The sequence below is a fragment of the Cupressus sempervirens genome, chromosome 4 (genome assembly GCF_028749045.1).
Source record: "Cupressus sempervirens isolate cs-2001-9-10 chromosome 4, ASM2874904v1, whole genome shotgun sequence".
In the NCBI taxonomy this organism is placed as follows: Eukaryota; Viridiplantae; Streptophyta; class Pinopsida; order Cupressales; family Cupressaceae; genus Cupressus; species Cupressus sempervirens.
In genome coordinates, this window is record NC_143121.1 from 732,287,234 (window position 1) to 732,359,322 (window position 72,089).

A 72,089-nucleotide genomic window follows, 5' to 3' on the forward strand; every position below is an offset into this window, starting at 1 on the left:
TTACATTGGTGGTTTTTCCCATATTGGGTTTCCATGTTAAATCTGGTGTCTCTTGTGTTCTTAATTGTTAAATTACTTTGTGCATGATATCATATCAGTTCTTAATATTTATCATTTGCTGCATTATCAAGTTTCAACATTTTATTAATCAGATCAAAGGTATATTCAGACATCTTAGGGACTGTGGAAAGTTTTTGTAGTAACTGATTCACCCCTTCCCCCTCTCAGTTACTCTATTCTCATTTCCAACAAACCCCTCCTTAAATAACCATCTGATGAAGCTTCTAGATCATGATCAATTATCTAGATTCATCCATTTTACCGCATAGTCCTTCTAATTTTTTGATTTGTTGATCACCTTTCATAGGGGTTGATGATCCTTAATTACATGCATAATTTACTCCTTGATTAACTCATTGATCTTAAGAACATGCTTCCATCTCAATAAAAATGATTTACAAAAATATATATGCCATTCAAGATAATTACAAAAAACTATGTTGTTCCACACATATACCTTTTTGATGCCTAGCACAAAAAAAATATTTCTTCTTGTCCCTTGACTCATGCTATTCTCATCTTCTACTATTTTTCCTTGCTTTTGTATCACTTCACTCATGTGTTCCCTCTTGAACAACTTGAAAACTACTAGAATACTCAGCGACACTTGATCTATTTGGTAGTAACTACTACTCAACAATAACTAATTATATACTTCTCCTTTACATAGCTTGGCATGTATAGAGTGGCTCGATCATAGTGTTGATAGACCAACTCTAACTTGTAAATGACTAAGTATTTTTCACTAACTAACAATAATAGATTACCTTTAGGGTCAATGCTAAAGTCATAGGAATGTCTTTCACTAATGTCCTTGATGGTTTTGTAGTAGATAGAGGTGCTATAATTTCTTTTCCAACATCTTCTATATAGGTTTTGATAATAGCTTCACCAATAATCCAATCCATAAGTATTTTAGTATCTCTTATGAATTTTTCTTTTAATCCTCCCACATTTCTTATTACTCTCATCTTATCTCATGCATGTGGATTAAGAAAATGCATTATTATTTCCATTTGTGCATAATTCTTTACATTAAAAAATCTCTTTACAACTTCTGCTCTCAAGGTCTCTTCTTCTCTCTTTATCATCAACCTCTCATCATTCAATTTTCCATATAGTTCTTTAGGTAATTCACCATAATTAGTGAGAAGTGGTTTCTCAAATTTTATCATATGCTGAATTATTGTCACATCTAAGTTTCTTTGCTCATACATAGGATATCTATCATAGAATTGCTTGAGCTTCTTAAGATTTCCCTCATTCAATATAGAATCGTTTAGATTCTCAATTCTTGAGTTCCATGAATCTTTCATGTTACTATTTCCTTCTTCTTCTTATTTTTGAGGTCAAAGTTTAGGAGTAGCAATTTGTCCTCTCATTTTTTTGCCTTCATATGTACCAATAGTGTTCTATCTCTTTCTTGGTCCAGTAGCCATTTCTTTCATTCTCTTAGGTTTGGGGGCTTCGACTCATTCTTGTTTCACTTTTACCAACCATGGTGACCTTCTTGAGTTAGTGGGTGTGGATGACTAAATATTTGTAATACTAACATCTTCCTCTTCTATGGGATAATCCAAAGAAATAGCAAGTGTTGAAACACATTGATGTGCATGTGTAGGTGTAGAGTTGGGGCCCTCAACAAACAAATATGGGACAAATAAAATATCTTCTTGTCCAATATGTTTCATTCTTGATACTATCTTCTTTACTGCTACAAACTCTAGTAGGTTTATTTTTGCTTATGCCATAAATATTTTCATTGTACTATCTACCTTCTTTCTTCCAGATTTCTTGATCTTATCTTGATATGCTAACTATGTATTTTCATTACAAGTTCCAAATGTTTTATTGTTAGGGTCTGATTCTAATTTAAGAATTATTTATGCATATCCTTCAGTTTCCTCTTTTGTAACTTTGTAACAAAGAGGGTCAACTTATAATACTCTAGGTGTGACTATCTCTATATATGTCAAATCAGTATCTAACATAAAAAAATACCTCATCTGTGTACTTCTCAACCATTGATTTTGGAATTTGTGTTCTATGTTTCATCTCTGACTGAAATGTTGTTAGAGTAAGTGCAATGCTACTCTCAATCTTGTCGATTTGGTATCTTAATGCAAGTTCTTTATTTTATCAATTGTACAATTATCATTATTCTAATTAGGTACAGGCATGAATGAAATTCTTCTCAAAAGATGGAAAAACATGTAAGTGATCAAAGACTTAAATCTAAACTATCCATTCCTTGTTTTCTTTATCCTCTCCAAATTGCCTATCAGCTAAATTCTTAGGATTCACACAAGTTTACATTCTTAGGATCTCTTGAACTAGAACATCATTTTTTATCAATAATCCTACTCACAGACCTTACATTATCTTATTTTATTTTACTTATAACTACTCCTCTTTCATTGTAAGTTGATTGGTTATTTTCAATTACAATATTCTTGACATTTTTCTCATTTAGTGGAATTGATCCTTCATTGTTTAAACCAATTACTTCAAGAATCAAATTTTTTAAAATATCAACTAGATTGTCTCCTAACCACAATTTCTCATCATGAATTTTGCCTAGGATAATCTTGGTCCAATCTTCATTATCAAATTCATGGTACAACATATACTTCACTACATCACTCTAACCTAAATGTTCAAATCAATCTTTTAATGAAATTTATTTCTTGTATACCTTGTGAAATTCATTTCATATGTTGTTTTCTTCTACTGTCTCAAACTTATAGCATGTATAATTCCTAATGTCTTCTGGATAAAGTACATCGTTAGGAAATTGCAAAAATATAGTTGTAGGGTCATCCTCCAATGGTGGAATAAGGTTTGATTTTAACTTAGATATTGGGACTTCCTCAACATTATAAACAATTGATACTTCCATTTTAATAGTTTACAATCTTAACCTTACTTCACAAATTAATCGCACAATAGTGTAACTACCTTTAATTCATGTTTTAGGGCTTTCTGTGTGAAAAAAGGTGAAATGCTTTGACAAATTCTTCAAATTGATGGTAATTCTATCTCAAATTTTCTTCTAAGGGCTCATTATCTCTTTTCTTGACCAAATGGTACTCAAACAATTGATTTCAACATGTCATCCTTTCCAATTTACTTTTTTATTAAATGTGCAAGTACATAGGCTTCAAAAAGTTATTTTCATTAAGCAAAGAACTTCTTTTTGTTTGCACACTCACATATGAGCTTAGAATCATATGTGCACTTAGTTTCAGCTTTCTTATATCCATATCTATCTCCTCTTAATTGTGCAAGCCTTAATTCAATCATACATGGGTTAAATAATTTTCTAATGTTAATTCCCCTTTATCTTCTATGAAATAAATTTCTCAAGTAGATAGAGGTTTGTTAGCAACTACCATTGACTTCAAATTCTTTTTGGGTGTGCCACTTGTCTTCTTCTCTACCCAAATTTGTGTTCTTGTTGATTTCTTAGCTTTAACAAATGTTTCATTGAAGTTTTCTACATGTTCTTTCATGTTCTCTTTTTGTCTGTAATTTCCATTCTCATTCCTTTTGACATTGTTTACATTCTTTCTAAAGTTAGGTATCCTCATGTGATTCCTCATGTTTTTCATCCTAAAAAATCTTGATGTATGACCCATATTGTTACAAATTTGAAATGTTATCACATTGTTTCCATATCTAGGTCCTAACTGATTTATCTATAATCTGCAATTTCTAGCAATATGTCCAAAGTTGTTGCACTTATAACACATAAATTCATTTCTTATGACATTAATTTCACCAATATCTCTACTAGCTACAAGGTTAGTACCTTGATACATATTATTATTAAATCTAGGTCTTCTACATTCACTAGCTCTATGTCTATAAGCATAACAATTATAACAATAACTAGAAATAGGGTTAGTATACTTATATGTATAGTCCTTCTTCATATGATTAATTTCATTGCATGTGAAACATTTTTGAGTGAATTGCCTTCTTAATATTTTAGATTTCTCAAGGTTTTTTGGTACATCTTCAAATTGATTAAGTTCCTCCTTGTTTAGATCTTCTTGTGGTTGTTCAAGTTGTTGGATTACAAGATCTAATTCCTCAGTAACTTCTTATCTCTTTAATGATTCTCCTTCATAGTAACTGATACTATTCTTATCATAACTAGGTCTTTATGCCATGATCTCCTCATCAATTTTCTTGATATTGGAATACAACTTTTCAAGATTTTTTTTGTTTAAGTTCTCCTCTCACAACAGCATTATGACTCTCAATTTTTGCATATTGTAACTTTGGAGTCTCAAGTTTAGATGTCATCTTGGTAAGTTTGGAATTCATATTTTCACTCTCAAGTCTCAAATATGATTCGATCTTCTTGTCATCATCCTTCAAACTCAATTTATGATTGACAATCTCAAGCTCATGTTTTAGGGTCTTATTATCCTTTATAAGCCTTGAAGTTGCATCACTATCATTGATCTGATCATTTGACTCATTTATCTATAAATATGCATATTCAATCTCCTTTTTCAACTATTAAATGTTAGATTTTGTCTCTTTGTATTTCTTCTCCAAACTATCTCTATCTTCAATGATCACATCAAGTTCCTCAAGAGCTTCATCTAGATTCTTTTATAACTAATCCATATCCATAGAGATCTTACAAAATATGTTAGGCCTCTTCTAAGTAACTGTGCTATGAAACTAATTACTAGAAATAGGAGATACTGAGAAGGGGGGGTGAATTAGTATTTCACAAACTTTTACCCAACTATGGGTATCTTTTAGAACCTTAAAACATGCACATGTAATTATACTAAAAATGAAACATCACAATAACACAATGCAACTAATAACACCATCATTTGATAACTAGAGAAAACCTGACCAAGGAAAAACCTTGGTGGGGATGGTACCCACAAAATGATCCATTAATCAAAAGTATCTTGTGAAAGATATTGACCTTGTTAGAAGTACATTACATTTGTATAGTGTCACAGTCCTTGTTGGAGGACTAGGCCTTGCTAAAAGCCTCAACCCTAGTAGAAGTTGCAGTAATACAATACAAAATTATGCAAGATGATCCCTCTACTCAAATATGCAATTATAATGATATTTCTGTACACAAATGGTATAGATACAAAAACCTTATGACAATGTTGATATCTTCTATTTATATTTTTTCCTTTGAAGTTCACTGTACATATCTTCACATATGCTAATTCTTCTCTACTCTAACATCAAGTTCGCATCACAAAACAATAGTATAAAAATGTCCAAAAACATCACAAAAACATTACACAACTTCACATCCAAAACTTTTTCCTTTATACAAAGTTATTATGTCTTGTTGGTCTGCATGTCTTTGTGCATGTCCCAAAATAAAATTTTGACTTTTTTATAAATTGGGTTTAACATATAAGATGTCATCCCTTCATCCCTAATTATTTAAGCAATTTTTTGGTAAACAAAATCTTTCCCTTACTTAAAATACCACTTTCCTTAACTCTATCATGTTGTGTCTATACAGTACTGTTGTTGATAAAACAAAAATAACTCTATTTGTATTTATCATAATGACTTGTCTCTTGCATGTAGGATACTTGTACTCTTTTCTTGCTTCCCTCAAGTGCACACATGCCAATTTATGGCTTTGATCTTTGCAAACCAAAAAGGTGTTTATGCTAACAGATAAACTATGTGATACTTCAACAATTTTTTAACTCTTCAAGCCAAAACTTTGTCTTCATGATATGGTGTCTTAATATAGAAGATATGTTGTCATAAATGACAAATTCATTGCATTTCTATACTCTTCTCTTAGTAAAATTGGCAACAATTAATTATCATAGTAAGAACTAACAAAGATTTGATATTATAAGGAAATAATGGGTGTGGATACTTTAGTTGGGCCAATGATGCACAATCAACAACTATAGTGTGTGATGAAGGAATAGAGTGCAAGTGTTGTAAGGCTCAGGAGGCTAAAATTTTATTTTTACGATGCCTTATTTGCATTATGATTGCACTTTCTTTTTTTTGGCAATATACAAACACGTGCATAGCTAGAAATTGTATAATGATTGATTTCTTTGTTTGGACCATAACTGGACCACAATTGGATCATATATGTATGTGCATATATATGTATATGTATGTGTATGTGTATGTGTATGTGTATGTGTATGTGTATGTGTATGTGTATGTGTATGTGTATGTGTATGTGTATGTGTATGTGTATGTGTATGTGTATGTGTATGTGTATGTGTATGTGTATGTGTATGTGTATGTGTATGTGTATGTGTATGTGTATGTGTATGTGTATGTGTATGTGTATGTGTATGTGTATGTGTATGTGTATGTGTATGTGTATGTGTATGTGTATGTGTATGTGTATGTGTATGTGTATGTGTATGTGTATGTGTATGTGTATGTGTATGTGTATGTGTATGTGTATCAAGTTTCAAGCAATTTCATTTTTAGATCACATAAACTTGAAGCACCACATGTCCTTACCTAGGTAGTGTCAATGTTATGTTAGTTTGTAGTGTTGAGTAAATATTATAGCTTATTGTTAAAACTTGTAAACAAATGGAATTGGTGATGGTAGCTATCATGAAACATGTCATAAAAATCTTAGCATGCTTCTTACTTGTGCTAAAATGGGAGCTTGCAAATAGGGTATGGACATTAAGCAAAACATAGTGGTTAATGGTGGAAGTATTTCTCTCCAACCAACATAATCATATCATTCCTAATAGCTACCATTACTAATTCCATTTGTTTACAAGTTAAAACATAAGGGTGGACATCAAGAAGTTATATTGCATTTGTTTCCTATTGAATGGTGGAAGATTGAAATCATACTTTAGTTCATACATTGAACAAGAGAATAGTTCATAATGATCTAAATTATACATTTGGCTAAACGTTTACAATTAGAATATTTCATAACAATATTGGGTTGGACTTGTATAATTAGAATAGTTCATAATAATTGAACTATTTCAAGTATATTGTCATCCTTTGACTATTCCAATTATGAATTAATAGTTCATAACAAAATTGCAATGTATGAACAAAAGTATGATTGTCAGCCTTTAACTATTTGAATTATGAACTAATGTTTCATAACAAAATTTTGTTATGAACTTTTATGGACCTACTATAATTGGGCTAAACTATTGCAATATTATTATGAATTATTCTAATTGTTAGCCTAATTTTAATGAGATTATATTGTCTTAGAATTGAACTGTAGAACCTTGATGATCTTTGAAGATCTTATATTGCACATGTATCTTGTTCACTTTTTTGCTTTTGCTATTAATTAAAATCCTTAATTTATATTACATAAGGATATAAGGAGGCTTCAACATGGATTATGATGCTATTATCCTAGACTCCACTAACCTAGTAAGTAGTAATGAAATCTTTAATTATAAAAAAGTTCAATAATGGTTCATTTTTTATACTTGTTTATGTCATTAACTAAAAGATGGACATGTCATTTTTACAGGTTTTTTTGTGTAATCATGAGCCTTGTCACCTTGATCAAGATATTTCAGGTAGACCAAGTGATGCCCATGTTCTATCCCCCACTTGTGTTTTTCATTAAATATATAAGAATGAATGTTAGATATTAGCAGGGAATGTAGAGTTATTTTGGGGGGAGGGGGCAATTGAGCTTCTACCTTCATGTGGTTGGCCCTATTAAGTAGAGAATAGTAAACTATTCTTGAAAGAAAGAAAATCTCGATACCTAATCACCTTCTCAAACTAGATGATTGTGCCAAATATCCTTCACATTCAAGAGCCCTATGAATGGTCAAACTCCACCTTAGGATCCAGTACTCTCCACATATCACTTACCTTCAACAGACATCCTTGGAGGCATGGTTGGAGCCCCTCAAAAGTCTACCCCTTTTGAGATGTATACCATCTCCTTCTCCCTTTTTTGTATTGGATAGAACTCCTCAACTAGGCTATTGTACCAATTCTTCAGCCCAAAATAGATAAATAATGATTTGAAATGTGAACTTCTCTTTAATACTTCATTTCCATTGTTTGTTCACCCATTGTTTGAAATGTGAGAATAAAATTCAAAACTAATTAGGTATTTGATCCAAAATCGATTATAATTGGTTGAGGTGTGTTTAAATACCTTATTTCACATGTTATTGAATGTTATTTGTTTATGTTTCATTGTTAATGAATGTTATATGTTATCTTTGGATATTATGAGATTACTTTATGGATGTTCATAATTGTTTTTACTTCATGTGATAATTAATCAATGTTATATTTTATTAATGGATGAATGAATGAATGTTAGATGTTAACTAGGAATTTAGAGTCATGTTGTGGGGGGGGGAGGTTGTTAATCTCATATTGGTTTTGACTAGTGAGTGTCTATACACTTAAGTCATTTACTTAGTTCATTTCGAACAAGTAACATATGCCAAGCACAACATATAAGTTAGAGCATGTCGAGTAAACAGTGAGTATTGAGTCACTCAAGTGTCGAGTAGATAGTATATGTAAAGTGATTCAGGAGCCGAGCAAGCAATGCATGTTGAGTCATTAGATGTCAAGTGATAGCATTGAAGTCACATCATGTATCGAGCACTAGATACTTCAGATGCTGAGTAAAATAGTTTTTTCATAGTTGTTTGTATTGACACAAAATACTATGTAAACTATTTTTGGGTGACTTAAAGATTGAATTACGATATTTTTGTGATAAGGACGCATCTTATTTGGGGATCCCTATGTAGTACATGCACCCAATCAAGTAAAGGGAAGGTTTAAGTGGCAATATGGATGAATCAAAGTTGTGATTCATACCTAACCCTAAGTCAAGTAGGTCTTCTTAAGGAGGAATAACCCTAAACTTCATATGGGCAAGTAAGGGAATGAATGAATGATCAAGGAGAGTTTTACATGTGTAAAGTAGGAAATTCATGGTGATCAAGGAATTATGATCTAAATTGTATTGCAAAATCAGTTAAAGGAGAATAGAGAAAGGAAATAGTGAATAGCAGAGAGTCATCTGATCAAGAAGGATCAAGTACACAACAAAAGAAGGGTGATTTTTCATCAAGCATTAGAGTGTTAATCACAAGATCAATGTTGAGACATTCTAATAGGTGAATTAGTTAAATCTCTTAATAGAGTAGTCTTAACAAGCTCTATTGAAATTTCTAACAAGGTGCTTACTTAATTATGAGTTGAAGTCCTTTAACCAGCCACACTCCGAATAGGGTGTTGAAATCCTCTAATAGGGTGAGACCTAATAGCCTTTGTAAGGCTTTAATATGGCAGACCTTTCATAGGGTAGATCACATTTCATGATCAAACATTGTAACCTTCATTGGATACACTTTATTACTGCAGTAGTGAAGATTTGTGGGTGTCATCCCCACCCTAGTTTCACCTTCTCATTGGAGGGTTTCTGGGTAATCATATATGTGTGAATTATTACTTGTTTACATACTTTAGATGTATATGTTTTACATGGTATTTCAATTAAGTTATTGAATATGTGAGATGGATGTGTGGTGAATATTTTATGGGTTAAAGTTTAAAGCACTGATTCACCACCCCCTCCCCAACAGAAGTTTACTTTTCCTATTGTAATTCCAATGGAGGTGGGGCATGGAACCTTTTTAGTTTAAGGTATGTTTATCTCCTCACTAATGGTATTTTATATATCTTTATTATGCATTTCAAACTTTTATGGTTTATCATTTAATGAAATTGATCTTTTGTATGGATGACTATCATAGAGTAGTGATTTGTTTGGCTTCAACATTTTTACTATCCTAGTCAATCAACTATTTGCATCTATTGTTTGTGCACCCAGAATCAAAGGTATGTAACTTTATCACTTGTAACTATGATTCACAAACACTACAAATGAGCAGTCTAGTTACTCAAATATTCAACCAATGATATTGTAATTTTTAGAATTAGCTTACACATTTGTCTGTAAGTCTTATAAAATGTTGTTGTTCATATAAAAATAGTTTACACATGTTTCTTTAGTTGACATAGTGTTGTAAATGAAATAGACGTATAGCATGAGATAACTTAGAAAGTTAAATGGAAAGAGACTATTTCAAGAACATAATCTTAACTTTATGTTTATGTTAGAAACCCATTGTGGGAGAAAACTTTAACAAGTAAATTTAGTAATTATAGTTCAAATTCTATAGAACAAAAACCTCCCCTCCCCCTCCTGTAATGATATATATATATATATATATATATATATATATATATTCTTTCGACACCAAGCAAGCCTATCTATGGTGATGTTTTTCTTGCACATGTACACTCTAGGCTGAGCGAATCCATTTCAAATTGGCTATAGAATTCATTTGTATTCATCTTTGATTTCTACCTCTCCACACATCTCATCTCGTCCTATTTTTCCACCCTCCTAACACCCATATAAGAAGTCAACACAAAATCTCCCAAAACTGGCCACATATCATATTTTGCAAAAGGCTAAGTGGGCATTTGGAGATTTTTGCAAGGTATTTGAAACAATCCATTTATTTTCATGTGTTTCTATGAGCAGATTAGGAAGAGAATTCAACAATGGAGACTCTTAACTATGGTTACATCCTAGATTTAGGTTCCAGCCCACTTATGAAGAGCTCATAACACATTATCTCGTCAGAAAGGTTTTAGATAGAAATTTAATGATGTTATTATATTTTGTGAGTACAAAGAAACTATAAATGATCAAAAGAAATGAAATAATCATATCTTGTGAGAAAGGTTTTAGACAATAGTTTAATTTTCAGATGATCATATGAAATGAAATGGGCATGTGAGTAAACAATACTAGAAATACATTGTGCATAGATGAAAGTATGAAATGGATGATTTTGGAGTACGCAGCACAAATACTCAACATTCAATATGCACATATCATCATTCAAGATCAAATGAGTGTGTGGAATTATACCAACAATGAACAATTAAGTGTGGGATTGTTGTCAAATAATTTTTATAGTTGGAAATGCATTGGTAGATAAGTATGATGTTATTATATTTTGTGAGTACAAAGAAACTATAAATGATCAAAAGAAATGAAATAATCATATCTTGTGAGAAAGGTTTTAGACAATAGTTTAATTTTTAGATGATCACATGAAATGAAATGGGCATGCGAGTAAAAAATACTATAAATACATTGTGCCTAGATGAAGGTATGAAATGGATGATTTTTGAGTACTCAGCACAAATACTCAACATTCAATATGCACATATCATCATTCAAGATCAAATGAGTGTGTGGAATTATACCAACAATGAACAATTAAGTGTGGGATTGTTGTCATATAATTTTTATAGTTGGAAATGCATTGGTAGATACGTATGCAAAATATAGAAGAATAGACAAGGAATGTTATTCTTTCATAGAATATATTGAACAAGAGAATAGTTCATAATAATCTAAATTATAAATTACGTTGAACTTTTATAATTAGAACAATACATTACAAAATTGGGTTGAACTTTTATAATTAGAATAGTTCATAATAATTGAGCTATTCAAAGTATGATTTCTAGTTGCCTTTAACTATTTCAATTATGAACTAATAGTTCATAACAAAATTGCAATAGAAAACCTTGATGATATTTAAAAATCTTCTATTGCACAAGGATCTCCTTCACTTTTTTGCTTCTTCTATAATTTGAAATCCTTAATTTAGATTACATAAGGATATAGAGAAGCTTCAACATGGATTACAGCTATCATATAATCCATTGACTCGGCAATACCCCATTGTAGTTGGTAATATAATGTACATGTTATTATGTCTCATGGAAGCATCCACCTACCCTTGTCATAATCATAATAGCAATACCTATTTGGTATAATTGGAACATCATTAACATGGACCTCCTTTTCTATTATTAAAATTTAATAAATCCATAATGTGCTTGCATATTTCTTATTACTCTATATTATTTGAGCTTGTGATCATTTTATTGTTCTTTTATCGAAGTCCAACAACCTATGTATAGTATAATTGTGTCAAGAAAATTATTTGGTAATTGAGCTCTTTGTGTTGGTAGTGGTAGAATATTCTCTCACCATAACTTATTTTTTCAAGTTTCAACTTAAAAATTGTGGAAATTTTTCTAATGTAACATGCATATGATTAGATGATGAGTCTTTATTGTACAAGTGTCATATATCCAACTTAAAGGCACATTATTGGAATGATAATCAACTTAAAGACATTTGTGCAAGAGATCGTGTCAATCTCTTGTGTAAATGTCTTAAGTTGATTCTCATTCCAATAATGTCCCTTTAGCTGGATATATGAACCTTGTATAATGGACACTTCTCATCTAATCATTTGTATATTATTTTAGAATATTTCTACAGTTTTTAAGTTAAACCTTTAAAATTTTATTTATGGCAGGAGTCCACTATACTACTACCAACATGGAAATCATTAATTTCTAAATCATTTTCCTGATATAATTATACTATGCAGAGCTCATAAGACTTTCAATTCCAGTGCAGTAATTTTCAACATGAGTTCAGACAAGAATGTCATACCTCTAACGACAACATTGTTGGTCAAGTTAATCTTATAGGTTTCACTTCCCCTTCGTCTTCTAGTAGCATATGTCATTAGGTGGCTAATGACTACTCCCCTTGTCAAAACTTTTGATGATAGTTTACTGGTGACCATATTCGTTTGTTGTTTGATGATAATACTTCAAAATTTGCGATGAAGAGTTGTTGAAAATTGGGTTCAAATGTAGTAGTGTTCGAGAAGTTTTGAAGATAAGTATGAAGTTAGTTATGAGATCAATGGTTGGAGAAATTCAAATAAGATCTAGTGAAGGAGATTTAATAATAAAAAATGGAGCACAAAGTTCAAGGTGGGAGTATATTTCTTAAGCATCCAGATTTAATGACTATGAACTTGATGAAGATCTAATGATTGTGATTAAGTGACAAAACCTAGAAATTCTAGAGGAATGGAAAAAAAATTATATATAAAGGATGAACACTGAAATGTCCCTTTACTGATTTTTACATGGTATTTCCAGCCTCAAATAAGATCTTTAAAATCAAACAACCAATATTACAAAGATCAACCAATTTCCCAAATCGAGTATGTCCAAATTAGTGCCAAAAAACTTCACAACTTCACAAATTACTAATAAATCTGAGAATGGACATTTTTATAGAAATTTCAGCAGCATAACAGCCTACAAAATTACATTTCCAGATTTGTATAGCCTTTACACAACAGTTCACAAATGTAGGACAAAACTATGCTCAATCGGGCTCCCGAAATTAACAAACAATGCCCGGAAACACCACAAAACACTCATAAACTATCTCAAAATTTAAATCACGACCCAATACATATATTCAGCTCTATTTTAACATCTTAAAGTCTGAAATACAGTAGCAACCCAAACTGATATGAAACACTCAACTGAAAACACCAAACTCAAACCAAAAAACAACCCCGAAAACCCACAAATCGGCACTATTCAGCACAAAGGCAAACTCTTATATGAGCATGCACATGGAATGGCTTCAAAATCCCATCCTTAGCCTTCTTGGAAACCTGCAAACTCCCGTTCTTGGGTATCCTTCTCCACAGGTTTGGCAGCCTCTGAAGAACAACAAGAAAATTAGCAAAAATCAAGTTCTGGAATGAGTCCAAAATGCCTCCAAACCCCTTTTAAAGAGGGAATAACCCTAACTCACGTCTAAGAGGGGTTAATAAAATATAATTTAATAATAATTTTTATTTATTAGTCCATTGGTTTCCAAAGATTAGCCCCTTTTTTCCGACTTCACCTTTTTGGAGCCTGCCTGCCTTAGCAAAGTTTTTTTTTTTTTAATTATTTGAATAGGGGACATGACAAGTCCTCCCCTCCCAAATATTGCTTGTCCTCAAGCAATGAAGGTTGGAATTCTCAAGAATATGTGCTCCTTCCCAAGTTGCATCCTCTAGTGGTAATCCTTTCCATTTGACCAAATGCTCTATGACGCTCCTATTTCTCAACCTTTTCTCTCTTGTATCCAAAATCTCTTCTGGTATCAAAACTAATTTCCCTTCATCATCAAGAGGTGGTAATTCTGTAGATACTATGGTTTGCTGGCCTAGAACCTTCTTTAAGCAAGATACATAAAAAATATTATGTATTTTGCTGTTTGGTGGGAGCTCTAATTCATAAGCTACCTCTCCTACCTTCTTGATGATTTTATAAGGCCCATAGAACCTTGGCTTGAGTTTCTCTGCCCCACTCCTCTTCAAGGTGCTTTGCTTATATGGCTGCAACCTAACAAATACCAAATCTCCCACCTCAAAAGATCTTTCAATCCTTTTCCTGTCAGCATATATCTTTTGTTGGTTCTGTGCATGTTGTAGATTATCCTTGAGGGACCTTATTATGTCTTGGCTTTGCTTGATGAAATCACTTGCTGTGGGTACTCTGCTATCGGAAAGTATTAGATCAACAAAGGAAAGGGAATCATAAATATAAAGAGCATGAAAAGGATGCATACCAATAGACATGTGATGAGATGTATTGTAACAATACTCCCCTAGGTGTAACCATTTCACCCAAGCATGTTGTTGATTGGAAACATAGTTCCTCAAATATCCCTCTATCCATTTATTAACTATCTCTGTTTGTCCATCTGTTTGAGGGTGATAGCTAGTACTGGGAGTGAGTTCAGTTCCTGCCAAATGAAAGAGCTCCTTCCAAAAATAGCTGAGGAATCTACTGTCCCGGTCACTAACAATGTTTCTAGGCAAACCATGTAATCTAAAAATTTCCTTGAAGAACAATTCGGCCACTTGTGATGCCTTGAAATCAGATGTGATAGGAAAGAAATGTGCATAGTTATTTAGTCTATCTACCACCACATATATGCAATCCTTACCTTGAACCTTGGGCAACCCAGTGATGAAATCCATGGAAATACTTTCCCATTTTTGTTCGGGAATAGGAAGTGGCTGCAACAACCCTGCAGGAAAATTTTGCTCACTCTTTCTTTGTTGGCATACCATACATTCCTTAATGTGTTTAAGGACATCCTCCTTCATACCCTTCCATGAAAACTGCTCTCGAATTTGCCTGTATGTCTTGAAGTATCCCTGATGACCAGCCAAAGGTGTGTCATGAAAGGCCCTCAATATCCTCTCCTTAGTTTTTGACCCTGGCACTAAGAAGATCCTGTTCTTGTAATAAATCAATTCATCAACAACCTTGTACCTGTTATCATCCACTAACTTATCCAAAATCTTGGTGGCAAATGAATCTTTAGCATACTCTAAAATTATGGAGACTTTCCAATCAGCAGAGATAGATGATAAGGAACACAAAGTGGGCTTTCTTGAGAGAGCATCAGCAACCACATTATTCTTTCCTTTCATGTATTCAATATCAAAATCATAAGCTTGCAATTTTCTTACCCATTTTTGTTGACGATCATTCAAATCCCTTTGGTTCAAGAAGAACCTGAGGCTATTATGGTCTGTCTTTACAATGAATCTCCCACATACCAAATATTGTCTAAACTTATGAAGTGCATGCATGATTGCCAACATTTCCTTATCATAGATGGAGTAACCTTTCTCTGATTGATTTAATTTTCTACTCTCAAATGCTATTGGATGTCCCCTTTGAGTTAGGATAGCCCCTATACCTTCTCCAGAAGCATCACATTCAACAACAAAAGGTAAAGAGAAATCTGGAATTGCAAGCACAGGGCATGAACTCATTACCTCCTTAAGCTTATCAAATGTTTTTTATGCCTCTTCTGTCCAAACAAAAGCTCCTTTCTTTGTCAAATCAGTCAAGGGGGAAGCAAGCTGAGAAAATCCCTTGGCAAATCTCCTATAGTAGCTACACAACTCGAAGAAACCTCTCAACTGTGTAAGATTAGTGGGTGGAGGCCAATCCAAAATTGCCTGGATTTTTTGTTGATCAACCTGTACTCCTTTAGAGCTTATAATATGTCCCAAATATAGGATCTCTGTCAAACCAAACTCACATTTAGATAGCTTAGCATAGAAGGATTGCTGCTCCAAGATTCCCAAAACAGTGTCTATGTGCTTTAGATGCTCTTCCCATGTTTTACTGTATATCAAGATATCATCAAAAAATACCAAAACAAATTTTCGAAGATGCTGACTGAATACCTTATTCATACAAGATTGGAATGTTGCAGGTGCATTAGTGAGTCCGAATGGCATAACAAGAAATTCAAAGTGCCCATAGTGACATCTGAAAGCAGTCTTTTCCACATCTTCACTCCTCATTCGAATTTGATGGTAGCCTGATCTTAAGTCAATTTTTGAGAAGTATACAGCACCATGTAACTCATCAATGATTTCATCTATGCATGGTATGGGATACCTATTTTTTATGGTCTTCTTGTTTAGAGCCCTGTAGTCTATACACATTCTCATTGTACCATCCTTTTTCTTAACAAGTACCACAGATGATGCAAATGGACTAGAGCTAGGCCTTATGAATCCCATGTCCAGGAGTTCTTTAATAGTTTTTTCAATTTCTTCCTTATAACCTCTTGGATGGCGATATGGGGTTGTTATAACTGGTTTGGCACCCTGTTCTAACTCTATAACATGCTCAAAACCTCTATCTGGTGGTAATCCTGGAGGCAAATCATTGAAAACTATACTATGCTTATCAAGAATATTTTGAATTTCAAAATGGAAATTACCTTGATTCTTTGGAGAGCTTATTGGTTGGATTATGACTCCTGCTACCCATGTTACTTGTCCTCTTCGAAAAGTCCTCTCCATCCTCTTTGCAGAGACCGCCTTAGGTGCTCCATTCGATAACCCTCTCAATATGACTTCTTTCCCATTGGAATGAAATTTAAACTCCATAGTTTGATGGTTCATGTAATAGCCTCCGATAGAGTGCAACCATTGAACATCCAATACAAGATCTGTCTCCCCAATACCAACCACATAGAAGTCATCACATAACTCATAATCTCCTAAGGTCATCTTGAGTTGTTTACCACCCGTGTGCAAGGCATAGTGAATCCATCAGCTACAGTAACATTGAATCCCTCAAAATCTTTTTCTTTAAGCCCTCTTTTCATGACAAATCCCTCATCAATAAAATTGTGAGTTGCCCCACTATCAAGAAGAACGGTCAACCTTTGCCTTGCTAGTACCCCTCGAATTCGAAAGGGATGGTATCTTGGGACTCCTGATAATGCTGCTAAAGTGCCATCCTTTCTGATTTCTTTTCCTTTCTCTTCTTCTACCTCCTCCTTAGTATCATGAAATTTCTCGTGCTCATCTGAATCAGATTCTAAAGCAACTTCAATATAGGGCACTTGACCTTTCCCCAAACATCTATGTCCTGGAACCCATGGTTCTCTACAAGTAAAAAAAAGCTGTTTCCTTCGTAATTCACTCCTAGTCTCTTCATCTACCTTCTTTTTTGCCACATTTGTCACATCTTTTGGTGGTAGTGTTGGGAAAGTCTTTTTCTGAAAATTTCCCTTATGTTGCCAAAGATTTGGGGGTTTTTTATTAGTGATTGATTTCATAGGCACGCAAGTTTCAAGTTGCAAGCTTCTTTTGATAGCTTCCTGTAAGGTTGAGGGTGAGAAAGCCTTAACCAAACCCTTAACAGAATCTTCTAAACCATCAAGAAAAAGATAAACGATCCTCTTTTCACTCATATCAGGTACCATAACAGCCACTTTTTGAAATTCTTCTATATACTCATTAACTGATTTGGTTTGCTTCAACTTTGACAATTCTTTAAAGTACTCTTCATCATCCTTGAGGTCAAATCTATCTATCACTCTTTGACTAAAATCTTCAAATGTAGTTACCTGATTGTGACCTTGAGTAGTCATTCCATGATACCACCAATCATAGGCCGCATCTTCCAAGTGTAGACTTGCAAATTGAACAGCATCACTCTCTTTCATGGGGTTAAGTGTGAAGAAAGTTTGTAATATTTGTAGCCATGCTCTAGCTGAAATTTTATTTGTTCCATCAAAAGTAGGTGTTGTAAACTTGCTTATTTTATTTTTGAGCTCTCTTCCACTTGTGTCATGCTCCCTCCTGTTCTCTTTCTTGGGCATCAAAGTGTTCATTATATCCACATATTCTCTAAAAGGAACTGAACTACGAAAGTCATCATCTAAGCCATTATAAGTAGCTCTTAATGTAATCAAGTTACCTGTAACATCTTCCACTGAATTAATGGTTGGATTGGTACTGGTGGCTCATCTGCAGGCAAGAAAATAGTTTTGGTTGATTTAGATGGTGTGGATCTCCCATTTCTTGGCTCCTCTGAAGTGCTCCCTTTCTCATTAATAGATGCAACTCCTTGTAATTTTTCTGTCAATATTCGCAAAGCCTCTCTAGTTTTCGCCAAACCATCCACTATTTGCTTCTGAGTATTTTGGATGTCTTGGAAGAATTTCTTTGCCATCTCATCTGGATCAGCCATACTTTTTTCTTCCTTGGATTTTGTACTTTTTCTTTCAACTGGGGGTTTGATCAAAATTTATTTATTCTTTTCTCGCTGCAAATATCTTTTTTCTCTTTCACTTAGTTGCATGCAATCATAAATTTTGACATGCAACTAATTAGAAGCAACATGCAACCATAAAATATGACATGCAAGATCTGGGTAGTTGTCAAAACTGACATGCAAGATCTGGGTAGTTATTAAAACTGACATGCAACTTCTACAAACCCTCAGGCTGGCAAGATCACGGCTCTGATACCACTGAAATGTCCCTTTACTGATTTTTACATGGTATTTCTAGCCTCAAATCAGATCTTTAAAATCAAACAACCAATATTACAAAGATCAACCAATTTCCCAAAAAAAACCCAAATCGGGTATGTCCAAATTAGTGCCAAAAAACTTCACAACTTCACAAATTACTAATAAATCTGAGAATGGACATTTTTACAGAAATTTCAGCAGCATAACAACCTACAAAATAACATTTCTAGATTTGTATAGCCTTTACACAACAGTTCACAAATGTAGGACAAAACTATGCTCAATCGGGCTCCCGAAATTAACAAACAATGCCCGGAAACACCACAAAACACTCATAAACTATCTCAGAAGTTTAATCATGACCCAATACATATATTCAGCTCTATTTTAACATCTTAAAGTCTGAAATACAGCAGCAACCCAAATTGATATGAAACACTCAACTGAAAACACCAAACTCAAACCAAAAAACAACCCCGAAAACCCACAAATCGGCACTATTCAGCACAAAGAAAAACTCTTATATGAGCATGCACATGGAATGGCTTCAAACTCCCATCCTTAGCCTTCCTCGAAACCTGCAAACTCCCGTTCTTGGGTCTCCTTCTCCACAGGTTTGGCAGCCTCTGAAGAACAACAAGAAAATTAGCAAAAATCAAGTTCTGGAATGAGTCCAAAATGCCTCCAAACCCCTTTTAAAGAGGGCATAACCCTAACTCACATCCAAGAGGGGTTAATATAATATAATTTAATAATAATTTTTATTTATTAGTCCATTGGTTTCCAAAGATTAGCCCCTTTTTTCCGACTTCACCTTTTTGGAGCCTGCCTGCCTTAGCAAAGTTTTTTTTTTTTAATTATTTGAATAGGGGACATGAAAAACACGATGTTTATTGTTTTTTATTATGTTGATATTGCTAATTGTATTGATGCTGATGTTGTTGAAGAAGTTGAAGAAGTAAATAAGAACATAGCAGAGTTGCATTGTGAAGATCAAGCCAAGGAAGTGTTAAGTTGATGTGTGAAATGTGTGAATCATCCAGGAGAAATCAGAAAGTTAAAATAGGGAAAAGATTGAGTGACACGGAGATCTAAATAAGGAAGGTAGTACTAAACCTAGTAGCTCATTTTATTTTTACTCTCTAATCATTTTAGCAGAAAAGTTTGTTAACTAAGTGGACCTAATAGTCTTTTGAAGTCCTCTATGGTAACATTTTTTGGAATATTTTGTAAGTGCTTTAGAGTACGACATTCTTTAGAAGTTTCAAGGAATAAACAAGGTCTAGATGATCTTTGGTAAATATCCTCTAAGAAGGTCACATTAATAATGTATATATAATCTTTAGCAAGGTTAGCTCCTAAGAAATCCCACTTCAAAGAGTGAAAACTTTGGGTTGTCGGTTCCCAGGTGGTTTTTCCCTTTACAGGGTTTCCACATTAAATACTTGTGTCAAATTTGTGTGGATGCTTATTATGTGGTAAATTTATTTCATGTTTATTTTTTATTGTTGCAACTCAGTATAAGATGGAAGATAACTCTAATCCTTGCTATATTAAGTTGACACTTTATTGCAAAGTTTATATCTTGATGTTAGATCTGATTACTGAGTTAATGATCTAACAAATTAAAGTATTTAAGTTGGTGAAAAGTATTTTGAAGGCATGTAGGATAAATGGTTGTAACTTATTCACTCCACCCCCCGAGTTGTCTAACAATAATAATATCTTCAACTTATTGTTGTAGCACCTCTATACTTTTCCCTTGGTAGAGTATCTAAGGAATATACATTCATCACTCCTTTCATCAACCTTCCTTATATCCTCATCTATCTTAATGTAACATTTACTACCAAAAGTTCTAAAATACTAAGAATTTTACTCATCCTACATGTAAGGGAAAAGAGGTTAATGTGGACATGGAGTTTGAGGGGGAGTGAGATAGTGAACATGAAGAGAAAAAAAGGAAAACGTAAAGAGGTAGAGACTTAAAATGCTAAGAATATGGAGATGTGGAGTAACTCGAGGCTCAAATAGCTCATCTCATATGTATAAAAGAATAAAATATGGGTCCCATAGACCTCACAAGTGAAGTGATGCTAGAGAAAATCACTACTACCATACCTATTTCTATCAAAATCTATAATGGCATCTTGTCTAGGAACGATGATAAATATGTTTCTAGGTTAGTGAACTTGAAAATATTAGTACTAGAGTTTTAGAGCCTGAATGGAAAACTAGAAACATTTATAGATTTCCACTAAGATTTATGTGTAGTTCAGTCACATCCCTTTTTCTATTGCAGAAGAATTTCTATGTGAAGATGATAGCGATGAGGGAAATCATAAGGAACTTTTCAAGTTCCTAATAGAGGATTGGTTGGTTGCTCCCCACCAAGTCAGATGCAACTACAAGGGAGATCAACAGTGATTATGTCACTTGTTCTATTTTTTTTATTATTGTTAACTACCACTATTGGCATACTAAGAAGATTGTTTATGATTTTCATTTGTTAGCTATGATGGTATATTACTATGTTTTTGTGTGTTTAGTGGATAATTCTAGCTGGCCTTATTATCGTACTCTTAGTAGTATAGATGATATACTAGGTAGTAGACTCGAAGATGTTAATTCCTTTTTTATAGTGTGGATGACCAATATATATTGATGTTTTTTATATTAGAAATTAGTAAATTTGTTGATTTTTTTAATCTATTGATTGTATGCCATCTAGGTCATTGTTTATAAGGGATAGCAGCCTAGTTATTATTGCTTTTGATATAAAAAATGTAGTTCATATATTGTATCTAGTACATCCATACAAATTCAATGATCATGTGACATTCAATGCCATCAAAACTCTCAGTCCAAAAACTTATTGTAAGGAGAAAATATAATATTGTATATCAAATGTCCTCCCTTAACTACTCAAGACACAAGTGTAACCTTTGTTTTCCCCCTAAAAATTTCTATCATAATTTGGTCACTAAGACCACTCAAAGGAAAATAAAAACCCACAAAATCAAGCTAACCAAAAACTATTGGAAGACACAAAACAAATAACAAAGTTTGACAAGGGATGGAGTCCCCAAAAGAGATGTTTAAATACAAGCACTAGCCTAAAATACAAGTTGGAAATGCAATAAAAAAATTCCCTTTTTCTAATCTACTACAAGCCTCAAATACAGCATGCAAATTAAAAGCTAAGCATTAGGACATTAAACAACTATTATAACTAAATACTTTTTGTAAATGAGATTTTCCTCAATGATGTGGATGTTCTTTTTCAAAGAATTTACCTATTTTGACAACATAATTTAAATAAAATGGAATAATATAGGATTTTGTATCAATTTATATAATTTTGGGATGACAATGGGCAATGGAGATATGATGAGAAAAGTCTCATAGGATGGAGGAAAAATGAAGAGTGTTGATGGGAAGTCATTTGAAAATGGAGGGCTCATAAATGCACTTACTAAAGATAGCAATTTGTCACCATCAAAAATTGTGTAACAAATGTGTTTATGCCCCCCTTTATTCTTAAAATTATTTTGACCATGTAAATTTTTTAAATAGGGTAATTAGCTCCATCAATTTCTCTTGACAAAAAAAAAAATGGTGTGCATTATATTTTTTGACATAGCTATATGCATTCAATACAACTCAAAAATTAAAAAATAATAGAAAAATAATTAATAACTCTAAAAATAAAAATAAACATTCATTTTTTAAAATATTTTAATTTGTCACATATATAAGTATGTCACTATGTTAAAAAGTAAAATGTGTTTAAAAAATGAAATACTCCAAATAACCGAAGTGGAATGTTTATTTTTATCTTTGGAAATATTTATTATTAATCAAAGATAATAATTAAACAAAAGTTCTACCATAACTTATCTTTTGAAAAAACTATAGTGTCCTTATTATCATCTTTCTTTTCATTTTTATCTATTATTTTCTTTTTAAGTATGTTTTAGGTGCCTATTATTATTCATTCTCACTATATATTTTCTCTTATTGGTTCTAGAAATACCCCTTGTCAAAATTATAGTATGCTCTATTTAAAGTATAGTTGACATAACTAATGCACTTCCTTTTGGGGCAAGTGCTAGTTTGATTATCTGTGAAAGGATAAAGAGCTAATTAAATTAATTAGGTGTGGCACATTATGAGATAAATTTGTTGGAACTGTAATTGGAACAATTGTTATGTTGTCATTGATGTCAAACCTTATTGGTAAGATAGTTGCTACCTAAGTATAGTGCCATATCAAGATGATTTATGAAAAGGATTTGAGAAGAAGAGATAACAAGATGACCTAGTGGAAAGGTTGAGTTATGAGGAATTACAATGGGCACTTGATCAGTTGGACCTTGACAAGATAATGTGTTGTTTAATCATAACACTGAGTGCAGAAGATAGTTTTGTTAAAGCCTATCAAAGATAATCAATGAAGAACAAATACTTAGTCTAACCGAGCTTCAAAGAAGAAGATTAAAGAACTTATAGTTGAAGTCAAGCTATGCTAGTGTCAACCGAGTGATCAGTAGAAGCTGAGAAAATTTGGTGTCGACTGAGCACCAATAAAAGATAAAGTAATAGAAAAGTTGGATCGAGCATCAATAAAAAACCCGAATGAAGATAGTATAAGACGAGTGAGAGAAAATAGTATTGACTGGGTTATTTAGTAATGACCGAGGCCGAGGAACATAGTGTTGGTCAAGTGACAACATTTTATAGAACAATCTCAATTTCTAGCTAATGTAGTTGAATTCTTCGAATATAGGAAGCATGTTGAAGATAAGAATTGATGAGTTGAAACATTTAATGCAAGGGAAACCATGTTCGAGCATTTCTATGCATGGATTCAAAGAGAAGTTTGGAGAAGTCTCTAGAAGAGGAAGGAGGAAATGAAAAGATGGAAGGATTCGATGAATCTAACCAAAACCTAAGATAAATGATGGTTTTTAAGATGAAAAAGATCAAAATACCTATTTAAGAAGGCATAAGGGCTAATCTAAAAAATTTGACAGAGGTGAGCAGGCCTAAAAAGGTTGGAGCATTTGTTGATTCTGTTGATTGGTGAACTTGAGTTGAAGGTTGAACAGTGAAGTGTTGAGGTGAAGAGTAATTGCTTGAAAGGTTTCCAAGAGAATTAGTGATGGAGATGATAATGGAGGTCACTCAATGAATTAGTTATTGAACCAAATTGTCATATATATTTGCAAAGTGAGTTATATTAATTCATATCAACCTATTTTTGCTTCTAACCATCATATCAGTTAAAATCCTTTAATCAAGGTTGACCTAATAGTCATATCAAGGTGACATTCTAATGGAATGTTATAAAGTCCTCTAATAAGCCCACTCCTAACAGGGTGATTAAATCCTTTAACAGGGTCACACCTAACACTATGTATTGTAACCTTTAACAGAATTGGCTCCTAATAGAGCTCACTTCATAAGAGTGAAAATTTGATGACATGTTGTTGGTAGTTTTTTTCCAAATTTGGTTTCCACATTAAATCCTAGTGTCATACTTGTGTGGATTTTATTTGAGATGTTTTACTGTTAATATTTTACATTCTCCATTTTTTTAACTATTGGGACAATGGACTACAAGTTTCATGTTTGTGATATATTGCTATAGAGATCGAGTGGAATAGACTTTAGATCGAAGTTGATTGAAGTGTTTAAAAGTTTTAATGGTATATTTGGACCTAAGGATAACTAATTCAGCCCCCCCCCCCCCATTTATTATAAATCATTCTAACATAATTAACTAGATAGTGTACTCTTTTTAGTTAAATGGGCATGGTTGTATTAGAAAATATTAGGTGTCTACGATTAGTAGATTAGTATTACTAACAATTAAATGAAATAAAATGCATTCAAACAAATTACATCCAAAAAGTAACAAATGGTATGATGTCACATGGAGGTGCCAAAATAATGACTCCATGTACAACAGTTTCAATCTTTTTCCTTTATATCATTTAACACCTTGGTAAAGAACATATTAGGGGAAACTAGTACATAAACAAAAATAAAAATAAACATTCATTTTTTAACACATTTCAGTTTGTCACATAGATAAGCATATCACTACTTTAAGAAGAAAATGTGTTCAAAAGGGTGAAATACTCCAAATAACTAAAGTGGGATGTTTATTTTTATCTTTGCAAATATTTATTTATTAATCAAAGATAATGATTAAGCAAAATTTCTACCATAACTTATCTTATGAAACACTATACTATCCTTATTGTTAGAGTAAAGGATCGATATCATTTCATTTATTAAATTACATTTACTTCCTACTTAAGATTTCACTTTATGCACATGAATTTCCATTTAATAATTAAATATTGATTATTAAATTTCATTTACCTCTTAGGGTTTTATGATCTCCTTTATTAGGATTGATCTATTGTATTTTCATTCATTATTTATTCTGATAAATATGATCTTTCATATTTTCAAAGCAAAACCCTTGCCTTCTCTTTGTCTTTGCTTCTCTGAGATAGGTTCTTGCATGTAGGTGTTCTACAGGTTTTGTGGATTTGTATTTCTTAAATCTTTCATGGTATCAGAGCAAAACCATTGCCTATGACAAGTTCTTGCATGTAGGTGTTCTACGGGTTCTATGGATTTGTATTGCTCAAATCCTTCATGGTATCAGAGCTGGATCTGTTGTAGTTTCTTCATATTTGAAGAGAAAAGAGGAGCAAGGGTTTGACAGAAGAAATTTGGGATTTTTCAGCTAACTTGATAGTTTTTGGTTGTAGTTTTCAAATCTTGTATACTATGCAGAATGTTATTTTTTGTTTCTTTTTTGCTTTTTTAAAAGAAAGAAAAAATGAACACTTTTTTATAGACACATGCATGTAAAAGGGCATTTTTTGGGAAGGAAAGTAATTGTGTGTCCTTCCCGATGTTGCTTACCAGACTTGCACCTTATTCTTCTGACAGTTGGGCATGAGTTGACGTCTATGTTTGCAGATCTAAAAATGAAGAACTTCAAACCCCCTATGGGTGTCATACTTTGACTTACAAAATTTTTTACCTGTGATTGTTGTCTAGATCTATGGTTATTTTCATCAGCATTTTTCAAAAGGTACACATGATTCTAAACTGAAGCTTTTATGCTCTTTTCTTGTATATGCATTCTTTCTAGCATCTAGGGTTCAATTTTTTGCATTATGGGGGTTGTTTTATATTATTGTTTATGTCAATTACATCAGCAAACTAGAACAATTAAAAAATAAATGCCTTCTAAAAAAATGGTCGAGACCTCTTAGTGTCTAGTTCCTCTAAACCCACATAACTATCACACATGGACAACTTCTATGACATGACTTCTCCATTCAAAGGGTTTGTGGTCTTGTTTCAATGAAGTACAACCAGTTTTACAAATGCCTTTTAAGGTCATGCAGCACAAGAATAAGATGGATGAGGCCATGGGTTTGAATTATGTGAATGTTTTAGATAGCTTGGAGTTTCATCTTCATGGGTTAAATTTCCCTCAAGAAATGTGGGCTAAGTTCAAGGACTTGTTTGGTACCATCAATGAGTTCAAGCAATTTACATTGAGGCAGAGCTTGCATCACTTGTACCAGATTATTTTCCCTCTATTAAAGACTTTGTGATGAGGTTTAAACAACAGATATCTTTGTTACACAATTGTGGGAAAGTGAAGACTGATAAAGAGTGAATTTATCTGATTTTGTCAAAGCTTTGCAGAAACTTTCAGATTTTCTCTTCTACCTTTTGTTCCACTATGGATGCTTTGGGTCCTAGATTTACCATGCCCACCTTTGAGGTATTATGTGATCATTTGACTAGAGAGCAGTCCAAGCTTACACAGTTGGATACTCTCACTGGATCAAAGAACCAAGCATTGGTTGCTCAAACATCTACAAGGAAGCCAAAGTAGAAATCGTAGCTCAAATCAGATTCAGGGCAGTGAGAGTTCATCCAAGCCTTCTCCTAGATCATATGCTCAAAAATCTAATTTGAAGGGTAAACCTTCTAAATCTGGTGAGTCTTGCTCCAAGACTAAGAAGTTTACAGGTGATCCTTGCAGTTTTTGTGTGAAGGAAGGACATCTAGTTTCTAGTTGTTGGAAACATCTTGAGGCTTTAGAGGAGGCCATGAAATAGCATACTATTACTTATCCAAAGCCACCACCTCCTCCTTCATAGAAAGGACATTCCCTTTTTGCACAAGCATTGTCTTCATTAGCTACTTATAATCTCGATTCAAGTAATTCCCACCATACGACACACTCACCTGATTTGGTTACCTCACTTGCTCATAATGTTACTATATAGATTGCAATTGGTGACTCTGCATAGCTTTAAATTTTAGGTTCAAGCATTATCTCTTTAGAAGGTAGCTCCCTATAGGATGTTCTCTTGGTTTCAAATTTCTATGATACTCATGTCTATCTTTCAGATTTTTCATTATGGCTCTAGTAAGACGGTTTAGTTCTCACCACAGGATGTGGTTATTCGATATATCCATAATCCTGACTTGGTTGTTGCTACTAGGAGTATTGATTTCTAGTCTCACTTATATTAGTTTGATGGATTTGAGAGCTCTGATTCTACAAGTGTTTCTCTTATTTCTCATGCAAACATAATGCATGCTTTAGCATGATCATTTTGGCCATCTCAACTATAGATATCTGCAATATATGAGTATACAGGAGCTAGTGATTGGGCTATGGTGTTTGTCAAGTTGTGCACTTGGAAAACATCACAAAGATCCATTTCTAGTAGGTAGATCCACATGTGCCAAGGAACCTTTGGATTTGATACACAATGATCTTATGTCATTCCCCACTTCATATTTTTCAGGTGCTCAATATGTGCTTATCTTCATAGATGACTTCTCTAGACACACATGGGTGTACTTTTTGAAGTATAAGGCTGATGTCTTTGATTCATTTTGAATCTTTAAGACATTTGTGGAGAAGCAATTTGGTCTTTTTGTTAGGCATATTTGCACTGACAATGGCAGGGAATATGTGAATTGGTCTTTCAAAGATCTTTGCACTAAGCATGGTTTATAGCATCAATTCACAATTCCCCATACCCCTTAGCAGAATGAGGTTGCAAAGAGAAGAATGGGACATTACAAGAGATGGCCAATTACATGATCTAGTCTTGAGCTATGATTTCTTCATTTTGGTCTGAGGCTATCATATATGCCAATTATATTCAGAATTGGATGCCTCAAAAGGCATTGCAGCATTTGACTCTTGAGGAGGCTTGGACTCATGTCAAGCCCGATGTTTCTACATTCCACATTTTTTGTAGTGATACTTGAGAATTTATTCCAAATGCTTAGAGGAAAACCATTGAGAGGAAGAATTAACCACTCAACTTTTTTGGCTACTACAAGGATACGAAGGCGTACAAGTTATTTGATCTTGATTCTAGAGAGGTCTTGTTTCGGCGAGATGTCTAGTTTGATGAGCATTATCCTTAGATGGAGCCTCCATCACCAGCTTCTCCCTCACTACCTAGTACTTCATCTTCTCCTCTATAGGATTATGTATCCTCTGACAATTATCTTGATGTTAATCCACCTTCTCCACCTCCACCATATGTTTAGAGAGTGCCTAAGTGTTCTCATTATACTATTGATGCAGCTAGACTTATGACAAGAGATCCTTCAAATTCTCGTCGTAGTCATACTCAAACATCTAGTACTAGACTATTGAGTCATGCCATTTTAGATGATCCACATATTTTTCATAGGCAATAAGACACTTAGAGTGGGATAGAGCTATGGATGAGTACTATTCTTTGATGAAGAACCACACTTGGGATCTTTGTCCTCTTCTGAAAGGAATAAATTTGGTTTGGTGTCGGTGGGTGTACCGTACCAAGTATGTTGTAGATGGTTCTATTGATAGGTACAAGGCATGTCTTGTTGCAAAGGGTTTTTCATAGGTCAAGGGTATTGATTACTCTGAGACCTTTGCTCATGTTGCCAAGGTGAATTCCATTCACCTTGTACTCTCTCTTGCAACTTCTCAAGGATGGACAACCTTTCAGATGAATGTGAAGAGTGTATTTTTGCATGGAGACCTACATGAGGAGATCTATATGGAGCACCCTCATGGTTTTGTGTAGGACTCTTCTATGGTATACATACTTCGAAGGTCTTTATATGGTCTCAAACAAGCCCCTAGGGATTGGTGGGAGAAGATGGATTCCTTCTTGCTCGATTCACAATTCACTCATTGTCATTATGATCCTATAATGTACATTCAGCATCATGGGGTTGATTTATTGATGTGTGTGCTATATGTTGATGATCTCATTATTACAGATAGCTCATCCTCTATGATTTAGAGTGTTCAACGAGCATTGAGAGAGTAGTTTGAGATGCCAAACCTTGGACTTCTGCATTATTTTTTGGGACTATAGGCTGTTTAGTCTTCAAATGAGATAGTCGTACTTCAACAAAAGTATGCTAGTATGCTCTTGATATGCTTCAGAGATTCAACATGCTTGATTGCAAGCCTTCTCCCACACCTTTTCATTCGGGTGTTGTTTTATCTACCACTTATGCTACTCCTACAGTGGATTCCACTTTATATAGACATCTTGTGGATAGTTTTTTCTACCTGACACACACACATCTTGATATATCCTTTGTAGTTGGACTTGTCTCTAGATTCTCACATGATCCACATGAGAGTCATTGGAAAACTTCCAAACATATCTTGAGATACAAGGTACTACATGGCATGGAATTCACTACACATTAGGGGATCCTCACATTATTGGTTATATAGACTCGGATTGGGTTGGTGATATTGATGATCAGAGGTCTACTTCTAGCTTTGTCTTTTGTATTGGTTATGGTCCTATCACATGCTCTTGCGGGGAGTAGCATGCTCACGCATTATCATCTATGGAGGCATAATACAAGGCAATTGTGCTAGCTAGTCAGGAGGTTTTATGGCTTCGATAGCTGATGACAGAGTTTGGATTTCCTCCTGATAGTTCCACCTTTATTTGGTATGACAATCAGGGTGCTATACACATTTCTCGCAACCTAGTGGAGCATCAAAGGATCAAGAACAGTGAGCTTCATATGCACTTCATCGAGCGTTTGATTCAGGATGGCTCTATTAGCGTGGAGTACATTCCCATTACTGAGCAGGTTGCAGACATCTTCACTAAACCTTTTGCATCCCCCCAGTATCTTCAACTTTTTTTTATGCTTGGGGTGAAGGAAGTTGTCCTTAGGAAGTCTCGGTGTTGAGTCCTTCCTTCCTTGTTTTCTATTTTTTAGCTTATTCTAATGGGTAAAAGCACAAATTTGTGTCACCATATATGATACCAAACCCTGTTTTGGTCAAATCTCATTTCTCTATCAAAACTCAATTGTTTTCAAAAACTAAAAATACCCTTTTATAGATCTCAGATTCAATATCATCATTATATAAATTTTTGAGTGTTTTGATTAGTTATAATATGTTATAATCTCAAAATATTATAAGTCGATATTTCAACAATTCGGAAGATGCTCCCTCAAAAGAGGAAAAAAAATAGTAAATTATATCAAAAAAATTAAAAATTTATATTTGTCTCTAGAGGAGAGAATCCTCTTCATGAATATGTAATTTTTTTTCAAGAAGGTATAGATTTGATAGGAAAGTTTTGACGGGAGGAAAAACTATTGAATTCTGATAAGATCGAACTTGAGTACTTATAACAAAGAAAATATACATCAAAAATAATTATTTCTTTTTTTGTTCACTGGCTATACATGTCATCTATATGATATTTTCAAATCAAAACAAAAAAAGATGATTTGCATATACTTGTTTGACGAGAACTACACTCTACATTTTTTATAATTAAAAAAGGGACTTCAAAATAAAATAAAATGAATAAATTCTTACTCAAAAAAATTATAAAAATTATAGGCATAAAATTCATCAAATTCTACACATTTCATCAGTTTACATCATCTTCATATTTTAAACACAAATACCATTTTTTTGTCATTAATGTTGAACTGTCACATTCTGATATCTCATTTCTTTATAAAAGGTGACATAGGTTTGTGCTTTTACCCTATCTCTTTTTGTAATAGGGTTTTTCCCACATGGTTTTCCCTATTTCTCCATTTTTCAGAGATTTGGTTGTGTTGGGTACCTCACCAGGCCATGTTGTAAGGACCCACTTATGCTTTCGGCATTGTAGTTTCCTTGCTTTTTCATGCATTGTTTGTAGCTACAATGTTGCTCATCTTAAGGAGGGGTGTTAGAGTAAAGGATTAATTTCATTTCATTTATTAAATTACCTTTACTCCCTACTTAAGATTTCACTTTATACACATGCATTTATATTTGATAATTAATTATTAATTATTAAATGTCATTTACCTCTTAGGGTTTCCCTTTTAGGGATTTACGATCTCCTTTATTAGGATTGATATATTGTATTTTCATTCATTCTTTATTCTAATAAATATAATCTTTCATATTTTCATAGAAAAACCCTTTCCTTCTCTTTGTATCTACTTCTCTGTGACAGGTTCTTGCATGCAGATGTTCTACGAGTTCTATGGATTTGTATTGCTCAAATCCTTCACTTATCATATATTTCTTTGCATTTTTATCTTTTTTTTGTTTTTAAAGTGCCTATAATTATTCATTCCTACTATATGTATTTGTTTTTATTAGTTCTAGCAATACCCCTTGTCAAATTTATATTAAGCTCTACAAGTAATGCACTTCCTTTTGGGGGAAGTGTTAGTTTTATTATGTGTGAAATGGTAAAGAGGTAATTAAATTAATTGGATGGGGCACATTATGTGAGATGAGTTAACTAGATAGAGTACTCTTTTTAGTTAAATGGGCATGGTTGTATTAGAAAATATTAGGTGTCTACGATTAGTAGATTAGTATTACTAAAAATTAAATGAAGTAAAATGCATTCAAACAAATTACATCCAAAAAGTAACAAATGGTATGATGTCACATGGAGGTGCCAAAATAATGACTTAATGTATAGCAATTTCAATCATTTCCCTTTATATCTTATAGCACCTCAACAAATAACATATTAGGGGAAACATGTAGCAAAGTCCAATATTGGGGATGGTAGTTGGGCAAATGGGCGAAATTGTCCCTTTACTAGAGTATAAAAAGCATTATGTCAATACTTATAACAAAAAGCTTCTAGAAATCTTTTTTTTTTAAATGTGTGATATGCATGCTAATGTAGCATCATAGTTCACAATGTGGACTCAATTACCCTTTTTTTAATGCGAGGAACTTGAGAAGTAAGCATCACACAAAATTGAGAGTGATTTGAGATATTCGTATAAGGTTTGGTGAAGCACGAAGTTAGACTGCTCCACTATAGGGCCATCTCTTCTATAATGACATTATATTTGACGATGTGGATCGATTGAACATACCCAGGTCTATAATAAATGGTCCAAAAGAGATAACACTTGTTAAAATATTTGAAGATTAGATAGTAAGCTAAGTGCACATGACCTTGAGGCAAAACTCATGGTTAGACACATTTGGGTTGAAGTAGTTATACGAAAGTTGACCTCCCAAGAAATCTTAAATGTGTGACCCAGACCCCTATAAGCATAGCCTAGATATAGATGGTGCAAATTGAACCATTCATATTCATTAGAGATTGATTGGTGAAGAAAATATGGATTAATAAAGACCATTATTAAGTCAATAAAATAAGTCCAATAATTACACCTCCTATCACTGCTATAACCATCATCCAGATAGAGAGAGTACTAAGTAAACCATACGTGCTCTTGGGAGATGGATTCTTGTGAACCAAATATGGGTTAATAAGGGTCATTATTACTCATATAATCCAATAAAAGAAGTCAAAAAGTTACCCCTAGATATTATAAATGTTAGATCATTCATACTTCTAAACTACTAATGAAATGTGGGTCAATACAATATCTAAAAGGTATAATTATAACATTGTCATTTTACATTGAATGAATGGTCAAATCTCACCATCTATGGTTTCATTTTCATTTTCACTCTCTCTTGAGCAAGGCTTAAGATCTATTTCTTGGGAGTTGGAGGTGCCATGTGAAGTCAAAAAGAAAATTGTTATAACATTAATTGGAATCTTTCTCTTAAAAAATAGCATCCCCTACTTCTTAGGGATGTATATTTGAGGGCATGGAAAAGGTATATTTCTTTCATAAGTTTTGGAGTTCAAGTTTCAAAGCCTCAACTGAACCAACTTAATTTTTTTAGGAAGCACTTCAACTTAAAGATGGGGTCCTTTGGAGGGGCCTTGCACTTCTATAAGATTAGGAAGAGAAAATGCCAAGAAAAATAGTTGTGAGTGTAGACACCTAAAAACCTTTAGAAAATAAAGTATTTTTATTTTCTGAAAAAGTTCTGATGACATCATCATTTATTAATTAATTAATTATTTAATTAATTAATTAATTTTCATGCCATTAAATCCCTTTATCTTAATTTAAAATATTTAATTAAGGAATCCCTCCCAAAAATGTTTAAATCTTATTTAAACATTATTTCCTTATTTATTAATTATTTAATTAATAAATTGACCAAAAATCCTAAAATAAATAAAAAATTTATTTTTTGCCCAAAACTTGGCCAATTTCCTTATGACCAATAACCTCTTCCAAAATCTTCTAATCCTTCGTTAATTTCGATTAAAGGCTAATCTCATCATTTCCTACCCCTAACCCCAACTCAAAATATTTAATTAAAATTAAATATTAATCCTCATGTTTATTAAAAAAGTTTTAATAAATATCTCCTCAACCCAAACCTTTGAAATAAATAAAACTTTATTTATTTCCTAAAAATCTAATTTATCCTCATCGTAAGAAGTTCTAGACTCTTCTAGAAAGTCTTCATCCTCATCCTAGGAAATTCTAGACTATTCTAGAAAGTCTTTATCCTCATCCAAAATCTAGACTCTTCTAGAAGATGTCTTTAAACCTAATCCTAATCCCCTTCTAACCTTGTCACATTCCCTAAACATGGGTTAAAACTTACTAACCCAAGCCAAAGTTAACAAATATCTCCTCCTTCACCCACCCTCATTAAATGCCATCCACTTGCCTATCCCTAAGCTAATCCTAAACCATCTTAATCCATCCTCTAATCATTTGCACAAGCCTAAACAAGCTTAAAACTTTCCTAATCAAGTCCAAGTCGAAATTGCTCTCATCACCCTCAAAATATCTCAACCATAAAACTTTATGAAGCCCACTAGGCCATAAATGACTCTTCCAAGCCCTTTTATTGCTCTTACAAGTCATTATGAGGGTCTTTATGAAGATTTTATCCCTTGAGCCTCCTTTGTTGACTCATCCTTCCCCTTTCCTCCATCCTCTCACCATGTGACATGTGTCACTCCTTGATTGGCTATAAGGAAGCACAATCCATGTGCTCTCCTCTCATGCAATCTGAGCCCTCCATAAGCTTTTTCCCATCCTTACATCTTAGCCCTCAAACCCTCAAGCCTCTTGCCTATAAATTGGATCCTTCCCCTTTGCAAAATAACACAATCCATGAAGTAAAGTCATAATGCCATTTTGAGAAGCAATTTTACATCAAAACCATACACTCACACCCAAATTCCAACTCCATTTGAAGCCCTTTTTGAAGCATAAGCTTGAGCATACATCCTATCTATTTAGACAAAACTACTCAACAAGAAAGCTTCTCATTGAGAGAGCCCATTAATGGCTCATATTCTCAATTGAGAGTTCATCTTAGTCTATCTTGAAGTTTATGAATTTTGTTTAGTTTGTAGAAGCTTTATTTAAATTTGGTTTCTATTAGCATACTAACATTTCTCATATACATTTTGGCACGCCCGGTGGGACCCCGCATGGGTCATCTTCATTAGCTTTTTTAGTCAAGTTTTGTATGTCATTTGTTGATTTTGGCTAATTTTGCTTGTTTTTGTGATTGGTAGGATTTTATAAATTGGTTTTGTAGGTCCACATGAGCATGAAGAAGACAAAGGAACTCATAGTCTATCTCATAGTATTTGCAGATTTTTCAAGCTTATAGGTGGACAAAGCACTTGGAATTCTTCTTTCTCTTCTTGTCTATATTCTTCTTATTCCATCTACTTCTTCTTCTTCTTGTGGGAGATCTTGGCCATTTTTTTTTAAGGAAGCAAAATCATACACACTTCTTTTTAGTGCTTAAAATGAACCCCCAAATCATACTTAAATCCATTAAAAAATTAAAAATTTGCAAAAAAGAAAAAATCTTTTAACAAGTGAAACTAAACCAATCTAATCATTTGCATTCTTGCAACATCAAGGTTTTAGATGCATTCATGCAAAGTTAGGAACACTTCATTTTTGGGAATTTAAAAAGAACTTCAAGTTTCTATTTCAAAAGGTTCAAAATCAACACTAAGTGCACACTAAAATCTAAATCAAACTCAAAGCATCAATCAAGGATAAAATGAACCTCATTTGCAAATATGTTAAAGTTCTTTTAAAAATCTCATGAAAACTAAGAGTCCTAAATGGTTTCCAAAATTGTCCTAAAAAGCTTTGTTATTTGTTCCAAACAAATGTCTTGTTGCAAAATCTTGAATGTTTCTTAAGTTTTTCATGCATCAAAACAATCTAGGAATATCATTTTTGGGCTTAAAACATGCAAACTAGAACACAAAATCTTGAATGAAAAGCAAAGTCCAAAGAGTCATTTTCACTTTTGAGTCCAAAAATAATCTTGAATGATCTAAGGTTAAAACAAAGCACTTCAAAGTTCTTAAAACAACACACAAAGTCTCAATTTTGAATGCTCAAAGAAAAAACTTGAATATTTAACCACTTTTCTTTGAATGCATGTTGCTAAAATCACTCTTGAATGCCATGGATTAAAATCAAATTTTCCTTGAATGCACATTAATCTCGCTCACACTTTATTTGGGCATAAAAATTGGACAAATCTTGACATGGAGGGCCTCCGGGCGCGCGCTTGAAATCGAATCTCACACACTTTTGTTTTGGGCTTAAAACAAACTCACACTCAATCTTGAATGCCTTAAAAAAAATTAATCGATACTTGACGTGGAGGGCCTCCGGGGGCACGGGTTTACCTTCTTGTTGACCCTAACTCTTCTTCTTGTTCACATTCTTCGATCAATTTTATTTTTGTCGACGCTTCAAAGTTGGAATAAACATTGTATCTTAAACATGAGTGCTTGCAAAGTCTAGATCAGAAAACTTAAGCGTCAGTTGGTAAAAGAACAAGCATGCTTTTTAGCCCAAGATCATCCAAGTCTTCTCTCCCCTTGTCGTCTTTCGAGGCCATCTTGGGTGCATAAGATTAGGATCCAAAATCTTGTCTTAGCTTTTTAGGAGGCCTGCTTGGGGATTTCATCACCCCTTGGGACGACCTCAACTCCAGCGTTCCGGCGGAGTATAAAGATTGGGAGGTGAATCCAAAGACACCTCTCTTGGGATCAAAATTTTGTCACTCAAGCTAAGCCTCAAGGAACTTTATACCCTTGAGAAGTGAAAGAGGAGAAGTGGGTTACCGCTCCTCTCGGCTGTGTGACATCTTTTTGGTTTCATCTACGGATTTGGGCCTCAAGTACCTTGCGTATATCGAGGACTCCCTAGCTAAACCAAATTTCATCCTTGTAGAAAGCTTCCTAGGATGTTGGTGTATTTGACGTGCTTGCTCAAAACTTTTATTTTCTTGTTTGTTCATAGCTTTTGAATGAATATTTGCCAATTTTGGTCGAAATCCCAGAAAAGCAGAAATCTCCTAGCTCAAGGCATACTTAGCGTAGTCACTGCCTTATCAGAAAATCATCCAAGCTCCCCCACTGCAATCGAATCTATCTAGTTCTTTGCCTTAGAACAATCCCAAATCCAAAGTCCATCCAAATCATCCCCCCAGCCAGCTAGCAACCCAATCCAAAATCACCCAAGCCTTTAAAGAGTTGTTGTCACTTTGCTAGATTTTGCTATCCAATCAATCCTACCAATCAACCAGTCTCACCAAGGTTATCCCTTTGACAGAGCATTGTCTAGGGTAATCTAGCTTTGTCACTTGCATCCCTCATCACCTTGAGCTAAAGGTTGGGATCCACAAGTGGTCAATCTCGTGTCATGCCCATAGGATCATTAGTCTATTCTTAGGTTGACACAATCTCCACCAATCCAGCGCATAGGAAAGCAAAACTCTCACCTTTTGACAACATGCCCTTGAAGTCTTCCATCCACAGGAAAGCCAAAAATCTCCAACCAATCCTCCTTAGGTCTGTTATGCAGCTTTGACTCTCCCTAGGAAATCTTTCATCAGCCAATCCAAAATATGTGCTTAATCCAAATCCAACCATGAGCTTCCGTGTTCATCCATATGCAAGACCCCATCCCCTTCAAACTCATCATCAAAGCATGAAGTACCAATCCTATCATGATGTGTTTGGTCGCATTGTCCTTGCTCCTGCCACCTCCTATTCCAATGATGGTGAAAATCTTGTTGACTATGACGGGTATATTGAAAGCCTTAGAAACATTCCCCCAAGCATCCCCCAAAATCCAAAAATTATTCCAAACTATCTAGTCATGCCATCTGATATTCCAGCTTCCCATCCATCACCCCATCAACCAAGCTTCCAATCTTCCACCCCCATCACACTAGCTATTCATGTCAATCCACCTCCAGCTTCGACACACGAGTCTCCAAGGAATCTCCTAGAGGAAATACAAGAAAAGTTGCCTCCAACAGTCGATAAGCCATGTCATCTAATCCAACCATGTGAAGTAGTCAGTGATGAAGCTTCCCCATCTATAATATCACCTCCATCTCCCATAGCTATCATCCCCATACCATCCATCAAATTGCTTAAAATCCTTCCACTTCCCGCAAGCATCAAAATCCCACCACCTATCAAATCACTCCAAATCCTATCCACATCGCCTCCAAGCATTTCCCAAATCTCTTGTAATGACCCTTATGCATCCATCTTCTACTCACCCATCTCCACTACTGAATCTCCCATCTATCCATCCGCTACCTTTGAAGAATCCATCCCTTCACCTCCTATCGCACCATCCACTCCAAACCAATCCTATCAAGATCCTGCCCAAAAGCATGTTGACATCCCCCAAAGCATAAATGAAGATATCATCGTACCATGTCTTCCATCCATAGTGCAGTCACCATCTCCTCCATCTCCAAAACCTCGAGCCATATCTCCTCCACTACAAGATATCTTGTCATTCCACCAGCTACATCAAGATCCTATCCTTCCATCTCCCCTACTCCATGCTTCCATCTTACCACCTATCCAAGCTATTCCACCATCTATAATCTACCCTCTTGGTTGACTTACATTCATCCACGGTGGCCCTCTCTCAGCAGAAGAATTAAGAACAGTACCTCCCCATTGCAATACACCTAATAAAGCACTTCCACCATTTTCTACAAGCAAAAAGTTTCCTCAGCTTGTTCAAATGCTCAATCGATGGCATTATCAAGGTCAAGGTTTAGGACCACAAGAGCAAGGAATCAGAGAGCCTATTATTGCACAAAAAAATCTAGGATTTCATGGTCTTGGATATGTATCCAAAGGCTCACCATCTAAAGGTGTTGGTACACCACACCCCCAAACCAAGCCTATCTCCAAGCCCACCATGCCAGCCTCCCATCACTCCTTCAAGAAATCTTATGTCATCCCCCCTCCACCATCTTTGCAACCCAAAACAACCTCCATATCCCCCCTTCATCCGCTAAATCTATTTTGGGTCCCTATGTCCCAAAATCTACCATCCTCCATCCTCTTATCAGCCATCATAAAAATCCTATTCCATCCATTCCTATGCAAGATCAACAAAGGCACATATCAGGGCACATCATCCATCATCATCCCCCTACATGCTCTTTCATATCCTCTCCATCTCACAAAGCTTCTCCTAACCATCTTACCAAAGCTTACCACAACAATGTAAATGCCAACTTCAAAATGCATAAAGCTAAAAATCCACATCCTAGTCAATCATATGTCTATTCTAAAAGACATACTCCAAAAAGGCAAAATCCAATCAAAGAATGCAAAACAATGCAAAAGCCTATGAAAAGAAAATCCAAAACCATGTGGATCCCCAAGAAAAAAGTTGAAACCCAATGCATAATGGCATCAGCCATTGCTAATCCCCGATCTAGTGACTCGTGTCCCCCATCTCCTAACTCCATCTTGGGTGCCTATATCCCCAAGCACGCTTCCACAAATCCTCCATCACGCCCGCATCTACCATCTATCCCCCATATGCTCTTTTCACACCCATTCCAACATGTGCCAATGTTGCTCTTGCAAGCATCCCCATCTCATGCTCCTTTCCAGCATTTTCATCCCTCCATCTCCTACCATCAATCCCATCTAATCCGATCTATTGCATAAATCACACATCCGGTGTACCAACAACTAGCAACAAAATTGAACATTCCAACAGCTAGTGAAAAATCCCAAAAAAGCCAAAATAGCTGAAGAAAGCCAAAATCATTCCAGCTAAGTCCCAAGTCAAAAAGTCAAAAAAGAAAAGAAAAATAAAGCGTCCACTGGTGAAAACTTGGCAATTCAAGCGCCTTGGACAAGTACCATGATGAAAACTTGGCAAACAAGCGTCATGCATAATCCCTCCATCCCCAGCTTAGCCTATCACCCTCATGCTTTTGGTCATCTCTTGACATCCAACTCCATCTTCCAATCTATCCACCTATCCTCCACCCTCCATCTTCCATCTCACACCATCCACTTATCTCCTGTAGCTTCAGCCAATCATCTCAGCTATCATCCATCTCCCTAGCCCCTTCAACTTTTTCCATCCTAGCTTCAATCCTATCACATCCATCATAAGACCTCCTTCCACATGTTATCTTCTGATTGGGGGCACTATATTCCTTGGAGATCTTGTCTTGTCCATCCTCCCTTGTCATTGGTATCTAGCTCTAGGCTATCCTCATGCAAACCCAATGTCATCTCTTTATATCCATCATAATCCTAGCTATCTACCATCCTATCCAGCCATCTCATCCTGCTCCTCTAGCTATCCTTGGTCACAAAATCTCTCATCATCATTGGATGCATCCTGCCAAATCCATATCTTTCGCTATCACCCCACCCTTAGCTTTCGCATCTTGCACAACATCGAACCATCCCGCTATCCTATCATCCTGAGCTTTTTGCCTGCTTGTAACTATCTTGGTCAGCTTCAGCTTGTACATATCTTGGTTCGTCAGCTTGTACATCCTCTTTAGCTTAGTACCATTGTATCTATCCATCTTTTGTGTCAGTTCCTCCTTGATCAGCATCTTACACACATCACACATCTTGGTTAGCTATTCCAATGCATCCTTTAGCTAGATTTCCTGTCACCAAAGTGTTATCTTTCTTAGTTCAGCTTGCCAGACGCATCACTCATCCAAATCCACCACCTTAGGTGCTCTCCGATAGGTCCTTACAGGATATAGCTTTCCTCATGTCTGATCTTGGTCCGTTAGTACCTCGTCCTACCCATCTCGTTGGCAAATGGTTCTCTTTTGGATTTTCACTTTCTTTTGATTTGGACTCTTCCCTGTTGGGTCTTGAAATATCTTTTCCAAGCAATCTCCTTGTTCCCTCCTCAAGGTTGCCACGATCTTCCATATCATGGTATACTGCGAATGGGGCAATTAGAGCGTAAGGTCTTGATCATGTCTTTTGCTTGTTTTCTTTTTTGCTTGTGGGTTACCCAGTGTCATTTCCACACTGCTTTCTCTGAGATTCATGTGTGATACTGGGGCAATCCTTGCGTGTTTTTTTTGAGTCAGTTTGTCAGTCCTCTGGACAGTTGGTGAAAAGGCCTTGATGTTCTTGGTAACCTTGGCAATTAACCAACAATCCTATAGAAAATCTAGTGCTCAACTACATGGTGGTACTTCTCTTTGAAGTATCCCCCCGCTCAAAAAGCTTCAATGGTTTTCCTTTATCTCCATTATCCCCCATCCATATCCAGCATCCATCTCTCCTACCCCAGCTTATGCATCAGTATCTCTTTGAATCACTCATCACTCTTAGCTTTAGGGATCCACAATCCTAGTCTTAGGGATCCACCAATCCAAATCAATCCACCAAGCCTCATCTTTTGAGATCCACAATCCTAGTCCTAGGGATCTCCGAAACCCATCTTCCACTAATCTGACTCTTTGAAATCCTATTGCATCAACTTTATAATCCCCTCATCCATCTCCCTATCCTGGATTCCTTTTTATAGCGCTCTACTCCTTCATCCTCCACCTTCCCTAAGGTCTTAAGCTTGCTTCCTCTTGTGCATCTGATTCTCCTTTATCATTCTCCCATAATGAGAGTTTGAGCTAATTCAGCCCCTTCTCTTTGCCAATCTAAGTCTCCTTGCTCATCTCGGATTCTTGTACTTTTCAAGAAGCCATCGAGCCTCGTTTTCTCTCCTCGCTACCTTCTTGAGGGGGCATCTCACAGTCCATTCTCTCCTCTTCTGCTCTAGCCTTGGGCATCTTATTTTCTTATCTTTGATGCCATGCCACTTGCGGCATCACATCAAAGAGGGGCAAAATGTAGACACCTAAAAACCTTTAAAAAATAAAGTATTTTTATTTTCTGAAAAAGTCCTGATGACATCATCATTTATTAATTAATTAATTATTTAATTAATTAATTAATTTTCATGCCATTAAATCCCTTTATCTTAATTTAAAATATTTAATTAAGGAATCCCTCCCAAAAATGTTTAAATCTTATTTAAACATTATTTCCTTATTTATTAATTATTTAATTAATAAATTGACCAAAAATCCTAAAATAAATAAAAAAATTTATTTTTTGCCCAAAACTTGGCCAATTTCCTTATGACCAATAACCTCTTCCAAAATCTTCTAATCCTTCTTTAATTTCGATTAAAGGCTAATCTCATCATTTCCTACCCCTAACCCCAACTCAAAATATTTAATTAAAATTAAATATTAATCCTCATGTTTATTAAAAAAGTTTTAATAAATATCTCCTCAACCCAAACCTTTGAAATAAATAAAACTTTATTTATTTCCTAAAAATCTAATTTATCCTCATCCTAAGAAGTTCTAGACTCTTCTAGAAAGTCTTCATCCTCATCCTAGGAAATTCTAGACTATTCTAGAAAGTCTTTATCCTCATCCAAAATCTAGACTCTTCTAGAAGATGTCTTTAAACCTAATCCTAATCCCCTCCTAACCTTGTCACATTCCCTAAACATGGGTTAAAACTTACTAACCCAAGCCAAAGTTAACAAATATCTCCTCCTTCACCCACCCTCATTAAATGCCATCCACTTGCCTATCCCTAAGCTAATCCTAAACCATCTTAATCCATCCTCTAATCATTTGCACAAGCCTAAACAAGCTTAAAACTTTCCTAATCAAGTCCAAGTCGAAATTGCTCTCATCACCCTCAAAATATCTCAACCATAAAACTTTATGAAGCCCACTAGGCCATAAATGACTCTTCCAAGCCCTTTTATTGCTCTTACAAGTCATTATGAGGGTCTTTATGAAAATTTTATCCCTTGAGCCTCCTTTGTTGACTCATCCTTCCCCTTTCCTCCATCCTCTCACCATGTGACATGTGTCACTCCTTGATTGGCTATAAGGAAGCACAATCCATGTGCTCTCCTCTCATGCAATCTGAGCCCTCCATAAGCTTTTTCCCATCCTTGCATCTTAGCCCTCAAACCCTCAAGCCTCTTGCCTATAAATTGGATCCTTCCCCTTTGCAAAATAACAAAATCCATGAAATAAAGTCATAATGCCATTTTGAGAAGCCATTTTACATCAAAACCATACACTCACACCCAAATTCCAACTCCATTTGAAGCCCTTTTTGAAGCATAAACTTGAGCATACATCCTATCTATTTAGACAAAGCTACTCAACAAGAGAGCTTCTCATTGAGAGAGCCCATTAATGGCTCATATTCTCAATTGAGAGTTCATCTTAATCTATCTTGAAGTTTATGAATTTTGTTTAGTTTGTAGAAGCTTTATTTAAATTTGGTTTCTATTAGCATACTAACATTTCTCATATACAGTGAGATTATTTGAAATATTTTTCAAACAATAAATAAAAGCTCCTATTTTAGAGAGGGTGTGAAAAGGTGGGGCTAAAAGTTGCTCCACCTAGGAATCTATATATGTCAAGTTTTGATAGCATGAAAAATAATTTTTAAGGCAAGCTAATTTTTTAACTTATTTATATGGTGTCCAAAATATAGCAACAAAGGTAATGTATTGACAACACCACCATCTTCCCTAAATTTGAGGGCTTAAATCTTTAACTTGATGTAAACTAGCGAAAGAGACCTAGTAGTTGCCAAGACTAACTTCATTTACCTAGATCTCCTAAACCATATGTCAAATAATGTTGATTTTTCCAATGTACCTCTATAGGTGACTCAAGAGCTTAAAGCTAAGGTTTCAGTGTTTGGCTTTTACAAGTCACTCTGTAGAGGCCGTGGAGTGCAAAGCGGTTGAAAAGTGTCATTGCAAGACACTTGTCTGATATTTGTTATGTTCACCCCACCTGCCCCCTTCAAATAGTCACTCACCAAAAAATGCCCATTACTTAAGTTAAAATGTATGCACAAATGAGTCAATGCCAACCCAAAAGGTTAAAAAATAATTGACTATTAGTACATATATGATGAATTATTAGTCAATATCTATGACTTATAGTCTATCACTATCATTGTACCCGAGAGAAGTGAATCTCTTCCCCTATCCTACTTCAACAACACCCCCTCAATTATTTTAAAAAACCTGTCCACAAAACTAAATGGTAAACATCCCTCAACCCAAGTACAATTGAGAGTCACTTGTTACTTGGGTTACTGTCCCCTATTCAACGCAAATTCTATCAGATAGAAAGGCAAAAACCTGCCCATAACGTCAAGCATTTACTGATCCTAGGAGCTGAATCAAATGATAGACTCACCGACAACTGCCCTTTCCCCCACTCTACAATGGGCGAATCATACTCTCAGTGGAATGCAACTTTTGTTTTAATGCTACTGGTGGGGACACTAGTACTTCGTCCTACCATATACTTGACCCCCTCCTTCCTTATCCTCAAATACTCGTACTCTAATTCTTTACCTCTCGAGATAAATAAAAAGCCTTGGGCAAGTAGTAAGGACAAAAGATATTTACATATACCCACCCACCTCAAGGGGCGTCAACTGTGTGCGACCGTCGATTTCGCTCCACTATAAAAGATCTAAATAATAATTTAAAAAGTCTTTCCCGCGCCTGAAAAGACGGAAAAGCTTTGCCGCCTCATCGACGGCCTCTATTGCGCTCACATGGCCATCGCATTTAACGGCTAAACTGACGCCTCGTCTGGCTTCATCTACTACCGTACGGACGGTCCAGATTCGTTCTGGACAGACTCAGTGAAGATGATGTTCCGTACAAGCAGCAGTGGGCCCACCGTCCGACGTAGCTTTATGGTTACAGCTGCCATTGCTAGAGAGAAAGAAACAGTTTACTGTCTTATCGCAGGTTATCCCTTGGCTTCACACGTGCTTATGATTATGTATTTATTATTTAATTGGGGTTTTTTCAAATGTGGGAAAAATATTATTGGAGATTTGCAAAGATGAGGCGAATATTGTATTGTGAACCATCAGATTGATTCCTATTATTGGAGGTCTTCGATCGATGATTGGTTTTCGCCCTAATAATATAGGGTGTACTGTTTTTCGTAGGCTGGGTCAATATTAAAAAATGTTTAGTTCCAACAGTGAAGTCAAAAACGAGGCAAACGAAAAAGGAGGGTCCTGGATCTATGAACTTAGAAAACAACTCGTTTTTCGAGAAAACGTGGCGGTGGTAATTTTAAATCCTGTGTTAGGGCTAGCTTTTGTTGGGGCTGAGTGTGATAATATAGTAAGAAAGAGTTGTTTTTTAGATTCTATTGTGTACAATATTTTTCGATTAATATTTTAGATCACATTGTGTGATCTATCACTATGTACTCATTGACTCTCTTCATCTTGATGATGGATGAGAGTGTGATCAAAAACATTGATTTAAAAAACCCAATCAAATTCAAAACAAGATGGATTGTAAAAACATCTTTAAAATACATTGAGGAATTCTATGACGTCTTTTTCTAAAAGTTAAATGCAAATTATCTTATCTTAAATCCACTACACAGCCATGCACAGGCGTACTAACCCACAACCTCAAGATGAGGACCAATTATATGCAAATTATTATTGTACCCATGAAAACTTCCCCTTCTCTCCCAAACGTCCCCTACCCTAAACAACCTACCCATGAAAACTTCCCCTACCCTAACAAGCCCTAGATTAATATTGGCAGGCAGTTTGACTGATCTTGCCGTTTCTCCCTACCCTAACCTCTAAACCAGAAGGATACCGAAACACTCATGTGACGTATAGATCAGTGTGGCATCACCTTTGCACCATGTTGAAGTTTGGGTTAGAATTGAAGGGGATCAGCGGAAATAATATAGAAGGGGGGACCCTGCAGGCAGGCCTATTAGAGAGGGAGAGGGAGAGGGAAGCCCCTACAAATTCTATGGCAGCGTCCCGGAACAAGGGGATGCCCCTACAATTCTATGGTTGGCCCTACAATTCTATAGGCTAACTTTGACTTCTATGTCTTTTATCATCCACCATAAAATAGAATCTCCATTTCAATAAAGAAGTCAGTAGTTCAAATTCTACAAGAAACATGGTATGCTCACCTCATTTGATGCATCCCCTGAATACCGAATTATTCCATGTTACTCTGACCACATACACTCCTATTTGATTGTATCGAATTACGTTATCCTCTCTTTTCTGCACCAGTTATTTAACCACTAGCGATCTACCCACGTAGTCAATGATCAAACAAGGTGAACTGTATAAATGGCCCCCACAGTAGACATCATCTGGATTCCCGAAGCCTCTTGGCACTAGTATATATAGCATAAGTATATATAGCATATTTAAAGACGTTTTATTCTCAATGTAACGGACTACACAGGTCTAAACAGCTGTGTTTTAACGGACTTCATTTAAATGACTACCAACAATCAAAATATCCGTACCAGTCCACATGGTCAGTTGGGAAACGCCTAAAGAACTTGGCATATTGTTCTCCAAACTCATTTCTAAAATATTCACGTTAGCTACAAAACAAACGTGTAATGGAACATTGGGTTCTGTTTCGTTTGCCGTGAATTTCACGGCGTTTGATTACTACTGGTCTTGATCATATCAACCTACTTCACGTAAAACAATACGGCAACATAGTTAATAAAACATTTTATTACCTTTGATAGCACTAGCTCTTATTTGACGCCTGGCGTTATTTGTGTGGTCTTTATCATCGGACTGTAACAAGGACAAATCTTACGCTGACTTAAATTCCACTCCACGCACCTAAAGCTTTTAGGAATATCTTACCTGTTGACAAAAAGATGGTGATGCACTCCGGAATATAAAATTAACCCCACCAAATGCTCTGCCTCCTGTTGACTGCCATGCGCATTAGCACGAATTGTTAGGGCCGGCTGCCATATGTCCCTCTCGAGTTCTTTTGAAATGCCAATGGCTATCGAGCATCAAAACTGGATAACATTGGATCATAAATAATCATCGCTGTGAAAGGAAATATTAATTTGAGGATATGATAATATAGAACTAACAAAGTTCATTCAAATTTCTTGATGGACAAGAGTAAAATTTAATCTTACGGCTGTTTAGCTTTAAGGCAACTTGTAGTTTAGATGTACATATATTCAAATGGTTACAATCCCCTATATGAAAACAGACAGCTATGTCTTCCAATTTACTTGAATTTTCAAATACTAGTTTAATTAAAATATGCATCCAATATATTGTATAAACCATAATTCTGCAAACCCAAAGATTATATTTATACAAGAAGAAGATATTTTTCCACCGCCTATTGAGCTTTTTAGTCCTACATTGACCTTGACTGGGTTCTCAAATCCAGCTCAAAGAATAAGGATAATTATAGTCATTATTTTACACGGATAAGATCACAAAGAATAGGCTAATGAAAGCTAACGAAGGGCTTATTTAGCCAAAATTTTCCTAGACATTGTGAACACTAGTGTTATCACAGAATATAACAACTCTACAGACACTGTCATTTCGGCTGTGATGGTCACTTGCAAAGCAAATTCCAGTCATTGATAATAGGCTATAGCACTAGTCCTCATCAAGAAAAACTGCAGCATTTGAGATGTCACCCACAATTATGCAGACATTGGCTGTCTGTCCTTTATTCCTCGGATTTTTTATGAGCCATATCCTCTGTATTAACAATCAGAAAGTTGTTCTATGCATCGATCAAGGCTTCCAAGTCTGGCTGTTCTATCCAACCCTGATAAATATGCACTTCAGAAATTTTCAGGCCATTTGTTACTGCATTTGGGGTTGACCAGAATGAGATAAGTTTGCTACTTTGTAGTCGGTACATGTTAAAGGAATAACCATTAATAGTTCTTTCAATGAAAGATATGATTGTCAATCAATGAAATGTCTGGATTACTCTGAAGCATGAGGATAGGGCACAGAATGGCAACTAGATAATTTTATACTTCTTGAAATAAGACATCTGCAGGCAGTGTTACATATAGCCATAACCAATATTTTCCCACTTGAACGGTGCAATTGAACCAATGCGTGGGGGTCCCTTGAACAATAGGCAAACACATACACACACTGCTGCAATAGCCAGCATGGTAAGCATGTAAGGCCGATATAAGACTCCTTGACTACCAGCCACCCTTCTTAGTTTCTTGTTGGCAAGACTCGCACACTGAGCACAGGTTTGTGAAAGCTTCTGTTGTGATGATATCGAAAGTGTCTTCGATTGGAAAGTGCCAACAATTGCTTCTGCTGCAAGCTCCTTCTTAGGTGTTTCTGAGTTGGCAACTGTAATTGACACCTGAGAATTCCTCCTATCTGACAGTTTTCTTTCAACTAATTTATTATACGAGTGATTGTTTCTCATTAAGGCATATGCATAAGGGGTCTGGCCACTTGCATCCAAGGCCATACTCCACGATTGCAAACCAACCTACAGAAACAACAAACAGTTTTGTCATCAAAACACTGAAACACCTACCTAAACTGTTATGTTAATTTTCAAAATAGGAATGCAGGATAGATCCTAATTTTACTTACATTCTGTGGATCACTTGTCAATGCATCTACCAGGACCTCATAGTTCTGCATACTAGCTGCCAAATGCAATGGTGTAAGGTCACCTGGACCAGCTAACTTTGGATGGAAAATATACTTAGATGAAAACAAACTTGTTGAGACATCATAGTTTAGGAGCAACACCACCATTTCCTTGCAATTCTTTTTCACTGCCCTGTGCAATGGGTTAGTTTCCAGCAGGACCTCGTAGGTTGATTCATGCCCTGCAGCCATTTCAAAAAATATATCCAAAAGCTTCTTGACAAGAGCACACCAGTCCCTTTCCACAGCATATATGAAAATGGACTTGAAGCGCTCAGATGAAAATTCAGGCAAAATAGGTTTACTGGCAAATTCTGCCCCTGCTTGCTGCCTGCTGCTTCTCTGGAAGAGCCATCCCAACTCATTTAAAAAGTTGACAACCTCTTCCCTTGCTCTCGCTCTACTGCAATCTTCAGAATTTTCTTGTAAATGCTCTGTTACTAGCATGCATGATTTGTCCTCAAAGAATTCATCTTCAAATGCAGTTTCAAGACTTTGTAACTCTCTACATATGGCAGCATCTGCAACGATAATAGGAAAGCTATTGCCCTTTAAACCATTTTCCACCTACATAACACCACAACCAAACACAGTTATTAGGACAGCTACAGAAGCACAATAGTCCCTAAAACAAATAAATTAACAGCATAAAATGCCCGACTCAGATTTGAGTTAGAAACCACCTCTATGAAACAACGACCAAAGACATTTGCTGGCCCCCCAGAAAATGTAAACTTTTGCACTCTGTGATTAGTTAGTATAGTTTCTGAGCAGCTCATTGCAGTGCTGTCCCCTTCAAGAACATCTTTGGAGGCATATTTCCCCCTGTAGGCACAAAGAATCCTGCATTTACAACTCAAGAATATTAGAATTGATTATGACAACTCAATCCAAGTATAATACAAACTGACTCAATTACATGACTTACTTTGTCTCAGGTACAGCCAAATTATGGCCTCTCAAGGTAAGAATAGTTTCTTGGCCGGCTACAACAGCTATGGGTAGCACATAGTAAATCTCTGGAGTATTCCATGACCTCCAAGATCTGCATAGCCTAAGCTTACCTGTAAAAGAATGTTATACACAAAAGTTAGATGACATGTTAATTTTTAGTAACATTTATATCATATATGCACCATTGAACTAAGAAAGATGTAACATCAACAAAAAACCAAGTATTATTCATTGCTGATTAATTACCATTCTTGAGAGAAGCTAACTGCTGCTCAGCTTGCACCAATACTCGGCCAGTTCTCCAAAAATCGGTGCTGGCATCCTCCACAAGTATTTTCAGGCGTTGTTGCAAGTCTTCACGTAACTGCAAGATTCAAAATAGGAATTTTAAGTATCAGTCAATCCAACAAAATTGATCGTCAAAACAAAGCTACTATAATTGATGAGGCCTCACTCAAGCGATATAACAATATCACATAATTTCTTTATACATAATACCCTTCCCATTCTCAAATGGTATTTCATGGGACATTTTAATCTTGTACAAATAGGTTGCATCAACATGTTGAAAAACTTTTGTTACAACCAACATGCAAGGAATGTTATTGCGAGATGCTATGCGTACTTTTGCATTCAAGATAATGTGCATACATTGTGATTTTGACAGAAGACTGACCGAGTAATTTTGCAGCGCAGGAAAGTAAATATAGAAAAGCTTGTAATGGACCTACCTCAATTGGTGTCGTCAAGCTTAAAAGATGCAACCTTGAAAGAAGTTTATTTGTTCTGATGCTACTAATAGGAATGTCTTTTCTTGGAGCATCTTCCACTAATTCACCTATAGTAGTTCCATGTCACCTTTTCTTGTTTAACATATTTGTATCCTCTTTTGTTATTTTAATTTGAATGATATGCATGAATCTACCATTATAATACCTGTTCTACGTTCTGAATCTTGTACCGAAATATTTACTTGTGCCTCCTATCATTTAAGATTGAGACAATTCTATAACTATTGGATTATACCAAATTACACTTTAAGAAATTTTATAGAGGTATTTACAACTACAATCTGAACTATAAAACTCTTCCCCAGTAACTTTCAATCTTTTTTGGGGGCAGATAGAGACATATTATAGGAGCTAAACAAGAATTAATTGATACATACACAGTCCCAGCTGGCAGATGGCATTGAGACAAATATGGAAAGCATCACACATCCGGGCTTTATGTAACTCTCCATGTCAGAAGGGCTGTTTGAAAGCCACTCCAGAATCTGCAGTATAAATTTGTCCAATTATATTATAACTTGAAGTTCTTCAACTCTATAAGCATCAGGAAAATAGACTAATACCAGTATATTTACCTGTGAGCGCAATGTCAAAGGTAAATTACTTGGATCTTTATCAAATAGCTTGAAAATAATTCGCCCTGTTCTTTCCTGTCATAATATTCAAGATTATTATGTAATGACAGTTTGTCCAGCAATACCTCCATTCTAAGTGCACAAATAAATACAGGGGCTATCCCTTTGAACACTTGCAAATATCAGATTGAGAATAAGCAGCAGGACAGTATACCTGTGAATCAGAATTAGAGCTAACAGGAGATAGATCTGATCCAGAAGAGGATGAGGTATAACCAGCCATTGGTGCAGGAGACCTGGAACCTCCACCTTGAAATGGTGATCTTGACACTAAATTCTGGTGAGGCCTCCTATTACCAACCTTTGGAAGGTTGTATGGCGAGCACCCATCATTGCTGGGGCTTGCATCTAGAGTTAGATTATCATCCTTGCAGATAGAAATGCTGTCATTCTCTCTGCCTTCATATTGGGCATGCAAAGGAAACAATTTATGCACAAGAGGAGGTGAGGAAGATGGAGATCTTTCGTCAGTAGGATTGCTGCTATCAGAAGAAAAATATTTTCGGGCAACGCTATTCTGAGTAGGGTTGATCCTATCAGAAGGATTGAATAGCTGCAATGGCATCGAGCGTGTGAAAGCATGCTCAGAAACCCCGTCAGAAGGGCTGGAACTGATCTTTGCGGAACCAAAGATGTTAGACTTCTGAGCTTGTAAATTGTTGTCTTGAGATTTTGTCGGAGCCGCTGGAGCAGGAGGTGAAGGCATTGCTTTAAAACTAGTTGCAAGCTCAGCAGCGAGGGTGTTACTCAGAATGGTAGTGAGGGCTTCAGGTGAAGAACCTGTCAAACCTGAAAGGATTGCCATTGCTTCTGCAGTAGTGGGTGAAGAGGATTGATGGCCATTTGCCTTGGGATCATCTAGCCTAGGGGCTTGTTGCATACCTTGAGCAATGTTAAGATCAAAACCCAAAGAAGACCCAGCTGTTTTTTCTGAGGAAGAAGAAATCGAGATAATCTTGTTCAATAACTGAACTAACTGATCTCTGTCGGAGGATAGCTTTCCCACTGTAGAATTATTCCCTGGAAATAAATTTTAATGCAAAATCAATATGAAGTACGTCAAAAGTCGGTATTTCGGAAGAAAAAGTCAACAGTAGCCCTCACCTTGAAGCCGTGATAGGATGCTGAGAAGGTTCACAATGTTCAAATTTCCTAAGCCCCCATTATCCTGTGTAGCAGCAGCAGCAGCTAACAGCCCCCTGGACAACGCATCCTCTGGCTGTGTCTTTCGCCTACGCCTGTTATGCCCTGCAAGTCTTCTTCTACAGCTTCTTTTTCCCTCATCAAATTCTGGAAGTGGATGAAATCTGAACAGGGCAGACATTCATAAGCTAGAGGACTTTTATAAAATCAAACCCTAGAAAGCAAATGAATGAGAGAAAGAAACTTTCAAAGCTACACACAATCGTGACAAATCATTAACAAACATCTGAAACCAGTACAACGTAGGGGATGACAATCACGCACGGAATTTCTGTAAATTGAAAAGCATTTTGACAGAAAGAATTCAAATCCCATCTCTACCATCTATTAATCAATCATATTTTGAAAAAATGGGATTTAGTTTCTCATGTTGGAGATTCATAAGTCCAAATGAAAATTTTGGAAATATATAATCATATGCGAATTCTTCCAACCTGCTGCACTGCTGGCAAAACCGTTGCATGAGATTACCAACAAGAGCTTTTGAGGCCTTGGAATGTGCCTCGCAGACCTTGTGGCGCCTGTGGTAGTCCTTAGCGGCAGTAAGATCACCGCGGCAATCATCTACTTGACACATAGGATAAGAACTACCCGGAGAGCCTGATCTTACGCGCTTGGTCTGCCTGGACGAGTTTGCATCATCAGCATAGGAGTAACAACTCGCTCCAAGCTTCAAGGCCAGGTTCCCATCAGCATCCTCCTCTTCTGATGAATCTTTGCTAGGAAACAAGGGTTTTGTGGCTTCCTCCAGCTTCCTTTTCTGCTCTGGAGATGAAGAGCCATTGTTTCCCGGATCCAAGCCTGTGTCATCGCTAAGTCCCAGTCGTAAGACCTCCGAAGGGGCAACCTGTGATTTGGGGCTGCTGGATTGGATAGGCTTTGCCAAAAACATGACATTGTCCCATTCCCACGAATTAGGGTTCCAGTTAGCCCTAGAACCCTCAAAAGTTGAGCGATTCAATTGTAGCTGTTGTTGATGTTGATTTTGCTGTTGCCAATTTGCTCGAGTCCATGATGAATCCGCTGGCTCGATACAACGCTTGGCAGGAAGCGGACAATGATCGTAATACCTGCCTGGAAGAAATTGATTATGCTGGAAAAATGGCGTGGCAACCTGTGGCCCTGCCTTGCCGTCCATTGTAGACTCCTTTTTCAACCTAATGAAAAAATATATAACCGTCCGGCTTCAGATGGTCAAGCCTCACCTGCAAAAATAGCTGATTTCTCAAATGTCTATCGCTGTTGTGCTATTTTATTGTCTACGATCGTAAGCTTCGCCATAACTCTAAACTTTCAGAGGCTCAAAGCTCGCAAAACCTTACGGCTCAAAGCTCGTAAAACCTTACGGAAACCCTTCCGTTGTACAAGCCATTTCTCACAAACTATATGATTCAAATCACAGCTCTGAACCACTGATTGTTCTGTGCAGTAAATCAAAACACCTCGAACTACCTCCTTCAGATCAGCAAACTTTAAATTTAAACAGGCTTTTGCCACTAATTATCCGAGCATCAAATCCGCAACACCGACAAACGTTGTAAGCTACCATTTGCTGCTATAAGATACTTCAAAAGCCAAAGCCAGCAATATCAACTCCCGTCAACAGCCTATGAATTTTGGCATGCAATTGCCATCTTCTAGACCGTCTATGTCTCTATAAATCTATAACCCCACATTTCATTGCACAGATTTTTCCAAATCACAACACAGCAGATGAAAAGCTCCTCCTACTTTAGTTTACTTTCCCTGTATATTCGCTCCAGACGATCTACCACTCCCAAATCCCAACAGCGCATCTGTAACCCGCACAACTATCTCAGAACCTCAACAAGCAAACCGCCCGAAACCCTCCAAAACAACACCCAAAATATCTCGAAGAGCTCCCTCTCCCAAGTCCCGCCTTTAAACCAGCATTTGTACCCAAATCAGACCAAAAACCAACACATCCACACGATTTACAAAATCGCTGTACACGTACAATCCACTCCCCAAATTTACAACCTTCCTCGTACAAATTCACAGTCTTCCCCTCTGACAAATCGGTCTTTCTTCAATTTCCACCCAAATTCTCATCATTTTCCACGGGTAAAAGCTCAGAAAATGAACAAAAAATAGAGGAATCAGTGCAGGCTGTCAATGGCCACAATAATTTGAGCAGTAAAGCAAAAAAAAATTCCACCATATCGCCGTATCTGTACATTCTGCCTTTCACGCGATGCTTGCCTAGGGTTTTCTTCCTAACCACACCTAAACCCCACCCCATAGTTTGTGAATCAGATCGCCAAACGCTACACGCAACAAGTGGAGATCTTCGTACAGTAGTCCCACTCCCTAACACCATTCACGCGGAAAGAAACCCCCACGATTTCTTTACCCATCCACCGACTGACCGCCTAAGTCTCACCGGGAAACCGTCTACATCCAGTTCAAACAAAATAAACATTTATTTTTATTATTATTACACCCCTTGCAGGACGTTGCCCCCCGCCAAAATGGTTAGTGAAAGCTGAGTCCACATTATTGTCCTTCGCTTTTCCATTTTCATTGGTTGTCGATTTCAGTACGTTGATACTCCACGTCAGCGCACAGAAAGTATGATGACTAAAGGACCAAACATTGTAGTGCCCAGATTTATTCCAGAGACCTCGGAGCAGTTCTACACCGTTCCACCCGTTCCTTATTCGAGCCTCTTCGGGAATTTTTAATTCAACCACGTTGCCACTTGTGCTTTGAAGTTTTGGATTTATTTTGTACCTTCGTGACAGTATTCTTAATTGAGCTTTCATTTTTCCATCATTTATAAGCAGATAAAAAAAAATTCGTTCAACCAAAAGGATCTTAGTTGTCAAAGTCGTTCACGGGACTATTTAGTCTTTTTACTGTTTATTATTATTTATTGTTTTTTTTACTTAGAGTTCTCGGAATTTATGACAAAAACATAGGGTTCAAAATTTTGATTAGATTTCGATAATTTATTTAATATTTATATGGAGTAGTATTGGGATGGAATTTATGACAAAAATATAGGGTTCAAAATTTTGATTAGATTTCAATAATTTATTTAATATTTATATGGAGTAGTATTGGGATGGGTACTAACTGAATGGGTTCTTATAAAATTTTACTCATGAAATAAGGATTGAATCTTGATAGCAATATTATAATTTGAATTGTTGTGGAAAAATATCTCCTCCCCATAAAATATTGTTTTCAATTATATTAAAAATAATTGTTATTCCTTGTAAGGAATTACTATTTATTTACACTTACAATTAAAAAAAATCTAATATCTTAAAGTTTGAAATAGTTTATTTCTAAAATATATTTTTGCACCTTAATATCTAAATGCTTATTGGTTAGTCACAATTTTACTCGGGTTTAATTATCTTTTAAACTCAAAAAACAAGAAAAATAAAACTCAAGGTTCATTCTTAAATCTTCCAAACTTTGTTGTTTTCTTACAGGTTGAGCCAACACAACAAGATCTATAAGTAGAAATGATTGTTGCATGTGCTCCACTCAGCAAGTTTGGAACCTATGATCAATCAAGATCTCACAAGCTCCACTCAACGGCATTCAAAATTTATTTTTTCACTCAAAAAAACTTGTTTGTCAATCTCCCCATAAATTCTATGTTAGTTGAAGAGGTAAAATTGTGACTAATTCTCTACCATGATTCAAGACAGTCAGTTTCACATGCATTTTCCACTTTGACATAGAAACGTTATACATCTCTTATACCTCACTCATATTGTAGAAGTTTTTGCCTTGGTAGGTAAAAATGTGGGTGAGACATGGAGAATGAAATTATGTTTCCTCTAAGAATTATGCAGTATCAGTTGTAGTATTAACTTCTTGTTCCCCTCCTAAAGAATTTCCACAATGTGCATAAAGCTTACATCGGGCATAGCCAACAACAACAATGTAGACATCCTCCTCTTGAGTATTTGGCCTCGAAAACCTCATGTGTAATCTCTTTGTACTATTCTACCAGTTGTACACATAAACCTAATTAATAAAATGTCACAAAACACCTACTATTTAAATATTTGGCAAGTGGGTATCTGTCATAGAGCATGTGAATGGGTTGGTGTAGATTTGATGCATAATTTTGGACTCAAAACCAAGACATGTGGATGTTTTGCCAAAAAAAAAATTGAAGGCTCAATCAAGTAACACACATTATTTTGTAGAAATACAAGCATAGTGAAAGTGTATTATCTATGTGGAAGTCTCTAAAGTCTTCAGTATTTTTATTTAGATACTTTTCGTATGAAAGAAATGAAAATAAATAATATTGCAAGATGATTCAAGCATGATTTAATGATGTTATGTAATTTGATTATGACACCTTGAATAGTGTGTCTATCATGTAATATTATTTGCAAATTTTTAATGATACTTTATTTTGTTAAAAAAATATCTCTAGTAATTTATTTCCTTCTACTTGCCACAATAGGCATGGACTCCTAACTCTTGTTGAAATATTCTTTAATAGATTTTATTATGTATGATCTTTTTAGTTAGAGTTTGAATCTTGAGGCAATATAAAGAACTCAATGTCCATAAGTTAAATTGTATTTAGCCAATGTTTGTTTTGATGGGTATTTTACTAATGCTTATTATGTATGATTATTTTATTAGAATTTGAATCCTGAGGGAACACAAAGAATATAATGTTCATAAGTTAAATTGTATTCAATCAATTAAACAATAATTATTTAATATTTATATGAGAAAATGAATTAGGTTACAACTACTTAATATTTATATGAAAAAATAAATTAATATTATCAATGATATATATATAAAATATTGTCTTTGAACTAAAAAGTAGTAGAATAAGGTTGTTGTCCCCTATAAACTAAACACTAAACGTAACTAAATATTACATTGGAGACAAAACATTAAACTTAACTAAGACAATAGATTATAATCAACTAAGATTCAAGTAACAACAAAAGGGAAACAAGGAATCACAAGACAAACGCAATCAAGCTTTGGGGTTGTGTTTCCCACTTGATAGGGTTTTAGGCCACTTCTCATAGAGAAAGTTGAGTAGTTATTTATTATTAATACCCTCATTCCTTGGGCATTTTGCTTCAAAAGATAGAAGGTAGTTGTGGCACTATACATGACTTTAAAACCAAATTTTGCAATGTTTTGCATACCTATCTCCATCTCAAAAAGTTTTTGAATCACTTGCTCCACATTTCTATTCATATTGTTAGAGTAAAGGGTTAATTTAATTTCATTTATTAAATTACCTTTACTCTCTTCTTAAGATTTCTCTTTATGCACTTGCATTTCCATTTAATAATTAAATAGTAATTATTGAGTATCATTTACCTCTTAGGGTTTCCCTTTTAGGTTTTACAATCTCCTTCTATAAGGATTGATCAATTGTAAATTCCATTCATTCTTTCAATCTGATAACATATTCTTTCATACTTTTAGAGCCAAACCCTTGCCTTCTCTTTATTTTTTCTTATCTATAACAAGTTCTTGCATGCAGATGTTCTTCGAGTTTTGTGGATTTGTATTGCTCAAATCCTTCACATATCATGTATATGACTTTTCATCTCAAAAAACTTTTCTATTACACACTCTATTTTTCTATTTAGAACTATATACCATTCTAAAAAGGCAAGACAACCGACACAACCATTAAAGGTTCAAAAAGAATCATCATCCTCCAACATCATTTCTCAAATAACCTTTAGGTTGTCACAGTTATGCAACACGCTAATAATATTGTGAAGCCCCATCCAAAGCTTGTTGGCTCATATTACTTTCATTTCCCTATCTTTAATAATAACATTCCCCATAAAATCTAATTTAAATCCCCCATGTATTTGTTGGGGTCCCCATTCTTTCAAAGTTGGTTTGAGTTTTTCTTTTTCCTCCATTTCCAACGCATGGTTCCACAACACATGCTCCATTTCGAGCACTTTCCTTAAATAGGGACCCTTTTTCTTGCCCTTTGGTTGAGTGCCTTAGATGAACTTAATTTTGGACATATATCAATCAAATTGTGAGTCCCTTGAGACCCTCGATTGATAAAGAGTCCCTTTAGTCTTCACCTGGGTTTTTGCTTTCCTCACCCCCCTTTTTCTAGGTCCTAGGTTTATCCTTTTTTTGTCTTTCTGAGTTCTAGATCTTAGTGCTTTGTAAAGGAACTTTTTTCAAACTTTCAAAATTTGAAGGTCCCTTGACCTCTGAAAGTCCAATAAGTGTGATCTTGTAAGAGCCTGATGTTACCCTATGTTCAAGAAAGGGGCTAAGACATGGAGAATTTTTAGACTTTCACAATCTAAAGGCTTTCTCCTACTAGTGTCACCCAAATTCTTTGCCTATAAAAGGAAGTTGGAACCTTTGTCTTACCATTATGCAATTAAACCTCCAAACTCTAAGTGACATTACTACCAACTCTGTGACTCCTTTGTGAGTCATTAGCAACCTATTTCTCTTCATTCTACACTCTTTATGGGTCCACCACACCCTAGACCATTCTCATTGAGCTCACCTTCATAGATTTTATTAGCTTTTGTACTTTTGATGTAGGGTTTTTGTGTGCTCTATATGGTTTTCTTTCTTCTTTTTTAGTTTTTTTAGTTGGGTAGGTTTTTTTGTTTGGCGCTTTGGTTAGACAGGTTTTTGAATTTTTTAGTTTGTGAGTACTTTAGGTTTTTCTTTAAGTGTGTTTGGAATCAGGAACTTTTTTGTCTCATCCCTCCCTTTGCGCTATGTGAATTCCATTCAAACTTTCATAATGCAGAGGTCTAAAACTCCATTCTTTGTCATGCATAATGATACCATTTAAGTAACTAACACATCATTTCTTCATTGTGAAGTCCTTTCAAACTTTTACAATCTAAAAGTCTGAAAGTAATTTTTGGTCTGATAACTCCACTTTCTCTACACAGCCAAACTTTGCTTCTACTAAGTTCTAACCCTCACCTAAGTTTCATGTTTGTCAAAATATGACAAGTCTAAAACTCTGACATGTAGAGCACTTTTCCAAGAATGAAGAGTGCCAAAAGTAAACACAAGATAGCCTTTAGTGAATTGGACCTTTCATAATCCAATCTTATTTAGACTGCGATAAGTCCAAAACATTGAAAGGGAAATGTGGATAGTTTTCAAAAATGGGAGATTTTGATCTCTTAAAGGGTTTCTTTCTTGTTTTTTAGGGGTTTTTAGAATTTGTGCTTACATTGAGTGATTTTATTAGTCAATTTAACATATTAGATGTTTTTCTTACTTTCGATAAGGGATTTTTTATTACATATTTTGCATGTCGAATGCCTAAGAAAATAGTTGTGCTCCCAATGAAGTACCACTTTAAAAGGTACCATAAACCAAAAAGAATGAGCAATGCTCATAGGGAAATAATTGATAGTAACATTGGTCACATGGGTTGGGTGACCTTCTAACAACACTTCAACCAACCGCAAGGAAGGTCTTCTAATTCCACTACATTTTGTTTATTTAAACTTGTTATTCTCATTATCAAACTTGTTCATGATACTACTTATCATTATGTTTCAGATGATAATGCTTTTAAGAACAAGAATGGAGATATTGTGCTAGACTTAAGGCATGATGTTAGAGAGGATGTACTTAACTAACAGAAGGGTCTAGAGAATTTTTACCCTATATCTAAGGAGCTTGGTAAGAAATGGTTTTATGACCATACCGAGGATGCTTATTTATAAAAAGGTCAACAAACACTACTTGGTGGTCAAGATGCCCATGCACAAACTAGAAGAAATGATATGAACCAAGGGTATATGAACAATGACATGCAAGCATTTATTACTATGATTAGTAGGGAATGGGGTCTACCTTAAGTGTATTAGTTTGAGTCATGGATGATTTATATTATAGAAACTATAAAAGGAAGGCAGGCTCACAATGATTGGGGTATTATTCTCAGTGACAACCTTGAAAAGAAATTAAGATAGGTAAAATATAACCCAACCATTTTCATAACATCTCAAGAAGGGTATCTAAATAATGAAACATGAGCAATTGTCACTATGCTTAGTAGAGAATGGGTCTACCCCTAGTGCATAAATTTGAGTCATAGATGATTCATGTTATAGAAACTATTAAAGGGAGGTAGGCTCACATTTATTGGGTTGTTATTATCAATGACAACCTTGACAAGAAAGTAAGAAAGTTAAATATAACCCAACATTTTCATGACATTCTACATGTTATATCTTCTCATCCCAAGGGCTGAGTATCCAAGCCTATACAAGAAGGCTAATACTGAACCCATCTAGTTGGCTATATCATGTGTATCCTCAACTTTAGAGGAAAGGAGAATTGGATATGAAAAGTAAGGAATATAGGGTGGTGAATGATGTCTTTTGTGGGAAGTCTTATTGTGAAACAAGGTACTAAGAGGGGGAGGGGGCATGAATTAGGATCTATAAACTTTTCACTTCTTGAAAAAAATAACAATTTAATTGCATTCACTCCTAATCCATCTCATAACTAGATCATATACTATATAATCATGAACTATAAAATTGAAATAAATCTAGCTATGCATGACATCCATCAACATGAAAATGTAAACACATAACACAAAGATTTTGGTAAACCAGAAACCCTCCAAGGTGAAGTTAAAATAGGGGTGGGGATGACACCCTTAAATCTTCACTATTGCAATAATAAAGTTCGCCTATTAGGGCTGTAATTTTATCACTTTTGATGATCTACCCTGTGAGGGGTCTACTCAATTAAAAACATTACAAGATTGTTAAGTCCACCTTGATTAAAGTAATTAAACTTATAATGAAGTAAGCACCATGTTAGGAGATTTAACTAGGTTTGTTAATAAACCACAATGTTAAGAGATTTTCCCTGATAAACTGGTTAGAATGTCTTAGTACCTGATCCTTCAATTTTCTCTCACAAAGTTGATTACAAGTCTTCTCTTTTCAATGTCTAAATATGATCTCCTTATCTTATTTGGTTTGTTCTTCCCTTCAATGCTTGGTTGCTTTGTTTGATCTCTATATCAAACTTAGCCTTCCTTGCTCTATCCTAGCCATTTTGCACATTCATGATCTTCCTTCGCACACCATAATGTTTTAGGATTTGATCCCCTCTTAAATACATAATCAGGGAAGGTTCTAGATCATAGTCAACAAACCAAAATTTATTCTTTTGATGCTTAGTCTTTCTGATTTTTTTATTGGTTACTCTGCCTTTCTAGGGATGATGTCCTCTGACAAAACACGAATTTGGCTAAAATAATTTACATAAATTTTGTGCCATTACAAACACATATGCCAAAACTATTTTTACTCAGCAATCGAATGTCTTAATGCTCAGTCATAACTAACATTCATGTTGTCCCTCAGCTTCTATAGGTTTGACATGTACTAACTCACTCGACATGTATTATCTTTACATCGCCCATTCTCCATATGTTTCACTCGACATGTATTATGAGTTAGTCTCTACTAGGGTACTCAATAACCTTTGACTTGTTCTGCATGTAGTGAAATATAAGCAAGTCCATGTAACTCAGCCTTCTTAGGATGGCTCGGTAGCAGTGATGACTGACCAATGTTGGATGGAAAATGATTAAGTGTTAGACACTAATAGGAAACAAGGCTTAGACATTGACAATCTCCCACTTTGACATTAGCAGCAAAAACACTTTGTCATGACTTAGCAATTTAGTAACATTCCAAAATATCAAAAAATAACACTCCCCTTAATTGTGATTTAGTCTTCAAAAGCTTAACTCTGCTATACACAATATATATATACATGTTTGTGATCATGTGATCTCTAATGTTGACTTGTCTAATTTTCTTTGATTGTTGATCATTTTGATCTGAATTCCCCTGTGAATGACGTCAAATATTTCCCCCCTTCTTTTTATCACTCTATGGTGTGGGGTTTGCAGGGGTCAGCTTATACTTATCCAAAAATATTTTGTGATTTAATAAAATCACCTCTAATCCTTGATTTCATCTAGATTGGGTTGATTCCAAGACCTGAATCTAGATTTCTAGCTAAGCAACTAGATCAACTAAACTATCTACAGTTGAGAGATGAGGATCTCTCTTAAACCAAATCTTGTGCAACTGATAGTTCCTTCTATATTACCTCCAGATGAGGTAGCAACATGGTTTGGATTGAAATTAGTTTATATCTAATGTTGTTATCTTTATTCATTAGCATGGATAACCTCCCTTGACCAAATATTAATTTATTGTATGAATGTGAGCTTGAACTTGCATTTTTGCTCAATGAATTAACAAAAGCCTTCAAATCTATTTGTAGTTGATCAATGGATTGTTGATTCTCCATAGTGACGAAATCAACATCACAAAGGTTTGTATGCAATGAACGAATAATTGTCAAAATCCCTTCCAAACTAGTTACAAGGTTAGAAAGCTCAACCTGCCTTATTGTAAGTTTTGTTGAGATTTTCTCCAAAACTTTGTGCTCGAACTTTTTCTCAAACCATCTCATCATCTTATCATTGGTCTCTTATCTTCTTTATTCACTTTCTCAACTATATACACCAACTAATCCAAAATTGGATTTTGCCCATTTACATCTTGAATATCAAAAGCATCTACAAAAATGTCTTTTATATCATGGATTACCTATTTTTTCTTGAACTCCCTTCTTAGTTGTTCTTTCTTTGTCTTTTGACTCAACAAAGCTTGTAGATCTTGCATTTTCTCCAATGTCATATTGTTAGGATCATACTTGGGTAAAGTAATGACCTTGTCTAAGCTTATTGTAGTCTTAGGTGTGTCAAACTTTTGTGCCAATATCTGTGATCGAGGGGTGCTATCACCAGACAATGATATTTTCAATTGTTTTCCCTTTGTACTCAGTCTCGGTGTATGTTGTTCAGTGTGCTCCTGTTGAGTTTATGCAACATGTTGAACATGTGTATCAGTATGAACAACACTCAACAACTCAATAAGATATTGAATAACCTCTTGCTCCTTAGGCTTCTCAATTTTTGTTAGCTTGAATATTTCTACCTTATTTTCTCCCTCTATGGCATCTTGAGCAGATTGATCTGCTTCACCTTTCTCTTCAATTTTCTCACCAACAACATGTGTAGACTTTGGTATCACAATGATCACCTTGTCCTGTTGCTCAACACTTATTTCTAAAAAAATTGTGAAATATGTAACCTATGCAGTGTCATTTGTTGCACTATCAATCCATGGATACTATTGTATTTGCAACAAAACAAGATTGGTGTGGGGGGGAGAGGTGTTTGAGGTATTTGATTCAATATTTTTCAAGTCTTCCTCAGTTAATATATTATGATTAAGTGGTGATGAATCAGGAACATCCTTTACAGTGACAACATCTTGTTGTTCACCCCTCTCTACCAACTTCCTCACTTCTTCTTCTTCTAGTCTATTAAGTTCATCATCATCTTGATTCTCTAATTCAATAGCATCTCTGCCCTTTTCCTCTTTTTCTTCTTATATCAATGGAACTAGAAATCCAAATGCTTTCTTCCATATCAAAATGCTTTCTTTCTCTACTTTGTCTGCCTTATTCTTCAAAATTTTCCATGCCCTTACTTTTGGCACAAATTTCTTGGTAAAGTATTTTAGTGAAATAGACATATGTGTCTTCATTAGATCAGGCATTGTTTGTGCCAATGTAATATCTCTTATTTGCCTCTCAGTGGATAATGCCCACTTCCATTTTGCATCTAATTTATTATACAAATCCTCAGGAATGCCTTTACCTAATTTTATAGGTGTATATCTAAACTTTTATCATCATATTCATCATTGCTTTTTCAATCTTTGTGACCTTGGTCATGTAACATAATTGAACATCATGAACCATTAAGACTCTAGTTGGAATCAACGATAGGGTGACAGATGCATCTCTAGTCATCACAATGTTAGGGTACATCATAAATTTGGGTGGAGGACATTGGTCATTCCTCACAATCTATGTTGTTTTCCTTCAACATCTCTTTCCTAGATACAGATACAGTAGATGCCATTTTGAAATTAGGATTTAATCAACTTCACTTCAACAATTTCAAAATCAACTTAACTTGACACCTTAAATCTTACTTAATTCTTCAAATCTTGTCGATGACACACTATGATTCACTTGTTCTTCTGCTAAAATCACCTATGTGCATTGAAATAGATGGGTAACTAAAAATGAATTTCAAAATTTGGTATATACATCCAATTTGTCGAATTAGGTCTACAATAAATGTGTTATACTAAAGTAGGAACATTACAATTGTCTTCAACCTTCACATAGCAAATGGGTTCTCACTTCTTTCCTTTCAATGCTTGGTCTTCATTACTTAGCTTAGTCAATACCATTTAGTTTAACCAACACATCATCTTAGTCGTTGTAAACTTTTGGTCCATATTGCAATGCTTGGTCAATACAGACAATATTATTGATGCTCCACACTTGATAGTATAATTGATTCCATTGCCTAATTCTTCTCTTAGATATGTCCTAGTGCATCTTGATTCATGATGATATGGACTTTTAATCATTTCTCTTGTAGTGTCTCTCCCATTTGATTTCTGTAAGCCATCCTGATGGATGCAAACTTGTTGATCTTTTTGTGTGAAGTGATCATGTTTGGGACCATGAGTGGTCTACACCCTTGAGGTGGTTCGATTTATGTTACGATATCAATTGCTTGGATTATGCTTATGGCTAATTTATGAGATTATGATGTGTTAGATGGTTTCACTAAGGTTTGTGCCAGTGGTTATCAAGATCGATGTGGTATCATGATGTTGTTCCGTGACTACCCTGAGATGTGTGCAGAGATTGCGCTGTGTACTATTACCGGCTATAGTGGACTAGGTTCTCATAGCAATGGTTAGTCATGTTATGACTATGTTCACTTATGTGTTTTAAGTGTCTTTTCGTGTTGTTCAAAACAACCATTATTAAATACTTAAATAATTAGAAATGAATTGTCCATATTGGATTCATTGGTTATGTGCTACGGATATTTACCTTTTTATATTTTGATCTGACAGATACTTGTTATTCATGATATGTTTCACATTTGAGATGGCCTAAGAGTCAGATATTATACTTAGATTTCAATATCATAGATGTTAGACTCCTATGTTGTTTAGTGGATCGTAATTGCATGATGATGCCATTTTGAGATGGCAGAATGTTTTAGAATGATATCTAGTTTTCTGGAATTTGGACATATCTCTGATTATGTTATATGTCGGATTTGATGCTATGGTTATTTACTTCATTCTTGCTTTGTTATGCTTTATGCGAATGTGAGTGATGTAAATGGATTATTTTAGTATATTTGAATATGTGGTTAAATTGGGTATTTAATGCATTTATCATTTCAGCTATGTTATCATATGCAATTGCACTTGATCATGTGTTTTAGTGTGCAGGATTTATATCCCTGGCAATGGCACATGGAGTTAGTGATTCAGCTATTCATATTTACCAATGTCATCCTTGTATGGTTGACGTATCTTATTTAACTATTTAAATTGAACCTTCTAGTGATTTGATAAATCCAGAATCATTTGCGTCGTGTGATTAGACCTGTGAATGTGTCTATGCATTTAGAGGTTTGCATTATTGTGAATTTTTTAAAGATTCTGTGATTTTGGTTTTTGGGTTTTCAAGTTTTATTTTAATTAATTTTAATTTCTAGTAGCATTGCCATAGATGAATTCCAATTACTTGGAATAGTATGTTTTTGTTTGGGTTGATTTGGGGTTTAACTAGGTTGGCTGGTTATTTACCCTAATTGATTATTCACTCAAAAAGTGAATAAGTATCAAAAGAGGAATTTAATTCCTCACTTCTTACTTTTGAATTAGAAAGTTTGAGAGTAAAACCCAAAACCCTCTTCATGAGGAATTACTATTCTATTTGTTATGGGAGCTATGGGCATGGGATCATCGTGAGCTCAGTCTCATTGGATCTAGCTCGGGGAAACCTTGGATTAAAGCAATTTTTGGCTACTTCTGCGGGATTTTTATTTTATGGTTCATATTCCTATTTTGCCCTTTGGCTATGAGGTAGGGCTCTCCCATTTTATTTTTTCAGCTCCATTTCTACTTTTGTTTTTGGTAGCCATTTGTTAGGAGGCTAAGAACTAGTGTTCCCCCTCTGTTTATGTGTGCTAGCTTTAACCGGTTGGGTGGGTATGAGCATTTCGCTATTTTCTAGGATGAGGGTTTGGGGTTTTGCACCATTATGCTAGTTGTTTTTTCATACGAACTCCAAACCCAAATTTTGTTTGATATTTGTGGTTTTTATGCCCTACGACCAAATGGGTTTTAATTTTGAAGTTTTTGAATTTTGAGATTTTTTGCCTCGATTTACATGCCACCCAATTTTTTCAAGTTTTCTTGGCATGATGTTGGTTGTAGACTTGGATCATCCGTAGGATGTCAGTTAGACTATTGTTGCACTTTTATGTTTGCATTGGGATGCATGCCACATCTATACTCTCGACTTTGTGTTTAGATGAGTGATTTTATACCCAGTGTTATAATTTCTTTTGGACCCTTGTTATTGTTTCATGGACACTAAGATTTGTGTAGAATCCATACTCCAGGATTGAGGTTGGTTGAGTGAGTTCATGATGTCTAGTCTTGTTACATCATTGGGATTCATGTAGAATCCACACTCTTGGATTAAGGCCAATTAAGTGAGTTCATGATGTATGGTTTTATTGTTCATTGGGATTCATGTATAATCCATCCTCCCGAGCTTAGTTTTGACTGAGTGATATTTTGCTTGTGTTCGCATCCAGTCCTTGTGTTATGATCTTCGTGATGGTGGTGTGCCACATACTAGCATGTGTACATGAATTTGTTGGGTGATTTGCGAGGCCTAATCTTTCGTGGTATTTCTGGGAGTTATGATCATTTGGGGTTGGGTTGGGAATATGCATGTCTATAGGCACTCATCATTGGATGAGCATGGGTAGGGTAGGGTAGCATATGGAGGGGGCTTCTATCTTTGCAGCCCGATGAGTATTTCCTATAGGTTGGCGTGCTGAAGTTTTAATCAAGTGATAACTAAATAAAATAATGGGTGGTAATAAAACTAAGATAATAAAAAGGTTCTGGATTGTGCTCCTTTCGTTGGGAAGTGTGAGATGTTAATACTAGCTTGGGTTTTTTGATGCCAAGTGACTCTCCATGATGTCATCCCTTAAATAGTAACCTTTTGAGTGTCTGACCAGGACCTATAGTACTTGCATTGTCTCGTGTTCTTGGTTTTAGTCATCATTGTTGTCTAGCATGAGTGTTAGCCATGGATGTTTGCTTTATGTGTATTTGTGGTTGGATCATTATATCCATCAACATGGTGGGAGTGGACCTATGGGTTTCACGTGGTTAGGAGGCATAGCTACCTATACCACTGCTAGGGACTGGTGTACAGAGATGACCTATTGTCCCAGTACGACCATTGTTGGATATTTTTACTTGATACTTCAGGTTCTAGAGTATGCTTTCTTGTGATTTATGCCTTCATTGGAATGCTTGAATATCATGTTTAGATGATGTTAGTTTATTTGAAGCATTCCCTTATTATGATGTTTAGCATATGATTAAATGATGTTATTTTCTTAGTTGGAGTATATATTGCTTATTAGATTAGCATGTTAGATTTCATGTTCTTATGATGTTATTACGCTTTAGTAGTGATGTCCTCATAAGATAGCTCTAACTATCTAGTTGGCAGTTTGGGGTGTTATGCACGGGGGATGGCTAGGACCCTCAAGGTCTCATAATACTATTATGGTTGGGAGGAATCTCACACTTAGTTCATTATTTTAGTACATTGCAATGTTGCTTTCAGTTCATTTCCTTCACTACTATGTTTAGATGGTTAGATTTAGTTTCCATCTTTCTATTATTGATTCGAGTGTCGATGCCTCAATTGTGGACCTGATACTACCATGTGTGGAGGAAATATTCTTCCTACCTTTTTACCTTGTGTTTTTTTGGCCTACTTTTGTGAATCTTCATGTGAGATTGTACTTTCTCATGTGAGAGTGCAAAAGTTTGTGTGGTGTGTTGAGTTTCTTCATGCAGCTCATAGTGTTTCCTCACACGAAACTCCACACTAGAGTAGGGTGTTTTGGCTATGGGGCCAAGCATTTTCTCGCACTGTTTGGTGCATTTCCACATGTGAAAGGAAAATCCTTGCGTCATGCAATGTACTTCCTTGTGCGAGACTGCTAGTTGTGTTTTCTCACGTGGAAAAGAAGGGGCACTTTCGCTATTTTCTAGAGAATGCAATTTGGTAATTTGAGTACCCTTTGGGATTGCTTAAATTCTTAGGCTTCAACATATCAAAGATTATGTGTTATGTTGTCATCTTTGGTTTTTGTCTTTTAGTAGAGTGTGTTAGTTGGTAGTGGTATTTGGAGATTCGTTGGTTGTTGGGATTATGGTTAAGTCTTTTGTTGTGATCTTGATAATCCATGTATGATGTTGTCATGTGCATTCATACTTGGAAAATAAAATATATTTCTTTTCTTGTATTGAATCCTTGTTCCAAGGATCTCCAGGTGGGGCATTACATCTCTTGTTGGGAACTAGTGTGTAATATATCATTCAAGTGTATAATTCCTCACATACCTCCTTTGCTTAGATGGATGTGGTGTGATCAATTGATCCATTGGACTGGGTGATCTCAGTTTTGCTTAATCTACTACCTCCAGCTTCTACTTTCCTTTTCTAGGTTTGATTCATCTCCTTTGTTTGTTCCATGATATTTTTTCCTTTTCCTTTAATGTGCTCATTGCTTGGTGTTGGTGCTTGGGTCCTGTAGTTCAAATTGACATGCCCAACTTTGTGACAACTAAAGTAAACTAAGCTTCCATTCAACCATTTCTTATAATTACCTTTGAAATGTGCCCTAATGCAATTTCTTGGAATGTGAACATACTCTCCACAATAATGACAATTATACTAAGCATTGTAATTCCAGTTGTAAAAGTTACCTTGCTTAGGTGCATGCGCTTGCTTTTTAGATTTCCTATTGGATTTTTCTTTGGATCTACATTCTTGAGCTCTATCTCCATATTTCTAATAGATGTAGAAATGTCCCTCAAATCTAGGTGTAGTAGGTGCATCACTTGCCTTTGACTTGCACTCATGTTCTTGATGTCCTTGCTTCTTGTAGTTAAAGTAGTTACTAGGAAAATTAAGTTTAGGGTATTGCTTACCATTATTGCTTCTATAAATATTTGTTGTGTGTCCTACTTTTCCACAATGATGACATGTAGGTTTACTTTTAGGTTTTTTATTTTTGTTTTCTCCACTCTTGGGTGACTCTCCTTCTTTATTAGATGAAGAGTTCTTGATATGTCCTAGACCAGAAGTATCACTAAATGACCTTGTCAATCTCATAAGTTCTTCAAAGTACCTTATAGTTTCACTTGGTTTATTCATTCTTTTATAGAAAATCTTTCTCAGATCTTAAATCATTCCTCAGTAGGTCACTTTGTGATCTCATATTTGTAATCTCCATATTCTTTCTGTTCATCTCTTGATTTGCAAGTAAAAATTGATTCATCATGTCCAACTAATTGTTTGTAACCTTATGCACATTAGATGACCTTTCTTCAAGTCTAGTAGCCTTTTGTCTTTTGACTTCTTCAACTTTCTTCTTTTGTTTAGTCACTTCACATAGTCTTATTGATTGGACTTCATGTTCTCTTCAATCCTCTGACTTCCTCACTCATAGTGTTGTTCTTCTCCAATATGTCAGCTATCACTGCATCACTTTCATTGGAATACCCATTGTTAAGAAATCATTTGGTATCTACTTCTTTATATAGTGTATCATTTAGATGAATGAACATGTCCTTCCTTTTCTTTAAGGATTTCCTTAACTCTTCTTTTGCTGCTTTAAGTTGCTACAATATAATTTGCATGTCAATCATCTAATTCTCAATAATCTTTCCCAATTTGTAAGCCTCCATCTCTAAGATCTGAACTCTCAAAATGTTAGACTTCTTTCAAGATTACTAGGCTTTAATACCAATTGTTGGAAGTCTTACTGGGAAACAAGATATTCAGAAGGGGGGGGGGGGAGTGAATTAGGATCTATAAATTTTTTACTTCTTCAACAAAATAACAATTTAACTACATTCACTCCTAATCCATCTCATATCTAAATCGTATACCATATAATCATGAACTATAAAAATGAAATAAATCTAGCTATGGATGACATCCATTAACATGAAAATGTAAACACATAACACAAAGATTTTGGTAACCTAGGAACTCTCTAAGGTGAAGGTAAAATTGGGGTGGGGATGACACCCACAAATCTTCACTGCTGCAACAATAAATTTTTATAGTAAGGGCTACAATTTGATCACTTTTGATGATCTACCCTATGAGGGGTTTGCTTGGTTAAAAGCATTACAAGACTTTTAAGTCTATCTTGATTAAAGTATTTAAACTTACAATGAAGCAGAAACTCTGTTTGGAGATTTAACTAGGTTTTTTAAAACAACTATGTTAAGATATTTGTTTTGATACACTAGTTAGAATGTCTCAGTACCTAACCCTTCAATTTTCTCTCATAAAGTTGATTATGGATCTTATCATTTCGATGTCTAAATATGATATCCTTATCTAATTTTCCCCATTATCCCTTCACTTCTAGGTTGTTATGTTTGATCTCTCTATCAAACTTAGCCTTCCTTGCTCTTTCCTTAGCCTTTTCACACATTCATGAACTTCCTTCACACACCATAATATTTTAGGGTTTTATCCCCTCTTAAATAGATAATCGTGGAAGGTTCTAGATCATAATTAATGTTCCAAAATTCATTCTTTTGCCACTTAGTCCTTTTGGTTTTTTGATTGGTTACTTTACCTTTCTAGGGATTGATGTCCTATAAAAAATGCTTAATTAACTCCTTAACTATCTCTATAATTCAAAAATATCATGTAGAAGTCAACTAAAATGATTTACATAAGTCTTTGTGCCATTAATAACACATATGCCAAAACTATGTTACTTGACAATTGAATGTCTCGATGCTCAGTCATAACTAACATTCATGTTGTCCCTTAGCTTCTATACATTTGGTATATACTAACTCACTTGACATGTGTTATATTTACATCACTTAGTCTCCATATGTTTCACTCGGCATGTATTGTGACTTGATCTCTACTAGGGTGCTCGTCAACCTTTGACTTGTTCCACATATAGTGAAATATAAACAAGTCCATGTAACCCAACCTTCTTAGGATGGCTCAGTCCCAATGATGACTGAGCAAGGATGTATAGAAAATGACTAAGTGTTAGACACTAATAGGAAACAAGGCTTAGAGATCAAAAACCTTTACCTTTGTAATCATCTGCTCTATAGAGGTAGAGTATGCAAAAAGACTATACCTGAAGGTTAAGACTATGGTGAATTATCTTGGGGATTATTCCATAAAATTCATAATACTTACACACATAAGGATTTGTAGGAGCACTGTGAATCCAAAGAAACTTCCAAGATATCCTTTAGATAGAATTATATTGATGGAGGTGGCTAGGAAAATAGTGAGTGCTTATGAGGTAACTAAGGTAAAAAAGGAATATTTTTGTTACTTCCCCATTTCTATTAGTGCTCACTCATTGCAAGACGTAAAAGGATACAAGTCCATCAGGTTAGAATGGGATGATTTATCACTATAAGAATTTAAGGTGAGTTTAGGGCCAATTTTGACCCTATCGAGAAGTTCAACAATATTGCAGGGATAACCTTTTAACATATTCCTCACATAGAAGGTCATTAGAAGAACTACATGGATGATTCTAAGGTCCATATTTGTAGTTATTGTAGGATGGATTTGAATTTGAAAAAAAGTTGTTAGAAAGTTATTCCACGAAGATAACTGAGAGCGGTGGGGGGGGGGTGAATCAATTATCTAATTAGAACAACTCTTATTAGCCTTATTTAATATGAAACATGTAACCATCAAGTGCAATAACCACAAAAAGATAATCATACACAATAACACCAGATTTGTTAACTAGGGAAGCTCTTGATCAGAGGAAAAACCTTATTGGGGATGGTACCCACAAAATGATTTACTGATTGTTGACATTTTGGTCAAGTTTTTTGATTAGTGAATCACACTTAGTCAAATGGTTAGCAACTATTGAGCTTATCTTGTAGTTTATAGTGTTAATCGAGTAATTCAAGTTCTACCAAGTTCTACAGTTGCTACCAAGCTCTAGAATTAGTATTCAGTTCACATTGAGCGATATCTACCAAGTTGATGAGT

At 35.2% G+C, this 72,089-nt stretch overlaps 1 protein-coding gene across 1 annotated transcript; it reads right to left on the reverse strand.

Annotated features, from left to right (window-relative positions):
• Nucleotides 1-46,822: 46,822 nt before the first annotated feature.
• LOC149563437 (squamosa promoter-binding-like protein 16) lies at nucleotides 46,823-54,058 on the reverse strand. The gene is made up of 10 exons (XM_089826691.1): nucleotides 52,203-54,058; nucleotides 51,670-51,872; nucleotides 50,720-51,585; nucleotides 50,506-50,580; nucleotides 50,308-50,415; nucleotides 49,386-49,503; nucleotides 49,114-49,249; nucleotides 48,869-49,028; nucleotides 48,126-48,752; nucleotides 46,823-48,018 (listed from the first exon to the last, which is right to left on the reverse strand). Exons 1-10 carry the CDS (start codon nucleotides 52,904-52,906, stop codon nucleotides 47,566-47,568), a joined length of 3,450 nt encoding a protein of 1,149 aa, XP_089682817.1. The 5' UTR covers nucleotides 52,907-54,058; the 3' UTR covers nucleotides 46,823-47,565.
• Between the last annotated feature and the right edge of the window lie 18,031 nt (nucleotides 54,059-72,089).

What these genes read in the sequence shown, in the direction of transcription:
- LOC149563437 (XM_089826691.1), bottom strand. Translation starts at nt 52,906, where the DNA reads ATGGACGGCAAGGCAGGGCCACAGGTTGCCACGCCATTTTTCCAGCAT. An exon ending in CATCCTATCACGGCTTCAAG is followed by an intron (nt 51,586 to 51,669) that starts GTGAGGGCTACT and finishes ATTTATTTCCAG; the next exon opens with GGAATAATTCTACAGTGGGA. An exon ending in GCTCTAATTCTGATTCACAG is followed by an intron (nt 50,581 to 50,719) that starts GTATACTGTCCT and finishes ATATTATGACAG; the next exon opens with GAAAGAACAGGGCGAATTAT.